The sequence below is a fragment of the Anoplopoma fimbria genome, chromosome 17 (genome assembly GCF_027596085.1).
Source record: "Anoplopoma fimbria isolate UVic2021 breed Golden Eagle Sablefish chromosome 17, Afim_UVic_2022, whole genome shotgun sequence".
Classification (NCBI taxonomy): Eukaryota; Metazoa; Chordata; class Actinopteri; order Perciformes; family Anoplopomatidae; genus Anoplopoma; species Anoplopoma fimbria.
In genome coordinates, this window is record NC_072465.1 from 10,671,643 (window position 1) to 10,736,204 (window position 64,562).

Consider the following 64,562-nt stretch of genomic DNA (forward strand, 5'->3'; position numbering starts at 1 on the left):
TGGTATTGATGACAATTTTGAAGTGATAGAGGAGTTGCTCACAGTAATTCCAATGCATGGAGATATTTCACCAGCTGTGTGATGCCATTGAGAATGCCGGTTTGCCATGGAAGAGGTTTGTTGGAATAACAACCGATGGAGCGCCATCAATGACAGGGAGGAAAAATGGACTGGTGGCACTTGTTCAAAAAAAACTGGAAGAGGAGGGTGTAGAGGAGGCCATTGCTCTGCACTGCATTATCCATCAGCAGGCCCTTTGCAGCAAATGCCTGAAGTTTGACAATGTGATGTCTGTCGTTGTGAAATGCATCAACCAAATCAGATCCAGGGGCTTAAAGCACCGAAGGTTCTGTGCTTTTTTAGAGGAAATAGAGTCAGAATATGGGGATGTGCTCTACTTCACCGAGGTACGTTGGCTCAGCAGGGGAAACGCCTTGAAGAGATTTTTTGAGTTGAGAGCAGAAGTGAAAGCCTTCATGGAGAAGGATGGGGTGGCTGTTCCTGTGCTAAGTGATCCCAAATGGCTCATGGACTTAGCTTTTCTTGTTGATATCACACATGAGCTTAATGTACTGAACAAGAAGTTACAAGGCCAGGGGCAACTCGTCAGTGCTGCTTATGACAACGTGAGAGCATTCTCCACAAAACTTGTGTTATGGAAAGCCCAGCTCTCTCAGACAAACCTTTGCCATTTCCCAGCATGCAAGGCACTCGTGGATGCAGGCACACCATTCAGTGGTGAGAAGTATGTTGATGCCATTTTGAAGCTACAGGAGGAATTTGATCACAGATTTGCAGACTTCAAGACGCACAGAGCCACATTTCAAATTTTTGCGGACCCCTTCTCCTTTGATGTGCAAGATGCCCCTCCTGTGCTTCAAATGGAGCTCATTGACCTGCAGTGCAACTCTGACCTCAAAGCCAAGTTCAGGGAGGTGAGTGGAAAAGCAGACAAGCTTGGGCAATTTTTGAGAGAATTGACCCCCAGCTTCCCTGAGCTTTGCCTTTTTGGGAGCACATACTTGTGCGAAAAGCTCTTCTCCACCTTGAACTTCAATAAGTACAAGTACAGGTCCAGACTTACTGATGATCATCTTCAAGCCATACTGAGGGTCTCAACTGCTTCCTCCCTCAAGATAAATGTGGCTCAGCTATGCAAGAGGAAGCGCTGCCAGGTCTCTAGCAGCAAGGAGTAGGCAAGAGAAGCCATGTTCAGAAGAACAGTTCATGTTCTTCAATGTTCCATTCATGTTCAGGACAATTCATGTTCAGAACAACCCATTGAGGTTAAAGAACTGTTAATAAAGACGTTTAAATCTGAATACAGCAGATATAGAAGACTGAAGAAACCACACATAGTTGCTGACTAGAGAAATCTAATTATTATTATTTTATTTATTTATTACTGATTTATTTACTTATTAATTCTTAATTTGTTTATTTATTTTTTCATCTTATTTTGTGTTAAAAAAATAAAAATAAAGACATTTGAGAAGATTGGAATTTTTTTAACAAAGCTTTTCTTGTGGAATACCCGATGCGGCCCAGCCTCACCCAGACTCTGCCTCCAGCGGCCCCCAAGTAAATTAAGTTTGAGACCCCTGACCTAAAACTTATAAACAACAATTTTGATAACTCATTCATAGTTTAAGTTGGATGATTTATATTAAACAAAAAAGCTAAACATTAGGTGTTTCCAGCTTCTAAATTGTGATAGTTTGTTGGTTCCCTCTGTTTAATATAATATAAACATGTCTTAGAGTGTTGCTCAGGCAATAAAAAGCAGTAGGACCAGGTATCTTCTTTTATCTTGGAAACTGTGAAGAGAAATTCTCTCCATGATATTTAATAGTCCAAACGATTTATCGGTCTTGAAAACAACAAAATATTAAGCCTGGCTTTAAATGTGCTTCACTTACCCAAATTTCCAACACATAAGTAATTTATATTTGGCCCAGCAGAGGGTGCACAAGTACTGCAAGCTGTGAGCTTCTGCTCAGGATTGAGCACAGCTTTGTTGCCATAATTGCAGTCTTTGCTTGACGGTTGTATGCTTGAAGATGCCTTCTGCTGAGCTATGTGATGAACACCGCAGCTAAGACCGTGTCATAGATTAAAAGAGAGACAATTATTATGGTTTAGAGTTTAACACACTGACAGGTATACGTACTGTGTTAGGCAGCCTGTAGCAATGGTGTTATTAGTATTGGTGATGAAGACAAAAATGGGGCATGAGGCTGATATTCTTCATCCACTGAAAAGGCACAAGTGAACATGTGAATGGATATAGGCCTCCAGCTATTCAGCACCCATCCACCCACGCAGAGTCTCTCAGTTGCCACTTCCTGCAATGTGGCTCATCGCTTCGTTTGCTGGCAAAAGAAGACAGAACCGGAGTGTAAAACATGCAGATGGATGGTGGTGGCTTAGCCGGTTAGAGAAATTGGCCTTTTAAAACGATACATCTGTCATTTCATGTGCAAGTGTGAAGAGGCAGGCAACTTCACAATCCTCACAATATTAAGTAATATTTTGAGAGTAAAGGGCAAAGATCTATTTGTCTCAGGTGATTAAAGATGCACTTTAGTTGTTCTTGCATGGTGACATTAGCTGTTTCAGCATCGTATAAGATGTCGGCCTATTGGTGACTGCTGGGGCTCAACATGTCTGACAATTTCACTCCATGGCAAAAGAAAATCCCCAACCAATTTATCCACTTGGATAAATGTCTAAATAACTGCAACATAAAGTTCAGAGGCTCAGCAACTGGGAGACCAAGAGAAGGAGCAGAACACTTTTTCTTGCTCTCTGGTCGCTGCAGACCATCAGCTGTAAAACTTGACTCAACCCCCGTATCCTAGTAACCAGAGTAACAAGGCCAAAATATCAACAACATTAAACGCCTGCTGACTGTTTTGGAGAGGACATCTGTGCAAATCCATATAGACTCATACTGTGATTGAAAAAACATTGCATCTGACTCAGTCCTGCAGGGTGGAAGCATAGTTGCAGGCATGTTTGTGGAGACTGTGTGCTGTGGTAGAAAACATGCGTGGTAGGAGGTGTCTTGTTTCCATGTCAACACAAAGCATGCTCTGGATCGGGCCTGCAGTTGCCTTGGAGACCAACTAGAGTCTGTAGCAGCAAAAATGATATAAAAAGTATTTGTTTTCTTTCAGCAGATGTCATCTGATAATTGCACAGTGGATCCCACACGATGACATACTGTTCATAAAAGATTGCAGCTTTGAAAACATCACTAACATTAGAGCTATTGAGTGTAGGAATACCTTAGAATTTTTTCACGTATTCACATTTAAAAGAAAATGAAAAACTGAAAGCAGCTGTAGACATTGCTTTTGTATTAAAGTTCAGCAGTTGGCATTTGGAAAAATGTACACACCTAATTGAAAACAACAATCAGAGCCAGAGTCTCTAGCGTAGCTCTCAAATCACTGCTCGTCAGACGGACGGCTGGCTAAATAGGTAGCTAATCGAGTGCAGGTTAGTTAGGTAGCTAAGCTAGGGCTGGCTAGTTAGCTTGACCATCTGTGAACCTGTTTTGCACTCCCCAGGCGAAGGACCATTAGACCGAGTGGCAGGTCGCTGCTCGGCTCATTTTCTGCACCCAGAGTAGCATTTGAGTATGGTTGAATTAGCAAGCTAGCTAGCTAACAAGCCAGCCGCTCATTGTGTGCCACTGCAACGTTGCCTTGTCTCCCTCCATGCATCAGAGCTCCCCCCTATCTTGTGTCTGTACAATTTTTGCTGGGGGACACCGGGCACCGTTCATCCGCATGTATTGCCCATGCTGCAGGGACAGAAAGCTTGTTGAAAATCTGCAAAGTTTCCGTTTAATTCTTGTGTTTTAATATTTTTTTAAACTCATTGTTATGGTTTTACAACCTGGCGTAATTTCCAGCCGCAACAGCAGGCAGCTGTTAAAAAAACAAAAAAAACACACTTTGATAAATCCACTAAAGCCTACATTACAAGACCCAACACCTAAAAGCTCCCCCAAGGAAAATACTGTTAGCTCTGTCAGCACTGCTGCCGTTGTTTGCATTGTTAGCGCTGTTAGCTGCAAGCCACAGGCTCAGGAGTTTTGCGGAGGCAATGGATATGAATGTGGTAATGGTCACCTTTAAGTTAGCAACTAATATTTAGCTAAAAAGACAGATATTTTTCTCAGGAGATGGTGGAGGCCAATATCGAGTTAAAATCAAAACAAAAAAATAAATTTATACAGGTTTTAAAAAGTTATCCAATTTAGTCACAGTGTAGTTATGCCAACCACATTATACTATTAATTACCAATCCTGCAACAGGCCACATGAGGCTACGCACAATGTGTAACGTACCACTCTGACAATTTTCCAGGTCAGGATACGTTTCTTCTTTCTTGCTGTCCAAAAAGAGACACATACTGATGTACCAAGGGTGTCACTGGCACTTAACATTGCTCGTTAGGTGGCATGACTATGGGACAAAAAGTGGGGGTATGTGAAAAATGTGTTGCATTTGTCTTTTTATGTCGCTGTGAGCCGTTAAAAAAAAAGGTTGACACGCATTGTGTATATCGGTTTAATCTTTAACAAGTTGAAGAAAACTGCTGCCAAAAATAAGACATCATTTCCTCAGGATTTGCCAGATTCCTGATTTTGAAATGGAGCAATATGTGCAGAATTCTCAAGAAGACGTTATGATTTCAGAAAAAGGGCAAACCGCACTACTGTATAAGCATGTAACGAAAAAGCATGTGAACTGGTGTACCCTCTGCAGAATGATACATGCTCTATTGGGGGCTGTGGTTGGAGGTGGGAGATTCACTCCAGCCACTCACAACTCATCCATTTGTTCTCTGCCTTAGAGAGAGTCAGAGCGGCGCATCCACATTAGCTTTGCTGCACCCTGGTCCTTGTGGGTGTATGAAATACAGTGCGTGGGAGGAAGTAGGTAGGTGGGGGAACAAGTAGGCCTATATAAGTGAGCCTGGAACTGTTGATGGTAAAGTCAGCCAGCGTGAGTGCTGAAGGTAAGCTCGCCTCCGTCACTTCACTTCCTCTTCCTAGCAGTCACTTTCACTTCTGCACCAACACTCTGTATTAACCTTAAATCCTTCCATCTGTGTTGGGGGCCTGATCACTCTGTGTAATCTGTGTTTTCAACTTGTCCTCCGGAAGTCTTTGTTTGACAGCAACACACCCACCCAGCCAGTCAGCAAGCCCTTCTCCCCTCCCTCCCTCTCCTTCTCTCTGCCTCGCCACTTCTCATAGTGCATCTTCTCTCTCATTTGCATTTGTTCCGCTTCCTCAACAAGAAACAGTTCATGTGAAAGAGCTGTGAGGGATTGGGGAGGAACACACTTACCCGGATGACAGAACAGATTGAAACAAGCACAGAGGCTGGGGCTGTTAAGTGGAGGAGGCCGTCTCAGCTGGACAATGGTTGCTGAGTGAAGTGCAATGTGGGAAAGGTAAGTGACTTCTGTAGGATGTTTTTTTTATACAGTTTTCTGTTGTGGCTGACTTTAGGAATGTTCTGGTTCCTCGTTCTGTAGTTCGTACCTACACTCTGTGATGGCAACACCAATTTAGTCTTCTCAAACATCCCCTCCTCTTCCCCATGTTTACATTTTCATGCCACCCATTTTTGCCAATGCTTGTGCTTTCTATGAGCAGAAGCTGGTTTACTGTACAGTTTGACCTGTTTTTAAACCCATTCCACCAGGTGCACACAAGTGCTTGTAGAATAAAACATCCCTTTGAATAATTAAAAAGTGGGATGCACTGATAGCGATATCAGGCCGATACTGACTCAAACAGCTGGATAGGGTATCATGACAATGCAGCCGATCTAATCAGTTCATTTTTCTTCTTTATATACTATATACAATATATACTGGAATTTTAATTTTAAGTTTGACCAATTTGGTGCTGTATTAAAAAGGTTTACAAGTGAGTTGTATTTCCTGTTTATTTTGAGGATGTTTTACTTCTTAATTAAACACAGGTATTGGATCAGTGCCCGGTACCGGCTGATACCAAAAGCTCAGGTATTTCTACAGGGACTGAAAAAGTCAGATCGGTACATCCCTGATTCAAAGGTTCACACTACAGTGGTATGTCTTTATGGAGTTGCAGTATGTGTGACAATGTGACATAATAACATATCTGACAGGAAGTGAAAGTACATTACAGTGAGAGGGTAGTTCCTTAGTTAATAATTATTGAGAAAGGCATTCACATTGCTCCTTGTTTTTACTCAAACATGAACAGACACAAACTTTTCCTCAGTTCACAGAACCACAGAAGCCACTAGTGCTCGTGCTATACAACTAGCAAAGCACGTGCTTGACGAGAACTGCTCCTCTGTGGCTGAATTCTGCAAAATCACATAGAACTTACATGGAGGAGCAGCATCACAGCAACAGGAAATAAAATTTGCTTGAACCAATACAGGCTGTTCCTCTTTTCACATAGGTGGCTTCTTTACGCTCCGACTGCATTACTGCACAAATGTGACATTCTGACGGGAGACAAAGCCGCCACATGCCACTGTGAACATCAAGGGTGTGCCATTTAATTGGCACAGCCTGGTGACAGAGGCAACCGCTAATGTCAGCAGACACATTTCATTTGGGGAGATGAAAGCCTCTGATAGGAATATATCTGCTCTCACTCCATGATGTGAGTCACTCTCCTACATCATTCCTCCGTTTCTCTCCACACTCTATACACAATTCCATGCGTGTGTGTATTTCCACTGCCTGTAATATATCTTCAGAGTTGTATTCCTACTCCACCTGCTCTTGAAATACAAGGCAGATATTCACTGCTTTTCACTGGAGAGGCTTTTCAGATATATATTTTATTTTGCTGCTGTAGAGTCATTGCAAACCATATATGTGTGGATTTTATCAACCAGCAAGACATCCAGACTGGATTAAGTAGCCATCTGTCCTAAAGGGTACTGCATATATTTCATCATGACCTGCTTCAGTACATTTATTCCTTTTTTTCTATTCCACTGGGTTAAGAGCAAGACCTGTAAAACATCCCCGCTCAAAATAGATGGATCGGCCCTGTTTGATCTGAGGCAAAGCAGAGGTCTAATGCAAACTGTTGTTATCTTACAGGTAATTAGAGATCTGGCACTGGTACATCACGACAGCAGCAGGGTTACCATGGAGACTGGCAAGCCGGGATTGGGGAGTGCTCCAGTTCACATCAGCTCCGTTGCAGCGCAGACAGAGAAAAGGATGGACATCCAGGCCCCGCTGACGGCTCTTTACATCAACACGGTGCCTGCACTACCAGCGCAACCTTACCCCCTCCAGCCTCCTGCTGGCACCCTGGAGCCAGCCACACTCCATCTGGCCATGCCGCCGCTTTACTCCAAGGAGACGCTCCCCTTCCTGACACTCCATATTGCTGGTGGATTGCAGTCTCAGCCGGGATTGAGTCTGGCAGCTGCCGCTCATGTAGCTAGACCCAAGTCGGCAGGGAAGCACGTGTGTCCTCACTGTGGACGGGACTGCATGAAGCCCAGCGTGCTTGAGAAGCATCTCCGCTGCCACACCGGGGAGCGGCCTTACCCCTGCACCACTTGTGGAGTTTCCTTCAAGACTCAGAGCAACCTCTACAAACATAAGCGTACACAGGCTCATGCCCGCCTCTCGTCTGAATCAGAGCAGAGCAGCCTGGATAGCATGTCTGGCTCTAGAGACACCTGTACCTCCAGTTTGTCTCTGGATGAGCGCAGCGTGGATTCGGGAAGCATGGACAAGGAAGCCACACCACCTGCTGATGAGATAACCTGTCCTGCCAGTAATGCAAATGTCTTCTCTGTAAAGACCCAAGGTTCTGTGAGTGAGCAGAATGCTTTGACCCCTGCAGGTCAGAAGACGGAAGCAAATGAGGTAGCAGAAAAACAGAGGATGGGAAACGAAAAACCTCCGGCAACTGCCAGTCGACATCTTCCCCTTCAGAGGCAAGAAGCCACTCTGTTCTCCAAGCAGTGGGAGAGCTCAGTATCCCGAGGAAAATCGCAGAGCCATGAGAGCACAGACTCTGGCTTCAGTGAGAGCGGTGACCACTACCCAAGCCCCGGCAGCGTTTTACCCGACTACAGTATGGATTCCCTCACCGAATCCACCAAGGAGCATCTTGAAAAAACCGCCAGCACACAAACACCTTCTGGACCTGCAAGGGATCAAGAGCAGAAGACGCTGGAGGAGCGCATATCTAAACTGATATCAGAGAATACAGCTGTTGTTGAGGACAAACAGCTAGAGAATGTAAGGCCGCGGAAGACAGTTTTGTCAAAGCAGGGTAGCATTGACCTCCCCATGCCGTACACCTACAAGGACTCCTTTCATTTTGATATGAGGATAAGTAAGGCTCCGAAAGTTGGGTTACAAAGAAGCAGGAACCCCGACCTCTACAGCTCTGTACCAACTCAGCGATCCAACACCGTGGAACATGCCCCCCTAACCCGCAGCAGCTCCCTCCCTTTCAGCGTTACCCTCCTGCAGCCTGAGAGGAGCAGCCCAACCTCTTCCTTTCAGAGCGATTATGTAACTCTTGTCCGGAGGGGAAGCTCTGGCCAGATCAATCCAACAGGTTTTGCAATGAAGCCTGTGAACCAGCATTCATCCGCCCACCGCCCATTGGTCCGGCAGACAGCCGTAGACGGCAACCACGCAACAGACGGTCTCTTCACGAATCCATCTGTGGAGGAGGCGTGCTCCGGCAGCCTCAGCTGCGATGGGGATGGCGGTGACATTTGTGGAGAGCCAAGCAACAGAAAGTTCCGGAGGAAGAAGACACAAAAGTTTGCCTACAACAAGTGGTACATGTACGGGGGAGGGACGTTTAAGAAGCTCTACACCGATAAAGGCTGCGATGATGGTGTGCGCAAAGGCAGGAAATGTTCGGCAAACCCAGAGCACGAGGTTGTTCAGGGCCTGCTGAAAAGGTCGTCAACAGTTCCGAAGGAGAGGGCAACAACAATGAACTTCACAAGCAGCAGTGTAACAGCGTGCCAACCAGACTGCCCTCCTACCAAACTATCCATCGTCTCTGCTGTGGATGTGAATGTCAAAGCTGGCCAGCCTCATACATCATGCAACTCTCTCAAGACTCCATTTCGGAGAAACCTGTCTTTGTCAGTACTGCCATTATCTTCTGCTGGATCATTGGTTAGCCACCAAGCAGACAGCGTGAGTAGAGCCGAGGCAGGGAAAACAGTTGATGAAGAAAAAAGAACTGACTCCACCTTGCAGCTGTGTGGAGCCCATGTTCCCTCAGACAGAAAAAAACAGAAAACCGATGACAAAAAAAATTGTCTTCTGGAGATGGAAACCAACCCAAACACAGAAACCCATCCCCGTCCCTCTGTCATTGGCAGTGCACCTCAGCAGGATATAAATCTCAGTCATATCAACCTCCAGAAAAATCAGAAACATACTGAACTCACAGCAGCTCTCTTCCCAAAGTGCAAAATCAATGTAAATACACCATCCGTCAGCTGCACGCCTGTCACTTCAACACCCTCCCCTGCCAAGGCCAGCTTCCTGCCCAAGTACCAGCTCAAGTTACCTAATGCCTCTGAACCTGATTCAAATCCTTCACAGGGTGTTGTGGATAAACCACCTGGAACTGGTGGCCGCACTATCACCTCTGCTCTGTCATCTCCTTGCACCGAGATAACCTCGCTCTCGGTCAAAACTTCCGAAAAGAAATTTGACGTTCCTGTCACCTCCCCCTTGACTTGTGAAACTAAAAAGACAAATGCTCTCAGTTCTGTACGAGACCAGCTCCCTGCGCCTTGCACAGCAATGACCCTTTGTCAGGTTGAAACGCAGAGACTGAATCCAAATACAACATCTTGTTGTGCTGTAGTGCACAGGCCATTTTCAACAACCACAATAACCACAACCTGCCTGCAAAATGATCGAGCAGGATTATGCAGCACTTCAATACAGCCCTCCCAATCTGCAGCAGGTTTAGCTCCTTTGCAGTTAATCCGACCTGTTGGGCCTATGTTTCCTCACTTCCCTGCTACACCTACTGTAGCCACAGCAAACAATCAGTCATCTGCTGCTTTCAGTACGGCTTTGGCACAAGGTCAACCTATCCCCAACCCCCCTCTGTCACGCACACAACTCTCGCCAGCATCAGACCCTTTAAAAGGTGCATATACCACCCCAGTCCTACCTCGTCACATTGTACCATTTGACCAGATGCAGCCAGATGCCCAGAATGTGTTTCACGTTCACACGGCAGACCTCCAGATCTGCTTTCAGATCATATCTGATGAGCAGCTGGCTCTCATTGAACCCCAGATCGAGAGGCAAGCAGGTAGCGCCGTTTCACAGAGGCGGGAAGTGGAGGCAATCAAAAACGCAGCTCAAAGCTTTATCACCATGGAAAATAGCAATGATGGAAGGGGCCATCAACAGCCAGGACATCAACAGGAGTTGGACCAAAGTGAGTCTTCACCCACACTTGACAAAGAGAGAATAAAACCTTTGCTGACTGCACAATTTGAGACGGCAGAGCCAAATCTCCACCTGACCAAACCCAGTGATTCCACTCAGGATACAGCATCAGCTGAATCTACAGGCCCTGTAGCTCTAGCCTTGCCGCTACGCCCACATAAACAGGGTCATGTAAACAAGGTCACTGTGACTCAGAGCTGTACGGGCAATGTTATGACAACTGCTGCTTCGCTCAAAGGTGTAGAGTCAGGGAGGAGCCAAACTTCTGAGCAGGAGCAAACCCTTTCTCTGCACCGTTGTGCTGAGGAGCAACTTTTGCCGAACAGGAGGGTCAGCCAAGGCGGACTGCTCTCTAAAACACATTCTGGCCAACACAAGCTCAACCTGACTCCTCTCTCTCCCAGCAAAGTAAATCAGAATAATAGTGAAAGACTGGGCAAAGAAAGCAAACTTCAATATCAAGCAGCTCCAGGTAGTGTAGGCACAATAAGAGCCACGGGCGAAGTCTCTGTGTGCAAAAGCAGCAGGTCAGAAAGAGGGGAAACCCACCCCCCCCTTCAGTCTGGGCTTGGTCAGGCTGTCGGTGCTGCATGTGCTGATGAACGTTCTTGGTCAGTGTCGCCATTATCCATCAATAAATGCAAAGCTTCCAAACAGTTGAACCAACAAGTGTCCATATGCTGCAACAATCCGATGGAAACTACATTATCAGAGGCTCCGGATTCATCTAAGTGTGCGAACATGGGATGTGACAGGGTTGGACCTCCGGACAATTCTGCCCCTTCACAGGAAGTGATTAAGAATGTTATCAGCTCCACCCATTCAGAAAAGCAACTCGCTCAGTTTATGTCAGTTTCTTCTAACATCCAGTTGGAAAGACCCAAAGACACACCAGCTGAGCTTATAAGTATTCAGAGCCCTACTGCAGGTATATATGACTATTTTTATTGTGTTAAGTATTCATATTGCATATGATCTGAATGATATACAGTGCACAGTGTGAATTTGTCATTTTGTTGTCCAGAACATTGGATTTAAAGGTGCTCAATACAAAATTTAGAGCATATCCATATTTCTGCTATATCAATCAATCAATCTGAGTATCGAATTGAACAACTTTAAGGGTTGTTTGATGATGTTCACATCCACATTAGGGGAAAAGTTCAGGTCTTTTTTGGTATATAGTCCCCCGATTCTGGGACAATGTAGAAACATAACCTGAAACATACAGTATGGACATGGAAACCAACGGTTGAGCTAAGTCAATGGCCTCGGTCTGGTCTTCAACCGAGGTCTGAGCGAGGTCTGAAGTCCCAGGTTCACTGTCCATGGTGTGTGCTTGTATGGGCCTTTAAAGCAAGGGTTGGCATGTTCTTCAAAAATGCATTACAAAAAATGTCTCTTTATATCCCGACAGTAATCAATAAATCAAATGCTCCAAAATATCTGAATTCTAATAATTTTGGGGGAGTGTCTATGGAGGGAGGCCTGAAGGTAGGGGCTCTCAGTGTTGCTGACTTGGCCACTTGCTGGCTAAATTGAACAACTTTTGGAGCTAGTGCTGCTAGCTTCCTTCGTCAGAAAAGAGTTGGCAACACTGGGTTTTTAGGTTGGATCATCTTACAAACCCTAGCTTTAAACACGTTTTCTGCAATTACAAAATGTTTGTAGACAAGTTTTAATATCTTAATTACGTTTATATTGTGTTGACATGGTGCATATTCTTACAGTGCTTGTATATTTTAGAGTGAAAGGATACAATAGAGAGAGAAGGCAGTGGTGGAGGTCTTATCAGGGACCATGGCTAATTGTATACCCCATGGCCTCAAGTAATTGTAAATCCTACAAAGATTAGCTAAAAAAATAAATTGTTCAATACATCATGTTTGAAATGGATTCCAAATACTGTTCATCTGGTGTGGATGTGAACAGCCTCAAATGAACCCCATAGGCTCTGTAACCCCCTTGTTTTGTTTCCAGTCCAATGTCCTGCAGTTCAGAGACAACACAACAATAATGTGTCTGATCTAATACATATGTACAGACTGCACTGGATTTGTTTGAATCTGAGCACATGTCAAGTCAGGAACCAATTTTTCCCCACAAGGTGGCAGCATGTGATCAGTGGTTTTGCAGAATGGAGGCCTTGTCTGAACCTGGTTTTGTTGTACCGCAGAGTCACCAAAACCCACTAGGTCGGGAAATTAAAGCGCACCATTGGGAATTTTAATGATAGACCAAATCATTAAATGACGGTTTCCTTAAAAATCTCTCCATTTGCGGAATGAAATCTTTGTGACAACTATCAGTGCAGGTGGCTTTGGTTTGGCTCATTACTGTCCTTGTTACTGTGACATGTGGGCTGCCTCGAGACGTTGTGGTGATCTGCAATATTTGACGGTGTCATTCGACGTTAGTTTATATAGATGTTTTTGTCTGCAAATGAGACATTTTCACATAATGTCCCATCTTCCATTACTTTCCATAACATAAATCTAATAATTGGATACATCAAGTTTGTAAGTGCTACTGAAGTGGAGATTTGTGCCTCAGAGTTTGAGAAAAAAAGATTGTAGAGAGATGGCTTTTAAGGATATATATAATGTAAAATGACATACATGTTGAAGACACTACAGGTGAATCAGGTGAAAATCTAATGAATATCACCCCGAAACTTCCCCAGTTGATTACTTACATTAAGACAATTAGTTTTTGTATCACAAGTTTTGAAATGTGATGTTTAAATAAGCAAATGAGGCATTATTTAATGTGAACTTTAGTGAATTTAAGAAGAAATTTAACACGCAAATTGACACCTAAATGTGTATTTTGGAGGTTTTCCCTTCCACTAGTCTGAAAGAAGACATGTTATGGAGGCAAAGTAGCAACAAATCTCTAAAATTGAACAATACATGAAAAAGTAATGTCTTGGCCTGGAGTGTCTCGCCTTAATAGGGGTAGACAGGGGAGGGGAGGAGGGGGGGCCAGACCAAAGAAATTCTCATTTGAGAAAGTCCACGAGCACATTTGTTTTCCATAAAGACGCTTGCCACTGCATATTATATCTGACCACATTGGTCCATATGCATCACATGAATATGCGCTGCTTACTTTTTGTGTGGTCAATGGGCCGGTAATATGAAAAAAAAAATTCCCTTCATTATTATGATTTCATTTATCATGATGATTTATTTGGTTGGGCTTTTATCCAAAAGTCAATGCATCAGTTTATACATGCGGTGTTTTTTTTACATAAACTGTGTAATCTCCACGTTAGTTAAACTGATTGATAAGCATTAACACTGTAGATTCACCGCCCTAAAGAACACTACTGGTTTCTGTTCTTTCCCTGAACTTATAGAGGGATGTGCAGCCCAGAAGGGGCCACAGACACTGGGACGTGGAGAGAACCCCCGGCAACCGGACCGGAGGCCAAAGCAGAGCAAAGAGGCCGATAGGACAGACCCACGTGTGGTGGGGGAGGATGACAAGGAGGCAGACTGGGTGCCGGGAAGGCGGGACAAGGCCGAGTCCATCTGCACATACACGTGTTTACCAGATATGTCAGAGGTGAGATCCAATGAATCTTTTCACCTCTCACTGGATTAATTTATCCATTCCACACATTTAAAAAATGTACAGCCCACACACAAACATTAAAACTCAGATCCTCACTTCTGGTAACACACACCACCCCATCACATGTGTATGTACACACTCCTAACTACACAAAGGCTAAAGTGAAATGGCACAGGAATGTCTGAACATGTACAGGATTCTTTCCAATCCAGCATAATTTCTGTTTAATTCTATTTGATTGTTTTAATTATTTTTATACTATTTTTATAACTTTCGACAAATTCCCATCACAGCCAGAGATATTCAGACAGTTTCAGGTTTCAGGAGTAATGGGTTTGTTTCTGAATGTTTTTTTGTTGTTTTGTTTTAAATATATTTACCCAAGGGAAGACCAAGCCACAATTTTAGTTTTGTTTTTTCTCATGACGCAAGACGTGCGTCGAACAGAAAAGAATGCGGTTCGAGAAAGAGAAAAGATTTACACGACAGAACAAATATGCTTAACAGAAATGTATTTCACTGAAACCACAGGCAGTGGCAAGAGAGGTGTAAATCATGCCAAAGTTCAAAACATCAGCAATCCATTATAACAAAAGCAAATCTAGACAGCTGACAGTAGTTACATAAGCAGCAGCCCTGGTGCTGGAATAGTGTGGGGTCAACGAGACTTTCAGGTATTAAGGTACGTTGGTGATAATGTCTAAGCCTATGGTGTCTAACATGTTGGACCTTTAGCAATCAATCATCAGTAACCACAATCTAGGTAGGCCCGTTACAGATTGAATTTGGTTATCAAAGCCGGAGTTGGAGCTCTGGTAGAGACCTGTCAATCACAAGTAGCCCCGCCCTAAAGCTTACCCTGCTTTATGGTCTATTTCCTGTTGGATTCTATCTCTCCAGCCTCTAGGTGCTCTTCGTTTCTATGTGTTTATTTTTGCAGGCAGTATGAATGGACTGACGAGGCATTTAGGGCATTCAGGAGAGTCGTAATAATACAAGCAGGCCGGGCAGAGTGATGGCTAACTGCCTTGGCTCCCACGGCTCCGGCCTGGTCCCCCAGCTTTTTCTTTCACCCACACGCATTAAATGGCGGCCATTCATCAATATGCTTCCTGAACAAATAAACTTGACAAAGTGGAGCCGACTCACCCGTTCTCCGCTGCTATACGAGTTGGCTTTGGAAATGATATGGCGCTTACAATGCAGCAGCTTGGCAGGACTATCCCTCAAAAGTCAGTGGAATATAAGTCACAAGGAGTAAGTAGTTGACCCTTTTCAGTCCGGTAAAACCACAGTGGGATGAGTTCGGGAGCCTCTCCTCAGTGGAAACTTGTTTACTATTTCAATCTTGCTCTGCTATAGCTTTGCCATAAAAGTCTTCAAAGCGTAAGGGAGCAGAATTTATTTTGCTCAATGAATTCAGTGTTCCATAATGTACACCGTCTTAAATCAGCCACTTAAAATAAAATAGCAATTAAGCCACATGAATGACGGACATCTTTCCTGTGCATTGTTTAAATTATAGAAATATTTAAATTAGTTCCATGGTAAGAAGGCAAAAGCTGTCTTGGACAGTTAACAGTGTGTTTTGAAGTAGTAATAATAAAAGTAACCATTTATCTATATATTAATATTGTTATATTTATTGATATTCAAGCATGCAACTGTATAGAAGAAGTGGACGTAGTCACCGTGACTTTACCCACTGGTTTGTGGACAACCAGTTTTTGCCTGTTGCCATATTGGCTTTTTTATGCAGTCAGAAGTGACACAAGATGTTCTAAGAAAAAAAAACTGGGATAACTCCTACACCAGACAACGCTGCGCAAACGACCTGTCAATCACAAGGTAGCCCCACCCTAAAGCATACTCTGCTTTATGGTCTTTTTGACTCTAAATCAACTATAATTTACAAAATGAACATCATGCTGTATTGAAGAAGACTTGAAACTAGAGATTGAGACCATAAACTCATGTTGAAAATGTTTACTGAGGTAATAACTCAAGAGAGAAGTAGAGTCATTTTCTCATAGACTTCTATACAATCAGAGGAGTCGCCCCCTGATGGACATTAGAGAGAATGCAGCTTTAAGACACTTCCGCATTGGCTTCACTTTTCAGGACTGGAGGTTGATGTTTGAATTCATGGCACATTTGAAGTGTCAAGTTATGTGGTATAATATTACTTCCCGGCTAACATATTTTTTAATAAAATGAAACGGAACAGGATGAAACAAAAACATAAGATTGGTTGACGATTCACCGTGTCACTGGGGCGCTGAAAAAGATGGGACCAGCTTAAATCTGTGGGTTTGTAGATTCATTCGGGGCTTCTGTTGAAAATATTTTTTTGCCATGTCGCTCGTAGTGCGAAAACAGCATTAGCTGTCGCTGTATCCTCTCTCCCAGCAGGAAGGGGAAGGGGTCCCATGTTCCTGCCGTGACCATCATCCGGGGTGTACTATCCTCAGTTCTTCAGGCGTCAACTCAACAGACCCTTCTTGAACACTTACTTTTTAAAATGTAACCTAAAAATGGACAAAACTTTGGACCTCAGATCCTCTAATAGAGCTGCTATTCTCAACCACAGGTGGTCTTTAGAGCACCATCTAGTGGGCTGTGGAGGTACAACAAATAGTTTAATTATATTTCTAAATTAGCCCAAGAATTCTCATGATGAAAAAACGGTAATTCAAACAAAGCATCATTTATATATCAACACATAATGAACAGTATAAGAGCAGAGTGCAGCGTCTCTTTCTCTGAGCTGTTTTTTTTTTTTTATCGTAATTCATAACACATTAATCTTTGTGGTATTTCAGCAATGCAAGAAGCTAATAAAGGGGTTCAGCTGAAAGGGGCAATGACTGTATTATTGTGGCGGTACGACGGTAACATTCTTGTCTTATTAACAGGGAGGAGACAGAGCGGTCAAGGTGGATACCTTTAAACACTGTTGGCTATCTGAACAGCATCTTCAGCAAGTTTCCCAGACACACTCAGGAATGTCTGACTACCCAACACAGCATCCTCAGCAAGCCCTGAGTGACTTTAATTCATCCGCCGGCGGCGCTCAGACTGGCCTTTTCGATTCTCCACAGCCCCCGTTGGATAGGAACAACTTGTGTTTCTCGCAACAACACTGGGAAAGCGGCAGCATCCATAACCAACCTGTTTCATGTGAACCTAGTCAACATAACAAAGCACGGGCAAAATTAGCAGAGACAAAAAACGCTTTCTCGCGAGGTCAGTCCAGCCCTCAGCCGACGCAAGCATTTCCACACCAGGACCAAAAGCAGAGCAGCATCACTCCTGTTCTGCAAGGACATACAGATGCTAAGTCGACAATAGTCAGTCACAAGAGCCCAAGCATATCGGCTGATTCTTTTTCTGTTCAAGTCAGTAGAGCTGCTGCTGCATTGACAGAGGAAACCCTTGTGTCAAACAACAATGTGCTGGATAATAACGTCGCACCGCCACCAGAGCCTTTTACGTTCCCAGAGCCTCACGATTATCACGACACCAAGGACGGGGCACCAAATGACTACAACAAGTACCAGTCGTTTTTCCTGTCCAGCCAGCTACATAGCTACCAGCCGGCTGAGTGTCTGACAGGTGGAGTAAGGCCTGTGCAAAGCTGCCAGGACTACACAGAGGACACCAGCAGCAGCGACGATGAAGGGAAGCTCATCATCGAGCTTTAGCTGTTAAAAACTCACGATGCTATTTGGAGTTTTATCTGCTGCTGATTTATTACATCAATGATCAAGTAAAGCTAAGAACAACATGTGTACGCTCAAAATAAGTCAAAATATGAATAAAAAAAAACCTGTCATTGACTATTTTATCTTTCATTTTAAGCAATATATTTAAAAGTCAATGTCCAACTTTGCAGGAATAGTTTAGATTGAGTGCAAGCTATTGCTGCGTTCATGTCCTATCTTACCACCAAGTGTAATTACAAGCTGAGTAGAAAATACTGCTTACCTATGACTACTAGTAGGAATTCCAAGTCTGACTCTTAGGAATTTCAGTTACAATATCTCCAACATGGAAACAAGAGCAGCAACAATTACTGAACCAGTCACAAAAGCTCCCCAGTGGTTCTCCTAATGTATTAAATCCATAAATTCTCATTTTGGTTGAAGTGTGCATGGGTCAAAATGCTAACTTCTCACATGACTGACACAGGTGTCTGTATGATGGGGAGCTAAGCAATGTACTGCTGTGGACGCAGCATTAGGTCAGGTCTGAAGGTCACACAATGACGCAAACAAACTAACCAGTGAAGGCGGCAGAAGACCAGCAACCCCGTGGTCTGTTGGTTAAATTACTTTTTATGGACTTTGAAGAGAGCAATATACTTGCTTTGGTTCCACAGTCGGAAAGTGCTGTCTGATCACGGGGTTAAACTGTGAAAATATTCTAAATATAGCATACACTTTAAAATGATACGGAATATTTGAAAGTGGGTTTATCTTACGGTCAGGCTGCCTTTCCAATGGGGAACTAACCACAAGACTCCATTGACAAAATCAGTCATTTGATCTCCCAGCACATGGGAGTACACATGCAACCCAACTGCAAACAACATCCAGACTAACTCTTTCAGTTATTTTGCAACTTAGGACAGCTAACATTGACTCAGCTAGTGCTAGCGTTCACATTATTATTAGCCCTACTGATTAGCCTACTTTGGTAACAAACATCACAGTGTTTTTGCTAACAGCTGGTGTTTCCATTAAAAAAACAAAACAGAAAAGAACACAGATGGACCCATCCTTTAAAAAGGAACTATGCACTGTTTGTATCTGATTACACTTGTTAACAAACACAGTACAAATATGTAACATAATGTGACTTTCCATTTAACTAGTGTGACTACAAAGCTAGCAATGGGGGTAACCATATGGGAAATAATGGGTGAGCTCTCCCAATCTGGAATAAGTGGAGGTTTCTAAACGTTCCCATTCTGCTGACATGCGTAAATGCAGCATTATACATTCAGCGATTTGCCCGTTGACTGTATAAAAAATATAGAAGACATAAGAGCTCTGCATAAGTGAAGCCAGATCATGTCAAATGAACTTTCCCAAAGGTGGCTTCTGTGATTTTAGATAGTTCTCATGCTGCGTTCCAGACAACTCAGCGGTCAGAAATTTTCCAGTTGAAATTTGCAACTTCCGACCTCAAAGAGTTCCAGGTGCCAAACGGCAATCGTAAAGAGAAACCATGGCTGACTGTGACAAACTGATGTTTCCCTGGCAAGTGTTCCCACAATTGAACCTTCTGCATTGCTGCCTACACATTTTGGGAATTTGTAATGATGTCCTGAATACCTTTTGTGCAGAGACAATTTTTTACCGTAACCAGCTACTTAATATCATTGGTGATATATTTTGACATCAATATACATGCAAAACAGGTTTTACTTTATCATAGTATGTATTATTTTAATTAAATATAGGTATACAGCGGGTAAAATAAGTATTGAACACGTCACCATTTTTCTCACTAAATATATTTCTAAAGGTGCTATTGACATGAAATTTTCACCAGATGTCGTTGTCCATACATACAGAGAAAACCAAACAAATAAGTTCAGAAATTAAGTTATGTGTAATAAAATGGAATGACACAGGGAAAAAGTATTGAACACATGAAGAAAGGGAGGTGCAAAAAGGCATGGAAAGCCAAGACACCAGCTGAAATCTATCAGTAATTAGAAAGCAATCCTGCCTCTTGTCAGTGCAAATTAATATCAGCTGGTTCAGTCCCAACTGATGGCCTATAAAAAGGTGTCTCATTCCCAAGGTGTCCCACAAGAAACATCTCATGATGGGTAAAAGCAAAGAGCTCTCTCAAGACCTTCGCAACCTTATTGTTGCAAAACATACTGATGGCATTGGTTACAGAAGGATTTCTAAACTTATGAATGTTCCAGTGAGCACTGTTGGGGCCATAATCCGGAAGTGGAAAGAACATAATTTCACCATAAACTGGCCACGACCATGTGCTCCTCGCAAGATTTCTGATTTCTGAAAATAATTATCAGAAGAGTTGTCCAAGAGCCAAGGACCACTTGTGGAGAGCTTCAGAAAGACTTGGAATTGGCAGGTACAATTGTTTCAAAGAAACAATAAGTAATGCACTCAACCGCCGTGGACATTTGGACAAGCCTGTGAAATACTTGGAGAATATAGTCTGGTCAGATGAGACCAAAATTGAACTCTTTGGATGCCATAATACACACCATGTTTGGAGGTCAAATGGCACTGCACATCACCCCAAAAACACCATACCAACAGTGAAGTTTGGAGGTGGGAACATCATGGTGTGGGGCTGTTTATCAGCATACGGCACTGGCAAACTTGATATAATTGAAGGAAGGATACAAATCTGCTGCCATCTACCAGGATGATGAAGATGAAACGAGGGTGGACATTTCAGCAAGACAATGATCTCAAACACACAGCCAAGGAAACTCAATTGGTTTCAGAGAGATAAATTAAAGCTGCTAGAATGGCCCAGCCAATCACCTGACTTGAATCCAATAGAAAATCTATGGAAAGAACTAAAGATCAGAGTTCATCGAAGAGGCCCACAGAACCTTCAAAATTTGAAGACTGTTTGTGTGGAAGAATGGGCCAAAATCACACCTGAGCAACGCATGCGACTAGTTTCTCCATACAGGAGGCGTCTCGAAGCTGTCATTACCAACAGAGGCTTTTGTACGAAGTATTAAATAAATTTCAGTAAGCGTGTTCAATACTTTTCCCCTGTGTCATTCCATTTTAAATTAAGTTATACGTAACTTAATTTCTGAATTTATTTGTTTTGTTTTCTTTGTATGTATGAATGTCATGTCAATAGCACCTTTAGAAATATATTTACTGAGAAAAATGGTGACGTGTTCAATACTTATTTTACCCGCTGTATGTACTGTACCCTGCCTTTCAGCTGATGATTAAAATATGAAAATGTGTCTTATATTGTTGCGTGAGACAGACAACTGCTTCTTCATGGAGTCAGAGTAGAGTCCTGAGGTTCCATACATTTTCCTAGTCAGAGGTCAGGATCAGCTGTGTCTTGCTTACAAGCTGGTGACCGCCCTCGGCCCACAGTTGGTACGGGCGGGCTGATCAGGACTGCTCCTTCTCTGGCTCCAAATGACATCAAACCAGATGGCATATTTTGGCTTCACTTGTGTACAGTGGGAAGAAGTGGAAACGTTTCCACTTATACGTACAGTCTATAAGACTTGCCTGCATGCCTCCAATATTCACATCGAGCACCGACTTACTATGAACCAAATAATGAATGAATGAATAATAAAAGAAAAAAATGATAATGAACTGTTTTCAACTGTATAATCATAGTTATAAGCACTCATAAATAATAATAATAATTTATAACAATAGTCATAGCACACAATAAATCATTAAAAATGACTCATGGTAAAGTATCGTAATACTTCACAACTTTTTTTTGCAAGGATCATAGTGTATTATAATTCACATAGTTGTTTTATAATGCATTATAATCACTGTTATAATACAATGTAATGTGATTATATGTTATTTTAAGTGGTCTGTGTTTGCTTCAAGTAAAGTGAAAAGAAAAAATCTTTTTACAACATTGTAAAATTAATCTTTACTTTACTTATAGCAAACAATGACCACTTATAACCACATTTAAATGAATAAAAAACAACTATAAGATTAATAATACATTATTATCATTGGAAAATAAAATAAATACCAGTAATTATGAGTATGTACATAATTCCTTGTCGACATGGGCCTAATATAAAGTGCTGCCAAATGTTGCACTACTTTCTTTCTGTTCGTTCATGCTGACACACACATACTTTATCATAATTAATGTCATCCTGCACACACTCACTCACATTAATTGCACTCTGTATCACCCTGGTACCTTCCCAGACAGCACCTGTGTTTGTGACTCATGTGCACATGCTTCCAAATACCCGTTAAGTACATCTCTGCTGCCAATCCGATCAGCCAGGTGAAGAGGGCATTGGCTGGAGGGGCATAAACTCTTTCCCAGTCTGGGCTTTGTCATGAGTCAGCAGCTATGATTAGGCATGGGCAGTCACGCCAACAGGAAATGTGTGTATGTGAACAGTTCTGTGCATAATTCCACAGCTGTAGCTCATGCTGACTTGCTTGTCAACCATTAGTGGTCGTAAAAAAAATTCGGACTTGACAGATGTTTGCGTGCAGGAGTGCAAGCTGATTCATCATTGTGTTACAAATATAAATAGTTGTTTTGTGTTCATTTTCAAATTTTATATTATTGTACCAGATTGGGTATTTAAGCATAACTGACAAAAAAGTTCATTTTGTATTTTCAAGCATTTTAAAGCTACTATGGGGAACTGTAATTTTCGTGTAAATTTGGGCGGTCCCTGTGGACAAAAGCAGTATTGTTCCAGAGCACCAGAGTCCCTTTAGAAAAACCTCTACTTTTTTACTGCAGCAGGGTCTGATAGTCCGGGGACCGGGGAAGCAGAGAGGAGAAGCTCTGCTCCTGGAGGAGGCGGAGGGGGAGACGCTGCTGCTGCCAGGAGCTGAGCTCTCTTCCTCCCACCGGAGCTCCAACTGCAGGATTGAAGGTTTCAGTGATGGTGGACTGGTCTCTGCTGGATCTGGGCCTGTCCACGGTGGACTGGTCTCTGCTGGAGGCCACGCTGGAGTCTGAGCTGAAGGAGTTTCTGGTGAACCTGCATGATTTCATCTGATTTCACCAGAATCTGACCCGGTTGCACGGCAGAAGGGCGTTAAGACCAACTATATAGAAACAGACAATCTTCTCGCCAATGGTCTGGTTTACTGATGGAGGTCATATAGAGGCTCAGTATTAAATTGAGACAGTTTCATAACAAGTTAAAAGTGTCCTCACAGTAACTTTAACAACAGGAAAGGTAAATTAAACCATACTTAACACCATTTTTAATCCTGGTCTGATTGTGTGGGTCTAATCTTCAGTTAAACCTCTGACTTGGTCTAAGGTGGCTGCTGTAGTCCTTAAGTAGGTCCAGGTTGGATAGACCAGCCCTTTAATATAAGCATTCTAATTTGCTGAATTTTATTAATCTGTTGCTCAGCTGTACACAGGCCATATATGAAGACAAATAAACATTTTGATTTACCATTTACCTCCCACATCTGGTTGAAACATCAGTTAGAGCCACTTAAAACAAACTGCAATGCATGATATGTATGTTGTATTAGGACGCAAGGTGAGACAATCAATAGCATTTGGCTTTAAGAACGCCATGAGTCTTCAGATTTGGTTACATTGTCCATGCCTTAACCCTGCCATACAAAACAGATCAAGCTCCAGAGATTTCTGATAACTGTGGAGAGCAAATGGCATAACTGAAGACAGGTGTCAAATACATGTTGGGAGCTTTTTTTCACACAGCTGTTGCCATCTCTGATCTGATAAAACATGTTGAGTCGAGCAGATATGAGGTGCTCAGACAGAAAGCCATTCATTAGAGTGTTATTCTCGCAATGTCACGGCCATTTCCTGCTTCATCCTGCTTGGGTTTCCCCAAGAAAGCGTCTGAAACCAGGCTTCTAACGATGTGTTGAATTTCAGACGGCATTGAAGGATAAGGCTTGCTGTGTTTTATCTGTTTTCTATCAACAACAATTCCCCTGAAAAGACAATAAAACAACTGTGAATTTATATCACTAACAAGTGTCCTCGAAGCCTAATGCCTTGGTGCCATTAAACTTCATTATTGTCTGTAAACTGTTAAATGTATGAGCAATATCTTTCCATTCACCTCCAGCAAAAACTTTCTATTAAAATCTTGTACCTCATTATAAACTCAAACTTCTTATATATTATGAATACATTGCCTGTATTGTCACAGGCCTTTTGACAAATGTTTACTTTTTAATCGTATTGTATCTATTTATTGCTAAGAATAAGAATCAGGTTTATACACAGAACTCCTGTAGGGCTCTCTGTGTCCACAGAAGGCCACAGAGACCTCACTGAAAAGGTGAACAACCAAATACAAAAAGCTGTTGTTGTTTGTCATTATATATCACCAATGCACTTTGGAGTTGGGTGACATTCAAATTTGGTAACCTGATATTTAACTTTGTGCAATGAGTTATGCACATATCTTATCTGATCTTGAATCTCTGGGCAGACACGAGGTAACTACACTTCAATTTGAAGAAATGAGTGGCTAAGTTTGTTCAATGAACTTCACACCTGACATATACAGGGGTCTTGGGTGATCCAATCACAGCTCGTTGGTTAAACAATTTAACGTTAGGTTTAGGAAACAAACCATGTTGTTAGGTCAAATAATTTAACATTCAGTTCAGGCAACAAAACTACATTGTTTGGTTAAACAATTTAACGTTATGTTTAAGCAACAAACTATGTTGGATTACACTATTTAACGTTAGATTTAGGCAAAAACTATGTTGTTTGGTTTAGAAAAAAAAATGTCATGGTTTGTGTTAAAAGAACTATGTTTTTTATGTACACGTAGCCTAGGTAACTTAAAATAACTAAATGTTGACTTGTTTCACAAAGGAGATGAATGTCATGTCTCATGGGTTAAACATCTGATGTTTGACCTTTTTTTGTTGTTGATTAAAACCCATTTAGCACAGGGAATTTCAAAATCTGAGACTGGGGGCCTCCACTCAGTCATAGCTTGGAAAAAGGTGCCCTTTTTATCTTAGTTTACTTTAGTTTGGCTCAATTCCTGAGTGCCTATAGGATCATGATTATTTAATTTAATTCCATAGACACTCAACAATGGAGCCAATAGAGCATAATATTGCTTTTTGACATAACTTTGGACTGCATTGAAAACATGAAAACATTCTGTCCTAACGTTTCTAACGACTCTTAGGATAACAGTAACATTCCCCAAAACCACTGCTTAGGCTATTGTATTGTATATATATATATATATATATATTGTATATATATTGTAAATATATTCACTGAGCCTCCACTGGAAGCGTTTGGAGCCCCTCCGGGCAGGCCCTCCTTCAACTGATAATTAATGGGAGAATTCTGTTTGATTAGTTCTCCTGCATTGGCAATTAAAAATATTTGGCCACTTTCATGCTAGAGTTATCAAGTTTATTTCCCCAAATATCCATGCAGGAAAGGAGTGAGTTAGAGACGCTCTGCAGTTGAATGTCCCTGTTGATGATTTTCATACACATCTCGGGGCATTATTCTACACATGTATGACAGCAACAACTTCATTAATGAGTGATCGAACCGATCAAGAACTAATGGTACATAATTTTTTTCGTTCCCAGAAGTTTTAACAATCATCAGGCGGGAAGGGTGTCTGTCTCTCTTACTCCTTCCATCTCATGGAAATCTGTAGGGAGTATATAGGATCTATAATATGAAACAGCTGTGTCCCTTCCCTCTTATTTTCCGAGGAATTCAACAATGTGTTGTTTGAATAGTAGGAGCAGCTTTGTTTGTTGTTTTTAAAGTAAAGGAAACATCTGTATAGTGATAAGCATGACTGGATATATATGTCTCTTTATAAGAAGGTTCATGAACTAGTCAATATTTTGTTTCTAACCTTTATGTCATACATACAGTAGGCGTACTATATGGAGCCTAGGCTGTAGTTTGTAAATAAGTACATTAAATGATATGTTATTTGCAAATACTTCTCTATTCATGTCTATTAGTCCACTCTCTCACATAATGTGATGTTAAGAGGATGTGAATTCCAGTTTAGGACAGTCCCTGCACATTTTACTACATTTATTGTTTGTGTGCATTTTGTTGTTTACGAAATGGTCTGGAAGGTGTGTTCTATATGTACTGTAACTAACTTTTTATCCATATACAACCACAAAATCTACATGTACTATTTTTTGTTTTTGTCATCAAAAGGCCACATTTACCTGGCTGTTGAATACCTCATGAAACCATCAAATAATTAAAATAGGGTGAAATCTGACCAGGGGGGCTTACTGCCTGATTTGATTATCTTTCAAGCTCTCGCCTTATAAGTGTAAAGGTAATTGTCAAATAATGTATTTACTCGTTGTTGCTTTTTTTGTCAAAACTGCTTCAACAGGCAAAATTAAAATAAATGGTTGTTGATAAACCACATGTGTGACAAAGTCTCTACTTGCATTCCTCTGATTTTAATGTGTTTTTATGTTGTATCTTGAATCCTTAGGGTTTAATGTTAATGGGGTGGTCACAAGGGCCACTTGTGCTTCTTGGCACCCTAGCAAATGCTAACAAACTCTACATGACATCCATTCTCATTACTGAAGTCATTGTGTGATTAATACCTCTGCTGCAAGCACAAGGGAATAGATAAAATACCAAACCCATTACTGTATATGGTCCAAGCTGACGCAACGTATTTAATATGATCTATCCCACAAAAAGGCCTACTTATTAGGGTATAATAGCAAAGAAAGGCATTGCCTTTATCATAAAATGGAGACAATCTTCTGTATCTTGTAATTATTACCTAGCATCCTGTAACAATAAGGCATCCAGAGACATCTTGTTATTATCAGATCCGATCCTTTAATGATAAGATAAAGATACCAATTTAAAGTCCACAGTCAAATGTTTCACCTCAGTTCACCTGTCTTCAAATCCCTCCTTCAAAAAGGTGATTCAAAGTTATAATAAAGAAGGCAACAATTTCATATCAGCTTCTTTCTGGAGTGGCAACTGCTGCCGTGTTCCACCAGCTGTTGGAAGTTAAGAGAGGGAGATCCTCCAGAGAGAGTAGACATTAACAGCTCCTCTTAGCGTTGATGCACCAGAGAAAAGGTAGGTTTGTCTATTTTGGTTGATCATGCATTTATAACAGTTGGATATCCATTTCATACTCACTCATTATAATCTTTGTCTAGATCCTCATTCTTCTTTCAGGGAAAGAACTGTCCACTGTACTTTCACTGCCATGGCCAAAAGAGCATTTTGCCCAAGGCTTTGGTCCACTTGCTTGAGTTGAGTTTTGCCAACATACGGATTGAAGCTCCTTAGAACCAGCACCGGGTAGACTATATGAACTACAAGCTTTTTCTGTCCATACAAATGCTGCCCATGTGATGCAAAAGGCAGTTTTCTCGATGGGTTTTCTGGCTCTGCATGCTCGGTCCATGATGCCAGGGTTCTGCCAGGCCCTATACCCTCCGGCTGGCTATAACCTCCTTAGGGATTGTGCCTGAATGAACAGGAACTGCCAATGTGGCATCCTAACACTGTACAAGCACCTCCTGCAAGGCCGGGGCCAGGTGAGACATCATTCATCACTTCAGGGCTCGTTCTGTTGTTGAACAATTATTTTGTAATGATGATAACAAGCTGGCGAGCCTACACTATCAAAGGCCCCCGGAGGTCCATCCAAATCTCGCGCCAAGCATCATTGCTCGAGGTGCATTCCTACACTCTCTTTGCCTCTACATGAAGGATGATCTGGAAGAGACCGAGGAATGCAGTTGTTTTCCTTCATGGCCATCTCACCTTGAAACATAGTTTCCTTTAGAACTGCAGCAGCAGTGGTCCTTATGTACAAGTGAAAATTAGCCATTTTTCCAGAAACGTTATGGTCAAGATCACTTGTTATGCAACAATTATAATTTAAAAAAAGTTTTCCTAAATTTCACATGTAACTGGCAATACAATGTCACTGTATCAGTGCAGGTAGAGGTACTGAACAACGGTTGTGCATTAATATTATTTTTCTGTGGTCATTACATTTGTGTACCAACATTACTGAATGTTTTCCCCTCTGAAACAGTAAATATGTTAACTTTATGGCTGCTAAGTTTGTCGTCAAAAAAATAGTTAGGACAATACAGGGCCTTTGAACATCAGTGTTTCAGGAGAAATGAAGGATACACAAATGGATTGTCAAACTCTTTATTATATTTGCTATATCTCCGCCCTAGAATAGACCCTGGGAGGATGGTGGAGCTTGAAATGCGTGAGGCAAGGAGAACTGGAGGACAAACTGATGACTTACACCCTATTGCATCATCCCTGTCAAAATAAAATGCCCATATGGCAGGGGTTTCCTCCCCCTGGTCTGCTCCAGACCCAGTGAGCCTTCTTAGCTCCTAATTCAATTCCATGTTAGATATCTCTCTCTTCTTATACACAGCACTAATGATAGGCTACCTCAGTAACAGTGTGGGAAGTAAAATAGACCATAAAGCAGGGTATGCTTTAGGTCGGGGCTACCTTGTGATTGACAGGTCACTACCGCTTCCAGAGCCGTATGCCAAGTCTCTACGTCAATCCTCCGCATTCCAAACATAGTCACCTTAGTTCACTGGTTAAAAACCCAAGATGGCGCTGCCAAAATCCAAGATGGCAATGGCCTAAATGCCCAGCTCAAGGCTTCGAACTGGACTGGTAAACTTTCATGAGCACTATCATTTTTAACCATGCTAACAGCTTTTGCCCTAGGGATGGCATTGTCGGTAAGTCGGTCCACCACTTTGGTCCACCCTGAAATATCTTGACAGGTATTGGATGGATTGCTATGAAATTTGCAACAGATTATCAAGGTCCATAAAGAGCCAGCACCTACCCCAGTTCAAAGCTTTCACTGTTTGATACATTTGAACATCTATTTGATGCATTGGCACACAATTCGGTACAGATATCCATGTTGCCCGGCCATGCACCCTGCTTACTTCGGTGATTCCCTTCTCAAAAGTAATGCACATCAAGGGTTGTGTTTGAAGACTGTTGGTTTGTGGACTGCAATTTTGAAGCCTTAAGTTCAGCATTTGGGTCATCGCCATCTTGGATTTTGCAACCAGTGAATGGAAGTGATCATATTTGGACTGCAAAGGAGTGGCGCTGTGGTAGAGACGTCATATATGGCTGTGGTAGCAAACTGTCAATCACAAGGTAGCCTCGACCTAAAGCATAACCGTCTTTATTGTATATATTATCCTCTGAATCGGACAAACATTTATGAAATGGACATCATGCTATATTGAAAAAACTTGAACCTAGTGATTGAGACCAAAAAAGTATGTTTACTGAGGTAATAAATCATGAGAGAAGTAGAGTCATTTTCTCATAGACTTCTATGCAATCAGACTTCTTTTTGCAACCAGAGGAGTCGCCCCCTGATTAGAGAGAATGCATGTTTAAGGCACTTACACATTGGCTTCAATCTGCAGAACCAGAGGTTTCTGACTGGTGGTGTGAAGTGTTGATCAATGGAAGTAGACTTGAAAGTAGGAAAAAGTGTCACACACTCTTTTGTATTTTTTTATTTATTTTATTATTTCCCGTCATTCTCTGACTTTCCGTTAATGCCATCATGAGGTTGACCATGTAGTTCTTATTAATATTTTAAAATGTATTGGATGGTTGTTGGTGAATATTGGTACACACATTCCTAGTGTGAATTATAGTGATTAATTATGATAACTTTGATCGTCTGACTTTCCATCCAGAGCCATCATCAAGGACAAAGTTGTTGACATTGAGTTAGAGAAGCTAGTGGAATGTTGGTTAGAAAGGAAGTTGTGTCAGGGCTTTGACACTCTATAAAGTTGTTGGTATACACTCTGTCCCATTACACATAGTCATTTATGATAATCCATAGTCATCATTGCAGCTTTGAAAACAGTTATCTTCCATACAGCCAGTATGCTTAAGGTGCCAGATCTCTCACCTTTTAATGAAACATGGGTATAGCTGAGCTTCACATAAGAAGGGTATATTGAAGCATTGTAGTGTTCATTTCCAGGCACCTAATATGAGTCATTTTAAAGCTGGATCTCAGCTGTAAACAGCCCCGAAGAAAACATTTCAGGATGCTGTGTGTTTGTATTTTTATCATGCCTCAGCAAGACCACTGTTGTGATGAATACCTTTAGACTGAGTAATCTATTGCTTTGTCTGTGTGAGCCTTGTTATGACTACATATTGTTTATGAATACACTATATGCCCTTATATGTAATATGACTGTAAATGTGGCCTTACTGTATAATCCGGTCCTATCAAGGATTGATAACTGTGGTCAAGAATGCAAAAGTTCAAACTTACTATGGCCAATCAATGGACAAGTGATTGAAAAGTCTGGGTTGGCCCATACCATACACTGGTGGCCACACCACGCCACAATTATGAGACCCTTTTTCAAAAGAAAACTAACAGCATCAGATTACCATGCGATTCAACATGAATAACAAATGACATGTGTTGTCTATGCAAGTAGCTGATGTGGAGTTAAATTCTTCATTTTATAATGCCTTGATGTGGAGGAGACAAGTCATGATTTTAGGGGTTTCTGACAGCTTGTGAGCGGTGTGTTCACGAGCGTTGTGGGCTCTACGGAACGGACATTTGAAGGGATGGTTTGTTGTCCGAGGGGGGAGATGTACTTAAAACGGAGGACCTTTCTATTGTTATGTTGCTTGTTTTGTTTTGTACAACTATTGTGAAGTTCATAATGAAATTGTAAAGCCACAAAGCATAAAGACTGCTCTTGCAGTACGACAGCAACTTCCAGCCATCCAGCAGAGATTCAAGTTTGAGAAAGAAGGTGCGTTGACCAAATTTCTTGACCCATAATATAGTAAAACTAGATGGAAACCTCAGGTTTTGAAAAGATAAGCCAATATGGAAGTGCCTTAAACATGCATTCTTTCTAATGGCCATCAGGGGTTGACTCCTCTGGTTTCAAAAAGAAGTCAGATTGTATAGATTCTATTAGAAAATGACTCTACTTGATTTATTCCCTCAGTAAACATTGTAAACATGAGTTTATGGTCTCAATCTCTAGTTTCAAGTCTTCTTCAATACAGCATGATGTTCATTTCGTAAATTATGGTCCATTTAGAGTAAAATAGAACATAAAGCAGGGTATGCTTTAGGGCGGGGCTACTGTGATTGACAGGTCACTTCCACAGCGTTGTCCGGTCTGGGAATTTTTGTCTTAAAATTTTAACCCTTTCACAGTGTTTTCAGTATATGAAAGGTAATTGTAACATTTAACTGGTTATAAAAAGACAAGTTTGCCATGGCCACACTGCTGAATTTGAGGCGTCAAAATTGCGTACCACCTCCAAATGGGTGAGTTCATACTGACTACACCCACTTCTTATATACAGTCTAGCGCTAAAAATTGAATTGTGACTGTTCATTTTTTTAAGTGATTATATGTGTGTCAGAGAGCAACAGAGCAAGGCATAGGCTAAAGTGGCGGCTGTGGCGTAGTGGAGAGCAAGGTAGTTCTCCAATCAGAGGGTTGGTGGTTCGATACCCGGCTTCGGCAGTCGATGTGTCCTTGGGCAAGACACTTAACCCCAAGTTGCTCCCGAAGGCTTGCCATCGGTGTGGACTGGATGTTGCATGAATGTTAGTTAGAGTCTGATGGTGGCACCTTGCATGGTAGCCTGTCATCAGTGTGTGAATGGGTGAATGATATGTAATATACTACTGATTGTAAGTCGCTTTGGATAAAAGCGTCTGCTAAATGACTGTAATGTAATGTAATGTAAAGTAACCTAGTAGCAGTGTGTATGTAGTATGGAAGAAGATTACATCTATAAGAGTGCTAAACGACTCTGTTTCCGGAGATCAATTTTGTTTAAAACAAAAAAGAAGCTTGTTTTCCCAGTGGATCTATGTGGAATGGGGGCACATGCTTTTCTAGGTGATCTGTGAGAGACATTCCTCTCTTTCCTTGAGTTTTCTGTCAAAATATCATAAATAATAAATCAAGGCTCTCTGTTTATTCTGTATTGCTCCTGGGGGCTCCTCTACACTGACAAAGGGTCGTTCGCTGAAAACCTGTTTTACAAGAGGCTTTCTTAAGGACCCTCGCCAATGTCCCATAGGCCCTGTTTAGACCTGGCAATAACATGCGTCTTGGGTGATATCCGCTCCGAACGCAAATAAACATGTAGCCTACATCATTTTCTTTAACAAAGACCATATGCGTTGTAGTTCTAAACTGACTGGAGACAGCAGCAGTTCAATGCTTGATATTTGGAAATTCGGGTACATTTTATAAACAAAAAAAGAAAAGGTTATTGTCTACTGGCGGTCCTCAGGAACCTTGGGATACTACAGTATATGAACACATTCAAAGGCAAAGCAAACCTAGTTCTCCTAAATATGACCTCACAGAAATTACAATTCTGTTACTTGCAGGATGACTGTCTGTACATCTTCCAACCGTCTCCCATCAGGTTCCTTTGGTACCTCTGAGATATTGGTTCTGTGTTGGACACATAGAAGAGAATATTTGTCTGTTTCATGAGAAACCTTCAATGTGTGCGCATTATCGAATTTGTGATATACAGTGCGTAATGCAATTATGTGCACATATAAGTGTATTGTGAGCATATGGAGCTGTACAGTTGCCTGTGCAGGAACGAGTGCATGTGTGTGCTTTTCTGTGTCTGTTTTGGTAGGTCAACCCACAGATCTGTCACTGTTTTTTTCCCTCAGTTCTTATTTGATCTAGCTCTCTTGACAACTCACAGCTATTTTGCAGGGCATCCTCTGTGTCTTGGCCTACAAAATGCACCTTGTAACGTGAAACATGTTCGATTCCAGCTGAGGGATTGTGTTTTCTATAGACTGTCTATGCGCTTTCTCCCTTCTCACGTCTGTTTTCACTTTGTCAACTATCAATTAAAAGCAAAAATACAACCTAGTTTGTGTTCACCTAAAGGAACAGTTCAGTGGGAAGCTGGCTAGTTAGCTTTGCTGAGCCTTAGACGTGAAGACTGACAGCAACTCTGCCTGCAACTGATTAAAAAAACAGCACATTGTCAGTTTTTACATCAGTAAACTTTGGAGAGCCAGGCTTAACTCTAAACTCTAAGATAATAGACTTTGGCTATATCACCATAGTTAAAGCACGGACAGAGAGTGATATGGATCTTCTCATTAAATGGGAGACACCCCAGGTGAATAGGGTAAAAAATGTTACTAATACATACTGTTGCAGTTGATTACTTATATTAAGACAATCCTTTTGTGTATTACAAGAAAATGTATGTTTTAATAAAATGCAAACAAGGCGGTGCCTTATTAAATGTGCCAATGTGCATACATTTCCAGAACATTGGGTAGGCCAGAGTCAAATATATCTACAACAACCATAACAAATGTTTTTAGGAATTAAATCTTGTATGATTCAGGCTTTGAATGATAAATGAACAAATCCCTGTGTAAAAACCATCGAAATAGAGATAGGAGTGAAAGTTTGGTGTATGGAAAGGCTCCTGAAGTGGAGATTTCTGGCTCAGTGTCTGAGAAAAAACAAATGTAGACAAAACTGCCTTTAAAGACATGTAGAATGACATACATTTTGGTGAATAGAGTAAAAAATGTACCAATATATATGGCTATGAAACTTCCCCAGTTGATTACTTACATAACCACAATTCTTTTCTGTAATAAAAGATTTCTCAAGTTTTATGTTAAATATGCAAATGAGGCACTATCTTATGGTAGCTTTTGGTGAATTTAGGAGAAATCCACAGACCCAAACAGACAGGTAAAGAAAATGCCCAAATGTGTGTTTTTTTAGGTTTTCTTTCCACTAGTCTGAAAAAATCACAAAATAGACCAGAGCATGAAAAACTCAATGGGCCCTATTTTAACGGTCTGAAACGCAAGTGGGAAAGCGCAAAGCGCAAGTAGCTTTGTGGGCGGTTCTACGGCGCTATCGCTATTTTACAGGCGGATAAATGACACTTCCGCCGCGGCGCAAGTGTCAAAAGGGTTGGTCTGAAGCAGCCTAATTACCCGTAGGTGTGGTTTGGGCGTAACGTGCAATGAACCAATCAGAGCGTTTTCTCGCATCCCCTTTAAGAACGATCGGCGCATGTTCCATGGCGGATTGCTATTATGATGGCGGGTTTGCCAGGCGCACGCAATGAAAGGTTCACCACAGAAGATACCGATGTGCTTGTCAGAGCAGTCAAAGAACGCGAGTTGGCTTTATATGGGGATGGGAGAAACCCACCCAAAATTGCTTCCGTGAAAGCGGCTTGGGAGGAAATCGCCGTAATTGTTTCAGCAGCTGGACAAAATAGGACATCTCTCCATTGCCGTAAGCGATACAACGACGTCAGGAGAAGAGGCAAGGCCAAGCTTGCGGCCAACTTGAAAGCACGTCAAAAGACTGGAGGAGGATCTGGCAGTTACCAGGACCTCACGCCAGCAGAGGATATCGCTGCGTCAACACTGACCGCTGAAAGTGTTGAGGGTTTTGGGGGCTTAGAGGTCGGCACCCAACCCGATGCACCAGCTGTCCAACCCGAAGGTACATAAATAAAGTTCACATAAATAGAGATGTCTCGTGAAAATCTTTTTAATCATTTTTGACATTTAATAAATGTAACACAGCCATAAAATAAATCAAAACAATGTCACGTAGCTTCTCAGGAAGAAGACCCTGGCCTCGGGACCAGTGCGCACGGGGCAGCTGAGGGAGCCGCGCGGCGCCCTCAAGCAAGACGCCGTGGCAGCAGCAGCAGCATGAGACCGCAGGACCACCCGTTCCTGCAGCTCCAGCAAACCGGGTTCGACATGCTTAGTCAACTCCTGCTTAGTTCTTTCCTGGCTGTCAGGTGTAACGGGGAATTTGATGTATTCCCCAGCATGTTGGACTAGACCTGACGTAACTGCATGTATAGCCGAACTTACTGCCGATTGTGAAATGCGTCCAATACAACTAAGGGGATGCTGGAACGACCCAGATGCATAGAAATGCAGTGCCGCTGTAATTTTCACTGCAACGGGGAGGGCATAGGGACAGCGTGCATCAGTCCCCAGCTCATCTGCCAGGAGATGACAGATGTCGGTGACAGCCTGACGGGTCAGGCGTAGCTTACGCCTGCATTCCTCCTCACTCAGGGAGAGATAGGTGTGTCTGGGCCGGTAGACCCTCTCCCTTTGGCGTCTGATCCTCTGTCCCAAGACGTATTCCATTCCACTGTGCAATAGAAAAATTATGAGTAACCTCAACTTAACTGGTAAGTTGCAGAGTAAGGTTTTAAATGGACTTACAGAAGGTGATTTCGCAGTCTTCAGAATTGTGGTTCCTGATTCTTGACGGACAACCCACTTTGACAGGTGTCCATTCCTTATATACATGTGTCTCTTGCCACTATTGGTCAACCAGGTTAATTTGATCCGTCATTACGCCTGCTACAATTCGCGTGAATAATTTGGGTAAATGTGTACGCTAGATTTATGCCTATTTATTTTATCTTTATGGACACCACAATGATTTTCCTTGTGTGGTAATATTTTATTTTCCTTGTAATTATGTATGGTTTGCAAAAATGGGAACTGCTGTCCGTGTAGATGAGAGAAGCAAAGTGTATGCGCGAGGTGCACAAGCAATCCGTATGCATCGCATGCGCATGTATGCATGCGCCCTTAAAATAGCATCTGAACAACGCGCCACTGACTTTAAACCAGGTATTTCCTGGTCAGTAGCGCAATGGTTTTCAGAAACGGCAAAATACCGTTTGCGCCAGAACACGCCTCCTCCTTCCGCCGAACCGCCCCTTGGGGCGCAAGATCATTCCCTAATTTACCGGCGAGTGGCGCTGGTGGCAAAAGAACGCTCTGCGCCAGTTGTAAACTAGCAACGACACATGCGCCAGTGACTAAGTCACTTGCGCCGGATGCAAGATAGGGCCCTTTGTGTGTTGCCTGGAAGTGGCTGTATAGCAGTATTTATTGGAAAAAGAAGAAGACAAGAAACGTTTTAGATCTTGGATGTTTAAAACTTTGCATTCAGGTGATTTTAAAGGCAGGGGATTCCATTTGAACAAAAGAAAAGTGTTTGTTTTAGACCAAAAACACAGATGGCCCCTTTAACCTGCAGCAAACATTAGCTGTGGGGCCCTAATTATTCCCCATCCTCTCCCTGCATTATCGTGCCACCTTCAAGTACTCATTAACTTCAGGGCACATGGCCGACACATAGAAGCTCCATAACATTTCGCCTGGAGCTATAAACTAATCAGTATTTCTGCTATTTATTAAACCTCCTGTTATTTATTTTTGATTTAAACACAAAACAACCCAATATGAACAGTGTAAGCAAATCAACTGGAGATTAGTTAATATGATCTTGTCAGACTTTTAAAACTAGCTGTGATAAAAGGGCTGATAATAAAGGCTGAAAATGTTCCCTGTGGCCACCTGCATGTCATCTCCTGCAGGTGTAATTATTACTTACTCAGTGGCCCTTGCTCTCCAACACATTGCATGTTGCATGCCTCTCATGTTCTGGCTGTGGACTATGAATGTTGTCACGGTGATCTCACCCATGGATTTGTTGACAACTGTTGTTAAGCCCTGGGTTCACCATTTTGGCTGTCGCAATCTTCTTTTTCTTGCAACCAGAAGTGACAAAAGAGGGTGGAGCCAAGAATGAATGTGAGGTATTTTTTAGCCGACCACAAATGTTACAATGAAACACCTTTGTGAAAGGGTAAACAAAACCATGTTAGAAACCTGTCAATCACAAGGTAGCCCCGCCCTAAAGCATACTCTGCTTTATGGTCTATTTTACTCTTAATGGATCATAATTTACTAAATGAACATCATGCTGTATTGAAGAAGACTTGAAACTAGAGATTGAGACCACAATGTTTACAATGTTTACTGAGGGAATAAATCAAGTGAGAAGTAGAGTAAATTCTATACAATCAATTTTACAATTTCCACTCCATTAGCACTTAACTTTCCAGTTTGATTCCTCTCTATATTGTGAAGGTTCTTTTTACAGAGGGGTTTGTTTATATATTGTTCATCGCCTGATTTATACAACATTTTATTCCTAAAAACATGTAAATTTAGTTTTTTTTATGGCTGTTGACAGTATTTTCTGATTTATGGAGTGATACAAAGAGATATCCCTATTTACCTTGGATGTCCCTTAATTACTTTCACATCCTAACTCCTAAACCAATCTGGTTTCAGACTGATCTTCTCTACAACGACTGCTCTTTTAAAATATACCAATGATGTAAAAATCACAGTTGACAACAATATGCTTTCAACAGTAATGTTTATTGATGTGACTAAGGCTTTTGACATGGCTAATCTCCTCCATGACAAACTTGCTGCTTGTGGTCTCCCCAATTTTTTTGCAGTGGTTCAATTCATAACTTAACCACAGACCTCAATGTGTCTCCTATCAAGGCAGTCAGTCAGATTCTATGACCATGTGTGCCTAAAGGTTCTTCTCTGGGACCCCTGTTCTGCCATATATTTAACTATATGCAGATGATACCGTGGTTTATTCTTCCACGCCTGACATCTCAAAATACAGGGTACATTATCGGCTGATTTTGATGCCGCTCAAAAATGTGACCATAGGGTAGGAGTTATGCTTCAGCTACAGTGTGTCTGTGTGTTTCATGAAATCTATATTGGTGTTCAGGACTGCCTTGAAAAAGAAATTGGTTCACATCAATGAGTTTAGCCTGATAAATGTCTATATATGCATGCAAACGTAAAAAAAAACATAATCTAAACAGTGAATAACTATGTAATATCAATAACCAAAGTATAGAGGATTTGTCTTCATGTTGGAATTACATTAGTGTGTAAATTATTTGTGATGGAAAGGTCACTAGTATTATGTTGTGGTACAGGTGGACCCAAACGCACAGACAGGAGTTTAATTGCAGAAAAGGAGTGTGGTGTGAGTGTGGACTGGAGGAGAAGCGTGACAAGAAGGGTAAGCAGGGAGGTAATGATCTTAGGACATGGGTGAAAGAGGATCACAAAGCACATACATAAGACTAAAGTTAGCCTGTTGCAAGCATCTTCCACAGAGATTGAGACAATGACCTGGCAAGGACTGGGATAGCCAGGAATGATATACTGCATGGCTGATGAGTTGATGTATTGCAGGTGTGTGGCTTGGAGCAGGTGAAATAGATTGGCAGCAACCAGGGGGCCAGGAGGACTGAGAGAAGAAGCCACGCCCACATCAACAGAGAGAGACAGATAGGGGAGCAGGGGACACCAAGACACAGTGAAATAAAAACTGGAGCACAGCCACGGCCGTGTTTGTCTGTTTGGATGCAGAAAGTAAAAAATAAATGTTTACCTACCTTCACCAGCGTCTTGGCTAGATGGTGTGCCTAACCAAGACAGCAGTTACTTTTCAAATGTCGCTGGCTTTGTTTGTAAAGATAAGGTAGACTAAATGACTTGACTCCTACAACAGGTGTGAACCACTCCTAATGTTTGTGGAAATTTAAAATACGCCTCTTAAGGACACACTTTTGTAACAGTGGTTCTTGCATGAGGCCAATTGTTCTTAGGAGGACTTGTTGCCCTGGTCTACCCTTAAGTTCTTAAGGGTGTGTCGGTTACCATCCATGTTTCAGCTAATTTCATGTTGTAATATATAAGCTGTATTGTAATTTAGCTAATTTTGAATTAAAAAGAGAAAGTGTGATTTTAATATTTCAGAAAATACTGCATTTACTCTTTCTCATCATATTGCATGTATGCTCCGCTGGACCGAAAATGAGCAAAACTGGACAGCTCCTTCAAGGAGTCTCCAACTGTCTCTTAGGACGTTTGAATGGAGAGCTTTTATTGTGAAAACTCGCAGCAGGAAGCTGGCGTGATACTCACAGGTGACTTGTTGGTGAGCTCTTAATAACCCGGAGTGAGGCTGAGGTGAGCGCCAGACACGCGGAGCAGCAGGCCGGTTGGACAGGCTGTCAGCGGCTGAAGCGTGATGTTTCATCTGGAGGAGGACTGAGGAGCTCACGGGAGACGCTTTGGACTTTTTAGATTATTTTTCATTTTCTGATGTTTAATGTGTGATGGCTAATGCGCCATTGGTTGATGTGGGAGTTTTGTTTCTCATCGTGGTGACAGCTTCTTTGGCAAACGGTGAGTACTACTTTGAGATTATTGTTTATATTTTCTTTATTGTTTTTTTGATTATACCCAAATTATATTCACATGGACTAAAACGCCACTTTATTATCGCAGTTCGCGTTTGCATATTACAAAATATCATAAAACCTATATATATATAACAATAAAATTGAAGTCAATTAGGTATTGCAATTTTGATTAATCACTGAGTGTAGAGCATGTTAAGATAATGACAAATGAACATGTTAGGTAACAAGAGCCCGAGCTGTTTCCTGCTTTTTAACTCATTTTTGAGTTATGTGTAACACAGAATATTCACTCAAAGTGACCTGTTTGATATCTTTACAGTTTAAATGATTTAAATTAAGGTCTGGGCAACATAGGTACTATCAATATCGTGATAAGAGACTAGATATAGTCTTAGTCTAAGATTGTTGATATCGTAATATAGTGTTTTTCCTGTTTTAAAGGCTGCATTACAGTAAAATTGTTATTTTCTGAATTAAATCTGTTCAAGCGGTTCTATTAATTGCCTTTACCCACTTAGTCATTATATCCACATTACTAGTGATTATTTATCAAAAATCTTACTGTGCATATATTTTGTGAAAGCACTTATAATCAGCCCTACAGTATTGATGTTGAGGTATTTGTTCAAACATTTTTGTGATATTTAATGATGGTCATACTTCCCAGCCCTACCTCAGTTAATCCATAATCAGAACTGTTATCAGATAACCAATGCCACTTGACTAGTCAACCAATCAGATCAGCACTTTGCTGGTAGCAGGGATCGCAGTCACTGGGGTCAGTTAGTTTAAGTTGTACATTAAGACATTTAGTAATGGCATCTCTTCTCAAATTGCCGTGATACAGCAGGTTCCTCATCCAGTGAAGATGTGAGCCAAATGAAGGAGGTGGAGGTGGAGGCGGCGGCAGTCAAGCTGCTCCTGCCGGGCGACGCGGACCACCTAGCCGGTGGAGTGAAGCCCTGCTCCCCCTGTCACCTGCCGGGCGCCAGGAGGCGTTCCAAGAGGTGCACGTGTTACACTTACAAGGACAAGGAGTGTGTTTATTACTGCCACCTGGACATCATCTGGATCAACACCCCAGAGTAAGTCATCCTCAGTGTGCCTCACTTATTTTAGATCCAATATGGCTGCGGTCCTTATAAGTAACCATGACGATCTATCTATCTATCTATCTATCTATCTATCTATCTATCTATAGGGTCATACAGCGTGTGCTGAGCTTTGCTTCACTGCATTACTCATGCTTTACTTTAGCTTAGGCTATATGGTGTCATGTCATGATCTCTAAACTATTTGTTTAAAGGGACACTTCACCTCAAGATATTTGTTTCTGTTACCAGTGCAGTTTTCAATCTGGATTGTTTTGGTGTGAGTTGCAGAGTGTTTGAGATATTGCCCGCAGTCATGTCTGTCTTTTCTCCGAAATATAATGGGACTTTATAGGCTGGTGTTTTGAAAAACTAAAAAATATCATGAGCAGGTACTCAGTTTCATGCAGGAACTGTGGTTATTAGTCTCTTCGGATGATATCTCCAACATTCCGCAACTCAAACCAAAACATACTCGATTGCTAAATACCACTACATGGTGAAAAATAGGTATTTTTGATTTTGGGGTGAACTGTCCCTTTAAGCCATAAAAGGATTTTGGGGGAAACCAGGTTTTCTCCCTCATATATCAGCATTTATTTATAAAGATTCAATGTTGTATAATGTCACTCATTCAGCATTTGTTTTTTAGCATTCCTGTCATGTTTTCTTTTCAACTGTAGATCAGCTTCACAATCCGCAAACAGGAAACTTGCAAACTTAAGTCCCTCTTTGAGCTCACCTGCATTGGGTGATGCCAGATAAAGCATCAAGCAGGTTACCAGACAGATCTTGTGTCTGAAAGTTGGAGCAAGGCGTGACAGAAAGCAGTGCAGTTCCTACACTTGCATGCATAACTCCCATTGGGAAAATCTTGAATTTAAGTGAAGGGTTAACGGCTCTCGCTTTCTGAAGCCATTTCCACTACGTTTATGATCCAGGTAGAAAATTCAAACCCGTACACCTCCTGACATCAGACCAACAGAAACATACCTGGATGAGATCAAAGGCATTGTTTCCTATAGACTTGTAGATTTATCTTACTTTGTTGCCAAGGAGTTATACCATGTGGAATGAATCAAGCATGCAGAAGGTCTATTCTCAGTCACTAGGGGGTTGGTATATTGTTTGCTAATGTCTCACAGAAGATCACTGAAGCTCCTGTTCTGACTTGGCATGTAAATAGGTACATTTTCCCACTTCACTTTTTTGAAAAGTTGAAAGTGTATTTGTGGACTGGGTAAAAAAAAAATCAACTAATATTAAGGATAAAGAAAATAAACTTTGCCAGTTTATTAACAACATTAAGACAGTTACTTTTTGTATTACAAGTTTCTGGACTTGTATATTTAAATATGAAAAAAGCATTTTTTTTTTTAATAAATATGTGCTAATCTGCACACATTTCCAGAACAGAAATCTGAATATTGCAAAGAGCCAGGTTCAAAGAGCTCGTTTCATTTTGATGACATATGAGATAGAGTTTGAGGTTTTCACAGAGGGAATTTTTTGATATCACTGTCAACAGTAGAACAGATAGAACAGAAAAAAGGAATGGAATAAAATGTTGTCTAAATCAGGCTATGAATGATGAACAATCCCCTCTGTAAAAAAAACTTTAAATAAGGAGAAGATTGAAACTGGATAGTTTGGAGATTTCTGGCTCAGAATAAAACTAATTTAAAGAAAGCAGCCTTTCAGTAAAATTACGTACATTTTGAAGACACTACAACAGAACAGGGTAAAAAAATGTAACTAACAGACATCAGCATGAAACTTCCCCGGTTCATAACTTTCATTAAGACGATTATTTTTTGATTTTATGTTTTAATATGCAAATGCAGCATTACCTAATGGTACGTTTTGGTGATTAAAAAAAAAAATCTCCAAATTGACCAGTACATGAACAATTATTTTTATTTCTGTCATGTTACGTCTTACTGTGTTTTAGTTCTCAGCTTTCCTCTGAATTATACTTGTAGTTAACATATTTACTTGACAGTTGTTGTTGTTTTTTTTTAACCATATGGGCTCATTAATCTCCTTATGACATTAGGATTTCTTGACCCTAGATCTAATGGAACAGCTGTGGTTCACGTGGAGGCGTGTTAATGTAAGGTGAATATTTGTTCTGACTTCAATTGATTACTTGAAGTTTTGTGCATCTTCGGGGACAGCTTTTAAAGTAGCTGCAGCTGTTACACAGTAAGTTGACCTTTTAGACGTTACTCCTCTCACTATTGAAGTTTTCTTATAAAAACAAGAAACCGGTATTGGATTTCCCATCGCTCGGTGCTAGAACAGTATGCATTAACGTCATCAGTTTTCAGTATACTTTTGAAACATATAAATCATGTGTATTACAAAAACTGATTTAGATTTTGTTTCTAATGTCTCATATCTATATTTTAATTTGTGCTAAAGGAAAACCTGTTTAATAGAATGCTGCAGGAATGAGGTATTTTTGTAGGCGATCTAGGAGGTTATCATCACACTGGCTCTCTCTACAACGAGACATTGTGGATTTTCGCATTAGATTTTGGATTATTGCAGAAAATAAACTCTGGTGCGAACAAACGTTTATGATACTTACACGTTTTGTTTAGCATGATAATATTCACAAATTAACACCTCCTACGATTTTTTTTTTTTTAAGCCGGAATACAATTGTTTAAGTAAAAAGCTAATGTTCGGGGTACAAACAAACTACGCCACGAGTTTTAAGACTCACCCTAGTTGTTGCAGAGTGTCTCGCACTGCTGACACTAGTCTGCCCTAGTCCAAGGCTTTTTCGGCGGATTCAGCATGTTAAATGGGCGCAAAAGCCCGCCGGTGAGAGAAATCACTCTGATCGGCTGGTCAGCTTCAGCAGATCAGTGCCCCAGAAGAGAAATGGAGGTTAGGAGAGCAAGCAAACAAGTAAAGATAAGAGGGCACAAAGACAAGGCTCTTTTTTATTTTTCATCTCATCTGATCATTCCGACATGGCTCTCTGGAATGAAGCTGAGTTGTGAGTGATAAGGGTTTGAATATTGTCGGCAAACGCTTCTTCCTTTCATGTATGTATCCTGAAAACAATTTGTTTATTGGCATAGATCTTCCGCTTTCCCAGTAAACCGGTTTGAATGACGAAAACAGCCACCTGGTATGGAAAGTTATTTGCCCTCAAGCAGGTGCAGAACCTACCTCCTAATTTGCCATTGGCTGCAGTTATTGCGGCGTGTTTCAGTTCAACATCTTTGGCACAGACACAGTCGGTGTGAGGCTATGCAACATTCAGCCTTCATCGCGCCAGTTCTTTGATGTCGGTGTCCATGCCTTTGATCTCCACCTCGAGTTGAAAGGTAAAGATCAGACGTAAGGGTGAGATGCAGAAATGCCTTCAGATGTGTTCCTTACCAGCAACCGGCGATCACAAATCCTTAGATATGATGGCTGCTGCTCTTGATGCGCTTTGCTAAGTAAATCACAGCAAGGTGGTGTTGGGTTTGCCCTCCAGACACAAGACAGACTATCAGGAAATGTCTTACCATATCTCATCTCCTCTCACACAGTTTGACATAGGCATATGGTTGCCAGAAACCATTTACTCTTTAGTGGAGGTTGTGAAATGGTAATGTCTGTCCAAGACGGGTAGTTTCTGTAATACTTTGATATCATCAACAGGGTTATTTTCTCTTTTAGAGAGCTCCTCCCAGAGCCCCAGGATGAGTAGTGCTGATTGTGAGTAGCCAATCTCCATGTGTAAACTCTGTGGAGTTGAGTTACATTTTTTGTCGTTGGAGTGAAAAATATATATAAATATGTATAGGATTTATATGTGCAAGCCAAGCACAATGTCAGAAATCTCTGTATCAGTGTGCGAAATGTTGTCGACCAACGGGAGACCATGATCAACTGTCGTGCTTAAACAGATACTGGCTAAACAAAGCCAGATCCTTTTTGAACCTGCCTCAAAATCCTTTAATATCCTGAAAGGTGAGCACTTTTTTGCAGTGCGTTCAAAAGAGAGTTCAAACTGTGAGAAGAGCACATTGCATTCTTCTTCTCAATACCGTTTGGTCCGCAGGCACACATGGTAATATGATCTGACTCATCCTTTCTCTGTATGTGCTTACTCCTATTCAGAGCTATAAGTGAAGGCAATCCCAGCATTTAGAGAGATGGTACAAATAACATTTCACTTGTCAGGGGTTTGCCACTACCAATGCATTCATATGTTAACAGTAATTATAACAAGGTATTAAAGTTAATTTGACAGTGACTTAAAATAGCTGAAACAATTCTTAACATGTTTGAGGTGTTAGAGAAGGTTATTACATTTCTGTTGCTTGAAGTTGTCCACCTGGGATCACAGGCGCCTGAATAGGTGGGGCAATGATACTTTTCGTCCCCCAACTTGCAGCTGTTATGGCAAAAAATGTGTGAGCCAGATGTAGAACGTTGGTGATGATGTGTAAGCCTGTGGCGTATTAGGTTTTTGACCTCTACTCCTCTGTCTTCATTGTCTAAGCCAACCAAAGTCACCAGATAGCACAGTCATTTGTTAAACCGAAACACCCCGGAGCCTTACAAACAAGTTTAGTTTGGGACTAACATAAAAAGAAAGGATGTAGAATCAAAGCAGTTCGCGTTAGTTTGTCACCAAAAGCCATTGTGAGGAGAAGTTCAAACATCAGTCGTGCCAAGTAATACGAATATGCATGTGGCCTTTCGTTACCCTAACGCCACCCGTAACAAGCTGGTACTGTTGAAAGGCCTGTCCAGAGTGTATTCTGCTTTCACCCAATCACAGCTGGGATCGGCTCCCTGGGACCGTGACTAGGATTAGAGGTTATCCTATCGTCCTTTATGTGGCCAGCTGTTAGAGATTCATTTTTAATTTTCGTAGGCATTCTGGTGCCGATATACCTCTATCCATATGTTCAATTAATGATGCTGTTGTGGCCGTCAGCTGTGAGACGTTGTTAATGTTCATCTTGTCGGTGCCTAACGTTACCTCTGATGATGATGTATCAGGCTTGTATGCTTAAACTGTGGTGCATTTGGGCAAGTATAATCTTAATGGTGTTTTTTGATCAACATATGTTTTTGTCATATGCAGTGGTCTTTGATGGGCTAGATCATCCTGGTTGGGCCACTGTGGCTCAGGGGTCCTTGCATGGAGCCCCTGCCGTCAGTGTATGAATGGGTGAATGATATGTAGCGTTAAAGCGGAAGACTAGAAAGTCCATTTACCAGATTTTTCTCTGCGCCAGCCCTTGCTATGATGTCTGCCTTTGCCACTGACGTGGTGTTCTGGGTTTGCCTGAGGCTCCGACAACACCATAAAGGCCTGATTGCCCAGGTTGTTCAAGAGAGCCACTGCTGTACTCCAAAGGCAGCAGGCATGCCATGTGGTTTTAGTTCACTGTGATGTACAGTCATTTTTATTTTCCATTTTGGCTAGCTTGTTCTTCATAGTCATTTTACAGCCACGTAGTGAGAAAATAACAAGGCTTAAGGGCAGAGTCATTGTGCGTAGCTCACGACATGCATGCAGCGAGAGCAGCAAAGCACACCTCTGTCCATCATTCCTTCCTGTGCTCACCAAGCTTCCTTCTGAGATCTGGGAACGGGGCAGCATCCACAAGTCCAAAGGGGCAAGACACGCAGAGGAAAAGCAGCCCGGCCAATCCAATAGGTAGTTGTTAAGATAATCAGACTTATTTGGAAGATGAAAGGAAAGGGAATGGTATCACTATTACCCAGACTGACCCACTGCTCCAGCTTTGACCTACTTAACCTGCCATAGTTGTTCATGTTAACACTTTTCATGTACAATAAGAGAATATTACCAACAGTTTGGGTGCTCTAATTTCAGTTTCACCTCTGAAGAAAGAGATGATAATTGTCCGAACTGTTGGCTTGTCTCTGAACGTCTGACTTCTTGTGCAATGTTGGGATGTGGAACATAGTGTTTTAACACAGAAATTGTAATCATAACATATAAAAACGATGGAAAAAATATGCAAATGAGACCCAAATTGTTATAAACTGGAATGGTGTTGGGTGATAATGAAACTCCCCTACGAACCATTATGCTTTATGAAAAAAAAATCAATATCTACGGACCTGAGATGTATATGTTGCAATACCCATAAGTGGCCACAAAGTATAGGCAGTAATCTTTACATTACACAAGGGAATGCTGAGATTAATAAATCAGTCAATCAGCTGGCAGGAAGAGCCCTCGTACAGTCTAGCCACCGTTGACTGTCAAGTCTATATTTAGTTGCCTTTGTGAAAGCCCTGATGATTGATGGTTGACAGGAGTTTTGTTCTGACTTCTCTTTATGAGTCCGGGCAGGCTTAAGTATTCTGTTGGATTATGAGTTTTAAGGTGGTAGAAAAGATTTGTGGTATTTCTATCTTTAGTCCCGACTTTCATATTAAACATCTTACAAATCACTTTGTTCAAATTCTAAAGCTCTCCTTTTTCGTGTGTTTTAAAATAAAAGAATTGCCAAATAGTTGTATTAGTTCACCAGCTCCCACTTTCTCTTCACCTCGCTTTCAAACACACACACACACACAGCTCGTGTTGGTGTGTAGCCTTTCAAAAACACATTTTTATATACATTTTAACTTTGGTAAAAACTGTTAACACTCCCGTTACGCACCTGTATTAACAGGGCAGTTCGGCAGCAATCAAACAGAACCATAAATAAAATGTTTATACGCAATATAACACTAAGTCAGATTTATGCTAGCGTAACTTTTCTCTTTAATGTAATTCATGTTTCTATTTTCATAATTTACATACCAAGCAATACTCCAACATACTGTAACCAAAACAGAGCCTTGCTCATGCCTTACTTTTTGTTCAAATTACCTGGTTATCAGCTTAAATCACAGTCGGGCTGGTGGCATCAGGACTGGAGATGCCAACAAACTTAATAAGCTGGTGAGGAAAGCTAGCTCTGTGGTGGGTCTGGCTACCACAGACTGGTAGAATGCCTTGAGCAGTTTATTGCACACACTGAATTACCTCAGCCTCCTCAGGAAGAACAGCCTGCTCTGTCCTTTCCTGTAGAGGGCATCAGTGTTGTGTGTCCAGTCCAGTTTATTATTGATCTGCACCCCAAGGTACTTGTAGGACTCAACCCTCTCCACTTCCCCTCCCTGATAGAAAACGGGGACAGGGGGGCTTCTGTTCCTCTGGTAGTCTACCACAAGCTCCTTGGTCTTGCTGATGTTGAGCATCAGGTGGTTGTTGCTGCACCCTGATGTGTGGCAGATAGGCAAACTGTAGTGGGTCCAGGAAAGCTGTAAGCTGGGTCCTCAGGTGCCGCAGAACCAGTCTCTCAAAGGTCTTCATGATGTGTGATGTCAGGGCCACAGGTCTGTTGTCATTAAGACCGCTGGGACGAATCTTCTTGTATGTATTGAATTTTAACACACTGTCTTTGGTTTAGTAGGTACACCTTTACAATCTTTACCATCCAAGTCATAGTGGTTAAATAAGATACATGTTAGACTTTACAGTCTGTTGTCTTGTTGTACTAGACTGCATTATTCTGAAAAGTGTTTCCTATATTCTGTTCCCCTCTTGTATCCAATGGTGGAGAACAACATATTAGAAACAACTGTCAGTATAATGCAGTCCAGTATAATACTGTTTACCACCGCCAAAAGCCTGTAAATACCCATGTCGTTCCAATTATTTCTTTCTGACGCAGTGTTTAATATGAACATTATAAGCCCTGAAGTGCAGTGTCAGTCTAATGTACAGGGTTTCCTATCTGCCTGGTCACTCAGCGCACTGTCTGTCTTTTTGTAGGCACACTGTACCATATGGTATGTCCAGTTACCAGGGTTCCCTGCGCATGCAACGCTCGATTGGGACTGAGCAGCGGAGGAGGGTGGAGGAGGCCCAGCGCTGTGTGTGCTCACAGCAGACTGACTCTCACTGCAGCAGCTTCTGCATGGACAGGTAACTCTACCACGGCAGGGAGAAAAATAACATGCAATGTTCAGAAGTATTTGTTCTTTTTATGGAGCTACCAACAGTGAACATGTGTCCTCAACCAATTAGAGTAACACTTTTAATACCAAAGCACATGTTGAAAACGCATATTGAATTAGCATGCAGGTTTAAACTACACCCGGGGCCACACTTCACGCTTGCAGCTGGCGGTGTCTACACAGAGCCGTTGCTATAATAAATTATATAAATAAAAGAAATACATCTAAAAATAATAATAATTCACAATTAAAAGCCGGTACACTATTCATTTATGGAGCCGGGCAAGTCACTGCATTTTCCAGACAGTGTCCTTCAAATATTTCAGAATAAAAGCCTTTTGTAAACGAATGAAGGGTTTCTGTCCTTTTGAAAAAAAACGCTTCAGGGCTTTTTAATTTGAATTGTAAACAAATATTGTTAAGTTAAAAATAAATGTACATTTATTATTTAAATTCTTTCATGACATATTTTACAGATGTAGACATTGGAACTGTATTAATGTTGCTGGTATGATGGTCAATCGACTGTCAAAAGATTAATTTCACTGTGTATTTAAGCTGTGAAATACTCCTCTCTGGATTTTCCTTTGCCCCGGGCGTAAATCATATATATTTACCTGCTGGTGACCATGGTAACAATGTTTATCCTCCATTACCAATGAGAGGATAGGTTCAAACTTTTTCAAGTCTATCTTTATACAATACGGATAGTTGCTGGCCATTTCTCCCGTCTCCTGTTTTCCCAGAAGAGATGGGGCAGTCCTCAGCCTATTAGTTTTTCAGGGTTAAATGGGCATGAGATTATTAAACAAATCTTTTGCTTAACATTGTATGCTTAAAACTAACCCCAACCATTAATTTAAATAAATTTAAACGCTTTCAAAATTGGTTGAAAACGTAGTGGCTAACTAAAAAAGCCTTTTGGTACGGTGGTCCTTTAACAATTTTTTAATCAGCAGCACCTGATCAGATGTGTACCAACCACTAAGTGTCTGTGTTTTTTTCCCCAGCAGGCAGAAGAGGCCACCCATAGCAGCGCCTAAAACACACAAGAGGACAGCATCTCCGCGCAGTGGGCCTGAAATGGACATATAAGTGACCTGCTCATGACCTAGAAAATGGACATGACTTGTGTTTTACATAAGGCCTCCCTTTTATTTCTCAGTGCCTTGTCATCAGACTCACGGATGAATAACTGCAAAGCTTCTTGCACTAGAACTGAAAGTGAGGGGCACCAGCACTCTCTGCCTCCGCCTGTGTCTGCTCACCAGGTGTGGACAATGTGTTTCATTATTCATTATAAACAGCTGAAGACTGGTTCACATGGCACGCTTGTGTCCAACATAAAAGACTTTGGTAGAGCTCTCACGTGTCCATGAATGTGGAGGCCACTTCAAGAGCTGCTGCCATCTGACTCCAACACCTCAAAGCATGCTGTTAAAACATAACATTCTTTAAAACAATCACTATTTGTCGCAGTCACTGAAATGTCCATTATATCATTTTTTTTATTAGGTTCTTCCCTAGTTTCAACAGTTACTGTTGAAAGCATTTCAGTGATTTACTTTACTTTTTTGTGAGATTTATTGGAGCTAAAGGGACTTTTACAGTATTAAGCTCTATCAAAGTCTTGTGAATATGAAATGTGTTTCAATATATATATAGGCTCTAAATTATATTTTCGTACACTATGTATATGTACAATTAAGGTGTATAATAAGATGTTGTATATAGAATTATATATGATTATGATCATGCTAATCAAAAGTCCTCCATGGTAAAAAAAATTGCAGTGTACCATACAGGAAATTTATGGAGCACGTTATTTATCGTCTGTTTATCCTTGTTATGTTTGAGCCTCCAACTAATTCCCAAATCAACCGACCATCTGCACACCAAAGGCCTTTACACAACCCAAAAATGCTGAATACTCGCTTGCAAATATTATGTGACTAGAGCTTTTATTGTGAAAGGTAAGATCTGGTAGGCTCTACATTTGTCAAGTTCATTTATGAATAAAGGAGAAAGGGCCATTCCAAACAAACCTGATTCGTTGATGCCTTTATTCATGGAGTGAAATCTAAACCCGAAAAAAAAAAAAATGCTGTTTTTTGCTGTTTAATATTCACATTTTGTGTTATTCATGACAAAAACACCTGTTTGAAAAAAATATATTGATGAGCAAATTAATCGCACAGAAAAACACCCCAGTTGTGTAAAGTTAAGGACATGAACAGAAAGTGCATTTTGCAGGTGGAAATTGTGAGGCGCTCCGCCATTTTATATCCTGTCATACAAACTTTGTTTGTTTGCTGCATCTTTTTTTAAATTATTGTTGTTAACCTTACACAAAAAATGAACTGGAAGCTACCTAATAGTTAATAGTACCGTTTAAATTAATAAAAAGAACATACCCAAAATCTTAAGTACCACGCTACTTTGACATAAAGCTGATTTCTGTTCAGTTCATGGTAACCATGGTTGGTGAAGTTTTACAGCTCCGGGTATTCGGCAATAATCACCACAATGAGAAAAAAACGCTAATGAAGTCGGCCCGCGTTTCAGCGTCTAGCTGGAAAAACGTGATGCTGAGCATGCATAAGCAGTGCCCAAAACGCTTCAGGCTGCAAAAAAACCCCGAATTCTGTCTGATCAGGGCCTAGATATGATAAGCTAGAACTAGTGGTTTGTTGTCAGATGGTCTTCAGAAAAGTGCCACTCATTATTCAGTTTCAGTCCGACAAAAAAAACACATTGATTTCTTGCTTAATATTTTAAATATTCTGATGCACATCAGACTGCACACTTAAATGTGTTTTTTGAGCTGCAAACAAAATGATATGACTGTACTGTGATGAAACACATCACTGCTGGTGTTAATATTGACTATATTGTTAATATTACATTTCTTTCCAAATGTATAAAATTCTGTATTTCATTGGTTGAAAGCCCCTTACTTACTTGTTCAACATTTTCAAAATGATTGTGTGGGTGGAGTTAGGTTTGCACCTGGGGTAGAAGTCACACTTAAGGCATTTAAAATGAAATTGCCCCCTACTTAATGTGCCTGGAAAATGGTCTCTGATCAACCATGTTTGGTTAGTTTGATCAGAGGCATTCTTTACAGATGACTTGAATCAGACTCTAGATCAGATGCTTGAGATTTGACTAGGACTCTCCCCTCATAGACTTTGGACCTTTCCCTTAAAGGTTTAAAACTTGACTTGGACTTGCACCTCAAAGATGTTAGACTAAACTTTGACTTGGCTGGAAGGCTTGAGACTGGACTTGGACTCTTGCTCAAAGACCTGAGACTTGACTAGGTCTCTGGCTGGAAATCCCGAGACTGGACCTGGACTCTAGCTAAAAAAAAAAAGACCGGAAACTTGACTTAAATACTTAAGACTAGACTTGGAGTATAGCTCAAACGCCTCAGACTTGACCCAGACTCCAGCTCAAAGATTTAAGATTTGAGACTGGACTTGGACTCATGCTCAAACACCTGTGACTTGACTTGGCCTTCAAATACTTGAGACTTGACTTGGACTGTAGCTCAAAGACGTGAGACTTAACTTGGACTCACCCCTCTCAGACTTGAGACTTAACTTGGACACTAGCTCGTAGATTTGAGACTTGACTTGGACCTGTGTGCATTTCTGGTATTGTTTGCATATTAAGGGTTTTATAGACTAACAAACATAAGGCTTAAATCAATCAGCAGCTTATTGTAGATCACAGCATTAAATCAAACCCATAAGTCAGATTTATATCACTATATAACCAATAACAGTGTAGGCTTTGTGTTACCAACCCGATTGCTCCTAAAAAAGCCTCACATTGATTCCCACAAGCTTTCCCAAACCTTAACCAGGTGTTCAGTGGCCTAACCCTAATCACAACCACAATCTTAGCCTTTCCACGGTTGCCATGTGTAGATGTTGAAGAAATAAATTATTTTAAATATTCAGGAAAGGACATTTAAAAAAACATTACATTACATAATTAAACATAATCCATGACTTTTCAGAATTGTTTAACATCAACATTCTGTCTGGCGAGAGGTTTGCTGGTATGCTCACCATGCCAGAGGCTGTTCAATCTCATTTTCTGTTCGTGATCATGCTGAGACTGATGCCAAAGAAATGGATTCAAGAATGTTGCACATAAATTCTTGTGTGAAGAAGTGCTTGCTATGGCACAGCAGAAATGTTCAAGTAACGACGGGGAAAAAAATGATTATGTGACTAAAAACAAGTGAAACATTAAGTGTTCTCTGTGGTTGTTCCTGATGTTCACTGAGGACCGTGGTATACCAAACAACGTGTTAGGACATTCATGAATCCACATCCAACATGTGCCAGGACTATTTCTGTATTTCGGGGGTCCCTACATGACATAAAAACATGTGCATTTATAAAGGTCACATTTATGGCAGGGCTGGGTCTCAGACAAACAGGTGTGAAGATCCTCCCAGAGTAAAAGAAACACACATTTTGATATATGTGTTTTCTTACTATCTTCCTGAGATTTAGAGGGGATATTATGTATATTAATTTAATTTCTGGAAATTCTGGTTTTAGAGCTCGGGCCCCAAACTGGTTCAGGTTTCGTGTCGGGCTTCACTCTCCATTTAGCTCTTGTTTGGTCTCCAACAACTCTTAGAGCACAGGAGAGGTTGTAAAAATGTGAATAGTTCAATGTCCACCATGCAGAGCCTCCTTTTTTCCAGCATTGGTAACATTTATTGTCACTTGGAAACATGTTGGATATATATATATATTCCATTGTTTTCCAATATTGTAAAATAAATTAGCATAGAAGTTTGAAAATTGTCTTTTGTATTATACTGCACAAAAGACAATTTTGAGTTTTTTCTACTTCTAGATTTGAGCTGTTGTTTGGACTGCGTACAGATGCTTTCAGAGAGCAGAGCTTCTATTTGTCCTCTCTTACCTGAACCTTACATTGACATCGAAGACATGCTTGTTTGAGAAATTGCCAAAAGAGAGCTGAACAGCCTCTCAATCCGAGTGAATGTTTGTCCATGTGCACATTGGGAACAATACATGACAACACAGTATATCGTGACATTAACATTATTCAGCAGCAAAGAATTCCCACCAGTCAGAAGGATATTTTAGGAGCTGATCTCTTATTTCCCACAAATCCCACGTGCATTTCCCAGTAGTGCCTGGCTGTTTGTGGCTTTTGTTGAAAAATGTGCTGTTTATTTAGTTTGGAGGCTGACCACATTATTATGAGATTCGGGGTCCAGGGCAGATATGTCCAAGTAATGCCACAACATGATAAAATCTCACCACATTTGCGAATGGGTCCAAGTTGACCTCTTTCACAGCTGCAGTGTTTGACCTTTTGCCCTGAGGCTGCCCTCCATCCAAGGGGGCAAAATTCCTGCCCCAAAACTTGTGAACTCATGTTGATGAATCAGTTACGTGGGTATTGAGGCCTGAAGTTGACACGGCTTTTGAAACATTGAGTTTGTGTCGCTTCTTGTCTGCTGCAGCGGCTCAAATTCCTGCATGCTGGATCGAGCTAGAAACATGAAACTTGGCCCAATAACTGTTAATTATGTGCTTCCCAAAATATATGACTCCAATCGGCCACATGGTGCATTTTACGCCAGGCTTACTGGTGCATTCAAATCTATCTCTTGTGCAAACTGGCTTTGAATGAGCGCTTAGCAGCCATTCCTGCGAATCACCTTCATCATCATCAGAGCCTACACCACGTATACATAAACACAGATTTAGGTTTCATAAAAAAAGTAAGTTATCATATTTATATATAATATTTTGTATTATATATCTGAATGAAATGATTCTAAATGCAAATCGCAAGTGATTTGTGATGTTCCCCCTCTAAAGATGGCTTTACCTTGACCTTAAAGGGCCAGTTTGTATGATTAGTGGATAACAGTGTTGAGGTTGCAGAGGCAACCAGCTGAATACCCCTCTGCTCACTCCTCCCTTTCCAAGCGTGTTGGAGAACTATGGTGGCCTTCAGGTTCCTCCTTAGGTTCCATCAAGTTTTTTGGGCCAAATGATTTACAAATGTTTATATGCAGGAATGTTTGAGTTTATTGCCTCAGTTATTTGTCATGGTTGTCAGCGTATTTCATTTAGTCAGTATCCTGTGAGACAAAGAAAATAATTATGGTCCACGGGAAAATAACCAGCAGCTCTTTCCAACACAGGGCATGGAAGGTGAATTCAATACTGTCCTGTTTGACTATCTCCAATTTGTTCAGGTTCTTATCTGGTTGTTTTAACTGCACTTTTCAAAGCAAAGTCTAACAGAGGTAACTCTCAGTGAAATGTCTTTTATGCTGATGGTAGCATTTCTGTGTTGTGTTAAAGTGGCAAAAATCCCTGCTGCTGGCATGAGTTAAAAGCATTTAGTATTCAATAAAGATTGCAACCAAAGTCCATGGCACATTATTCTTTTTCTTTTCCTTTTTTGTTGTTGCTTTGAGGACCTCACAGAAGACGTGGTACGGACACCTTTCTTACCTGGATGTTCAAACATGGCAGTGTTACTCTGTCACAGACCTTAATAAGCCAATTAATGACAGTTAATTACAATTAATTTGGCTTTCGGCACGGTTAAAAATGATGCTGCTGCTATTTCATCCTGTCATGAGGTTTTAGGTGACCGGTCACTGTTCAGCCAGCCACTTATGTTTGCCTGGAGTGATTGCACACTTTGCACCCTGCACGCAGCTTTCCAATTAAGTTGGACTCGGAAATCTGACCCAGCTGTGTGTCTTCCAACACAAGCCTCAGGCTGGTGAGAGGAGAGCCAGAGGCAGGATAGAGATGCCCGAGAAGAAACGTGAGATACAGTCATGTATTTGGAGTCTTGATAAATCTGCTCTTAGAGTGCCATTATTTGCAATTTCACCATCTATTCTCATGTATGGTCAGTCTGTCAAGCTAATTGTTGTTGTTTTGGAGGACTTAATAGGACTGGCTATTTTATGCAGTCCAGTTGTATTGCATGGCAGCGTTGGGCAAGTTACTTAAAAATAACATTCAATATACCCTTCACTAAGTCCTGTCCAATCATAGCGTAGCATCGTCCAGCTCTGACCAGGGTCTGACAACTATCACTGCTCAGCTCCGTAGACTCTTGTGCAATGATTTCAGATTTTCTCCTTTGTCAGGCTGGTTTAGTGGATTTGGAGATAGTGGTGGGTAACGTTGTGTAATAATTATAATTTTTGCCCCGAGAGGTTGGAAGGAGATATAAGTTTCTAAATGTTACGTTTCTGCGTGAAAACCATTGGCGCTAACATTGGCAGAGTGCGACAGAACATAATCTACTAGCGTTAGCGCAAGTTATACTGAATAAAACACATGTTGCATTTTTCTTTTTAATGACTGTAACAGAAAGACCGACCAGGCGTTACGGGAACCTTGTTGCTCCTTAATTTCATTGTCTTCGGTCTCGACTGCCAGTTTATGTGTTTGTTCACTTAAACACTGGCTTCTGTAGCTTCAGCTTCTATCTTTACTTTGAAACCTGTTTTCGCTGCTAAATCAGTTTGACATCCTCGATATATCCTTCCAACGCATATTGTAGACCCCTTCTCTCTTCAGGGAGTGCAGTTAGTGGCAGTGTGGGCTCCACAGTAGCTGTGACATGTTAATGGAAAAGCAGCGGAGGGTTTGGTTTAGGAAAGGTTATTCAGGCCTAGCTCTGTCAAACGTACCTTCCAACAACTTCAAAACCTTCACACCAACCAACCAGATCTGTTGTGTTTGTTTTGAAAGCTCCTCCTGTTGATTTTTATTGGACCATCTCATCAAAGGTTATCAAAAGCTAAGTGAAATGTTTTATAGTTTTTCAAACTTTGCTAAAATTCAAAGGACGTTGCTCAGCACATAACTACACCAAAGTCATCAACTGTTGGACCAATCATCATAAAACCTGCTAGATATGTATCAATAGGTGGGGGGGCACTGCAATTGCAAAAAAATGAGCTTTGCTTAACACAAGTCAGATTATAAATCAGAAATTGTCAGTCCCATCCATTTTTAATTAAGCTTTTAAAACATGTCCCCAAATGCAAGGAACATGACTGGTGGGACTATGAGAGTGCAATTACTGAAAGGCTGCATACATTGTGATGATGAAACAAGTGTGTGATTGGTCTACCTCCTTCTTAAGAGACACCAGCCAAAGTAATTTGCTCAGCTTTGTGAACCTCTAAACATGCTTGCTGCTGCCTGTGGCTTTTATTTTGGCAATTTAGCTGCTTCCCTCTGTTTGGAAAAAAGGCTTGACATGTAATTGCTGTTTGCGGCTATATTTGATTTTAAAGTTATGTTTGAGGCTGATGAGACCAGACCAGACTACTGGGTCTCTATGTTTGGACAAATTACTGCTCTGGGTCTCCAAAGGAACTCATTCATCTGATGCAGCAAGCCTCAGTCTCTGTGGCAAAGGTGTTAAGTGGGTGTTCTTTGTACTCTTGGTGTGATGTTTTTTTATTTTTATTTATAGAGTGCTTCCCACGTGAGAAGTTGAGCAATAGGTCAGCACACAAAGGTCAATGCATTGTATGCATGTGATCAGTTTATTTATCCTTCTGTTGAGGTGCATTGTGTATTGTGCAGAATGCTGAAGGTTATAACATATTGGGGCCACCATCATTCCTTATATTGTTAAGGCTAAACGTTCCTCATGAATGGAAAGAAAATAAAAATGTGAGAATGTTTAGTCAAGGATTGTACTATTTCATATGGGATCCGCATGCACAACACTGAGCGAACTTTAATCCAGGCCCACCAGAGTTTGTTTTGGCATCACCTTGTGTATAGATTGTGATGAGACTGGACAATTGGCTCCCCTTTCTTGATCTTATTCATCTGAATAAGAACAAGAAGCTACTCACATGTCACAGCGGTGTAGGCATCTATCTGGTCGATGGGCTACATCATGCCCGAAGAGATCATAAGACAACTATTTGTCACTTGCAATTGTCACAAAAAAATATTTTTAAGGCTAACTTATGCTCAGCAGTTTTCATTTTAAACTGCAAAACTTTTCCACTGTAACGATAAACAGTCAGCCAGAGTTGGTGAACCGGTCTTCAATACTGTTTGTGGAACTTAATAGACACCATTTGGACAAATTTGATCCAGTGGCTTCCCAATGAACCGGGGCGAGATCAGCATCAGCAGCAGAGATGCCCCTCTGCCTCGGCTGCGTCTCGCCCTCCTGCTCCTCTAATGCCTCCTCTGCTGAACGTTCCATTACATCACAGCCAGCACCACGGAGAGGTTTAATGAAACACAAGATCGCCCTGGATCGCTCAGGTCCTCAGGACTTGCCGAGGAAGCAAAGTATGCAGCATTGACAGGTTGGAGGGGATTGTTTGTGAAAAGCAATGCTCTTGTTGACAAACTGTTTTGTAATGAAACACTTCCACTAAAGATAAAGGTTCCTGAAAAAAAATACAGCCGCAGCACATCCCTCACACAGTGTGAGCAGTCTGCCTCAAACCACCACAAGTGCTGTTTTTACAGCTTGTGTGGATGGAACACAGACACAGACAACTGGGCCTCACTTCACATGAGACGGCTGCAGAGGTGGTTCATCTGTCTGCGCATCCATCCTACAAGGTCTCCGCTCCTCCCTCAGTAGATTCAGATTTGATCTATTGGAAAAGCCCTCATGTGCTGTCAGCAGGCTACACGACACATCTCAGTGTTCACAATCAGTGAGCAGTCCTAATGCGCTGGGACTGCTCGCTCATCCGAAAGTGGTTCAACGCCGCCCTTGACACTTGTTGATTCGCACAGTCAGCAAAGCGACAGCCGTCTACATAAATTTCCACGGAGGAGAGCGTTCCTCACATTTCTGAGAATAGCCAGACAGCTGATGTGCTTGCTGCACACACTTACTCTCTATCAGAGCAGTGAATATTGCCGGCGAACTGAACAGAGGAGCGGACATTATGTCGAGTTGAGGTCCTTGCCATGGAGATTGGCGCGTACATCCTGACCAGATCACCCAGATTGGGGAAAGATTCAACGAGGCAGAGGCCGATCTGTTTACGCTCTCTGGTTCTCTCTAAGCCTGTGGGACAATCCTCTGCTGGTAGTGGTCAAGGAAAAGCTTTCCTGACAGTCCCATTAATTCCCTCGGGTTTTGGTACGAGTGCTGGAAGGGCGTCTGTCGGCGTTGATCCTGATAGCCCCAAGATGCAAGCGTCAAGGTCTCATGCGCCTGGAGTGATTGCCGTCTGGCCATTTTAAACCCCAGCGTGGGGATGCTCTCTCCCTTGCAGAGGTAGTGATTAGGAATTACCCGGTGATAGGTCATCATCTGTGGGTTTAGCCACTGACTAAGGAGCGCTTAGAGAGGGCCTCTCTCAGGATGTTATGCGTACTATTGTGCGTCTTCCAGAGTGTCTCGGTCGGCCAAATGGACAGCTTCTCAGCGTTAGTCTGTGGAAAAGAGCCTGGAGCCCAGTGCGTGTTCTCCGCCTCGCATGCTTCCATTCCTTCAACTACTGGTGGACAGGAATTTGGCTTTCGGCACGGTTAAAAATGATGCTGCTGCTATTTCATCCTGTCATGAGGTTTTAGGTGACCGGTCACTGTTCAGCCAGCCACTTATGTTTTCTGAGAGGCGTACAGAGGCACAGACCACTATCACGGTCTTAATCTCCTGAGTGGGATTTAGAGCAGGTTAAATGCATGCTGATTAAAACCCCCTTCCAACCTCCGGATCAGGTTCTGTTCAAGTTTCTGTCAAAATAGCTCTGCTTTTGGCTCTGATGCCAGCGAAGACAGTCGATAATTTATCTGCTCTCTCTGTGGCTCCATCATGTCTGAGGATCCAATGTGATGGCAGCTCGGCTATTTTGCGACCTAACACAGCGTTAACTACGAAAAATGGAAAACAATCATTGACTCCTTTGGATCGAGAGTGGTAACCTTGGATGGTTTTACCTCCTCATCACAGTTCTGAGGAGGAGGCCATGTCTCCTTTCCTCTGCTCAGTCTTGCCCAGTCTTGCTAGGTGTCATGCATGTGTTTGGTCATTACAAAGAGCAATCTCAGTGGCTTCCTCTGTCCGCACAGCGCCTATCACACTTGACTGTGACAGTTTCACAGGTTTGTTGCTCATCTGGCATGGATCCCCCTGACAGCACCAAAGGAATTTCATACTCCATGGCTTTGCACAGAGGAAAGACATAGCTTCTTGGTCTTCTGTCTGCTCTTTCATTAATCTGTATCTGCCGGATGTCTCCCGTTTCTCGTAGACTCCCTCTGTACTAATAGTTTTGTCAGAGGGAGTGATGCTGAGAGATTTATTCGTGCGCTCCTTTTTCCTCCACTTCTGTGCGTGGAGCGCTGCCTTCATTTCCAAAACTTTGCTTTCTGACAGCAGTAGGCTTTATTGTTCCCAGCCTTCACCCCCACACAGTCAATGTCAGGTTTTCTACTGTGAGGCGCCACCGTGGTGTATAGGAAGGTACATACGCCCATGGGATAAACTACTAAAACGATTGTAGCAAAACTATTTGCAAAGGTGTGTTGAGAGTTGTATAACTGTGTCTCAATCTGGTTCTGCATAATCTAATTTATAAATGTGTAAACAAATCTCTACATTTGTACTGTGTGTTAAAAATGTACAAATCTGTCTTGCGATTTGTAAATGTGATGACCAGGGATGAGAACGTTTTTGACCAGTTGTGCACGTCGGTCCATAGGTTAGTTAGCAGTCTATAGCTTAGATTAATTTATGGTCTGGGAAAAAACGCCTTGGCGCCGATGTTAATCAACTGAGCTGTGTGTGAGTTTGTGTCCAGCTGTTTTGTTCTGAGGGCAAATTAAAGAGCAGGCAAGAAAGCTGACAAATGAGTATTGTAAAAGTTTCAATTCAGAATGGTTGCGTCATCTGAGCGACTCCTCTGATTGGCCTTTTTAGAGAGAAGATCAAACTATGTAGAATCAAGATCAGCTGTGAAGGATCAGTGGCCAACTGACCAGAGCATTGTGACCTGATCAAAATGCGTCAATACACTTCAGCAAAGAAAATAAAGTAAAAGGCAAGACATTTACAACATAAAGCATTCATACATGGGACTACTGTTTATGTAGGGGTGCTCCACATTTTTTTCATTTGCTTTAGCTCAATTCTTGAATGATATTACATTTTTGCTAAACAATAAGTTCAAATCTCTAAACAATCAGTTTGCTGTTAACAGCAGATTTGAATTTTATGGATGTCATTTTGTGGCAAATTTTCTGTTCACTCTACAAGTTAACCGCCATGGTGAGAAAAACATTTGGACCAGAACACAATGACAACACCTTGTCATTTTGGTAGCATTGGCCAATTTACTGACACAATATCTAGATATTTTACGTGACATTTTTGAGCCATGTGATGTCCCACAAAACAGTTGTCCATACACTTACAGTTTAAAGAATGTTGAGACTGTTTCAAAAACTGAGCCAAAGCAATTGAGAAAAACTTTAAATAGCAAGTTTGAGAAAAAAATCAATCTTGTCCAAGGGAGTACAGACAAATAAGGATACACAAGGTGAGACCTCTCCAATTCAATTCAATTCAATTCAATTCAATTCAATTCAATTCAGTTTATTTTGTATAGCCCAGAATCACAAATTACAAATTTGCCTCAGAGGGCTTTACAATCTGTGCACATGCGACATCCTCTGTCCTTCCCTCACATCGGCACAGGAAAAACTCCCCTAAAAAACCCCTTTAACAGGGAGAAAAAAGGAAGAAACCTATGGGAGAACGACAGAGGAGGGATCCTTCTCCCAAGATGGACAGAATGCAATAGATGTCATGTGTACAGAATGAGCAGCATAACAGTTCTTAGATACAACACATTCAATGTATATGACATAAATGATTCATATAATAAGACTACTTATAATAACAGCAGCAATTATTACAGTAGAATTATAGCCATGAAAATAGGGATAGTAATGTGACTAATAATAATAATCGAAGTAGCAGTGGGTGTCAGTCGGCTCACAGCAGGAGGCACGACTACGGTCCAGGTACCACAACGATTCATGGAAACCTGCAGAACGAGAAAGCAAAAGGGCTTCAGGGTGGAAGTAAAGCTAAAATGCTTAATGGTACAGGTAATAGTAATAGTAATGTGACTAGTAATAATAATAATGGTGGTAGCAGTCGGTGTCAGCAGGGCCGTAGCAGGATGCACGTCCACGGTCCAGGTACAGCCACGATTTATAGAAGCCTGCGAAGCGAGAAAGCACAAAGACTCCAGGGTACAAGCAAGTCAATAAGCGTAATAGTACAGGAAATAATAATAGTAATGTGACTAATAATGATAGTGGTAGTAGTAGTGGGTGTCAGCAGGGCCTCAGTAGGTGGCACAATGACAGTCCAAATATAACCCCGATTCCTGGGAACCTGCGAGGCGAGAAAGCACAAGAACTCCGGGGAAGAAGCAAAATCAGTAATGTGCATAAATAGGAGATTAATACATAAAGAAGGAGGGAGAGAAGAGGAGAGAGGAGCTCAGCGTATCCTAGGTAGTCCCCCGGCTGTCTAGGCATATAGCAGCATATCTAGGGGCTGGACCAAGGCGAACCTGAACCAGCCCTAACTATAAGCGCTATCAAAAAGGAAGGTCTTAAGCCTGCTCTTGAAAGTGGTGAGTGTGTCTGCCCCCCGGACTGAAACTGGAACCTGGTTCCACAGAAGAGGAGCCTGATAACTGAAAGCTCTGGCTCCCATCCTACTTTGATATACTCTAGGAACCACAAGTAACCCTGCATTGATTGAGCGCAGCTCTCTAGTTGGGTAATATGGAACTATAAGTTCCTTAAGATAAGACGGTGCCTGACCAGTTAGAGCTTTGTAGGTAAGTAAAAGAATTTTAAATTCTATTCTTGATTTAACAGGGAGCCAGTGCAGAGAAGCTAATACTGGAGTAATATGATCTCTTTTCTTAGTTTTTGTTAGAACACGTGCTGCAGCATTCTGGATCAACTGTAAAGATCTAAGAGACCTATTAGAGCAGCCTGATAATAAGGAGTTACAGTAATCTAGTCTAGAGGTAACAAATGCATGAACTAGTTTTTCTGCATCGCTTTGAGACAGGATTTGCCTGATTTTCGCAATGTTACGTAAATGAAAAAAGGCTGTCCTTGAGATCTGTTTTATATAAGAGTTAAAAGACAGATCCTGGTCAAAGATAACTCCAAGGTTCTTAACGGTAGTGCTGGATGCTAGAGCAATGCCATCTAGAGAAACTATATCGTTAGATAATTGAATTCGAAGGTGATCTGGGCCTAGTAGGATAACTTCTGTTTTTTCAGAGTTTAACATTAAAAAGTTACAGGTCATCCAGGTTTTTATGTCCGTAAGACATGCTTGAAGTTTAGAGAACTGGTTAGTTTCGTCTGGCTTAATTGATAGATATAACTGGGTATCATCTGCATAACAATGAAAGTTTACTGAGTGTTTTCTGATAATATTCCCCAAGGGAAGCATATATAAGGTAAATAAAATAGGTCCAAGAACAGACCCCTGTGGAACTCCGTGACTAACCCTGGTTTTCATCGAGCTTTCATTGTTTACATATACAAACTGAGATCGGTCTGATAAATACGACTTAAACCAGCTAAGTGCGGTTCCTTTAATGCCTATAAGATGCTCCAATCTCTGTAATAGGATTTGGTGATCAATGGTATCAAATGCAGCACTAAGGTCTAGCAATACAAGTACAGAGACAAGTCCTTTGTCTGAAGCTATTAGAAGGTCATTGGTAATTTTCACCAGTTTTCTCCAGGGATAGTCGTCCAGTATGGGTCAACTTTAAGGGCCCTGAATGGTTGGTCATTCCGGTTAATCAAACCATAGGTTAACGTGTAGGAAAAAATGTGATTGATTTTCTACCAAATGCCACAGTTAAAGTATCACTGAAGTCAAAATCAAAATAGTTTTTTATTGTGGAGATAAATAAAAAAAAGTAATTTGGCAATTATGTTTTCTGGCAATATCAAACTTCTGTTTCATAGCTTAATTTAGTTCAATATGAACATAACACACTCTCTGCTAGCGTCCAATTTTGTAGCCATTTCCTCTGGTCTTCATATTGTAGGTGGTCTTTTTCATCACAACACTGTCAAAGACAGTTGCTGATCTACTGTAAAACTGTTAAAGCCGTTTTTTAATGCAGAGAAAACACAACTTTGATGTGAGCATGAGCTAAACCACTGCAGCTGGACATGGATTTGACAGCTTAACAGAGATTTTGGGAGTATTTGGCTAGGGTTGATCTTCAGGCTGTGACATGCCTGTGGGATGAGGTAAAACCAGAATTATTTTTAACTTACCACCAACTTACCAACATTTATATTTTCCATATAAATCATTTGAAAGTGCAGCTCAAGTTAAACACTGGGTAAATGATCACACTTTGACAACTCTTTATTTCATTCACAGGGATATTGGTTCAAACGGTCAATTCCCCCTTACCTTTACTGGCACCTACTGCAGCTGTGCAGATATACCTTTTGGCCTAAAAGTATGTGGATACCACAACATAACACACATACAGTATGTGACTGCTGAAAGTCAGATTTAAAACCATTGGCACTAAAAGAGTGCTCCAGAGATTTAGCCTCACACTCCTGTAACAGTAGGCCTGTTTCCATTTAATTGTTAAGCACGTTTTAAGCAAACCTGTTTTCATCAACTGGTTTGGAGCAAATATTCAAGGTCACATTTTGGTCAGAAGTTGGCTTTATAGGCTACACACGGCTGTAAACTGCCAGTGACTAGGGAAAAAGAAGTAGAGGTTGTGAACTGGAAATAAAACAAGTGGCCTTGTCTATTCAGCCCATAGACCATATAGAAATGGAGAGAGGTCTTCGGGACACAACTGGTAATATTCATGAATACCTGTCCTACTCTTTCTCAGATTGGCTAGTAGTATAAGTAGCCTTCTTTGCATAACTACGCCACAATCGATTGACGATGGTAGGCCAAGTGAGAAAACCCCAAATAGTTGCCATGAACATATTCTGGGGTTTTGCAGAATTGTCCAACACTGATGTTCTTGTTTTGTGATTAGATTGTTTTACCAATAGAGTCTTACAGGGATGACGTATATTTGTAGGCCAAACCCAGAAGTTAGCATCACACTAGTTCTATCAACAAAAGACAATAGGATTTGGGGAATATTCTAGAAAATGAGCTCTGTTGCAAAATAAATGTTTATTGAAGCATATATGCAATCAGCAGAAGCAACAGGCTAACAGTTAGCCACTTGTTTACAACTGCCTTTTTTAAGACAAGTAAAAGCTTTACAATTTACTAGAGGGGTATTTACTCAATTTTATGTCGTAGAACAAAACCTTTTAAAAGTTTGTGGT

General features: G+C 41.4%; 3 protein-coding genes across 4 annotated transcripts; all 3 read left to right on the top strand.

The window, feature by feature from the left end:
* Positions 1–5,369: 5,369 nt before the first annotated feature.
* znf831 (zinc finger protein 831) lies at positions 5,370–18,341 on the top strand. 2 transcript variants are annotated; one of them, XM_054616419.1, is made up of 4 exons: positions 5,370–5,476; positions 7,139–11,432; positions 13,866–14,074; positions 16,999–18,341. In XM_054616419.1, the coding sequence occupies exons 2-4, from the start codon at positions 7,187–7,189 to the stop codon at positions 17,785–17,787; spliced, it is 5,244 nt and encodes a 1,747-aa protein (XP_054472394.1). In that variant the 5' UTR covers positions 5,370–5,476; positions 7,139–7,186; the 3' UTR covers positions 17,788–18,341. The 2 variants fall into 2 exon arrangements, with proteins under 2 accessions (XP_054472394.1, XP_054472395.1); XM_054616420.1 differs by lacking the exon at positions 5,370–5,476 and adding an exon at positions 6,619–6,689.
* Positions 18,342–33,741: 15,400 nt separating this feature from the next.
* LOC129106104 (uncharacterized) lies at positions 33,742–34,760 on the top strand. The gene is made up of 2 exons (XM_054617433.1): positions 33,742–34,410; positions 34,525–34,760. The coding sequence occupies exons 1-2, from the start codon at positions 33,993–33,995 to the stop codon at positions 34,758–34,760; spliced, it is 654 nt and encodes a 217-aa protein (XP_054473408.1). The 5' UTR covers positions 33,742–33,992.
* Positions 34,761–38,956: 4,196 nt separating this feature from the next.
* LOC129106106 (endothelin-3-like) lies at positions 38,957–49,236 on the top strand. Its single transcript, XM_054617435.1, has 4 exons — positions 38,957–39,026; positions 39,891–40,128; positions 47,957–48,109; positions 49,152–49,236. Exons 1-4 carry the CDS (start codon positions 38,957–38,959, stop codon positions 49,234–49,236), a joined length of 546 nt encoding a protein of 181 aa, XP_054473410.1.
* The last annotated feature ends 15,326 nt before the right edge of the window (positions 49,237–64,562 follow it).

Bases quoted from the DNA above. Each gene is read 5' to 3' on its own strand.
- znf831 (XM_054616419.1), top strand. From the start codon at position 7,187: ATGGAGACTGGCAAGCCGGGATTGGGGAGTGCTCCAGTTCACATCAGC. The intron at 11,433-13,865 runs GTATATATGACT...CTGAACTTATAG, and splicing joins TATTCAGAGCCCTACTGCAG to AGGGATGTGCAGCCCAGAAG. The intron at 14,075-16,998 runs GTGAGATCCAAT...TCTTATTAACAG, and splicing joins GTTTACCAGATATGTCAGAG to GGAGGAGACAGAGCGGTCAA.
- LOC129106104 (XM_054617433.1), top strand. From the start codon at position 33,993: ATGATGGCGGGTTTGCCAGGCGCACGCAATGAAAGGTTCACCACAGAA. The intron at 34,411-34,524 runs GTACATAAATAA...AATGTCACGTAG, and splicing joins ACCAGCTGTCCAACCCGAAG to CTTCTCAGGAAGAAGACCCT.
- LOC129106106 (XM_054617435.1), top strand. From the start codon at position 38,957: ATGGCTAATGCGCCATTGGTTGATGTGGGAGTTTTGTTTCTCATCGTG. The intron at 40,129-47,956 runs GTAAGTCATCCT...GTCTTTTTGTAG, and splicing joins ATCTGGATCAACACCCCAGA to GCACACTGTACCATATGGTA. The intron at 48,110-49,151 runs GTAACTCTACCA...TTTTTTCCCCAG, and splicing joins AGCAGCTTCTGCATGGACAG to CAGGCAGAAGAGGCCACCCA.